Below are 72,089 nucleotides of genomic sequence, written 5' to 3'. Positions count from 1 at the left end.
AAGTCCAAGTATGGGTCTGGTGTCAAGGGGTGCTTAAGTCCCAAACAATGCATCACTGCAGTGTTTCCCTCCTGCCTTAACCAAAACTAAATGTGGAGTGGTCTATTGACGTGCTGTTAGTGGCAGAATAGGTAGTAATGCTTTGGTTCCAGAGGCTTTGGTGAGCAGAGGCTCAGCAAAAGGTACAGGTAAGCTCACGTAAAGTCTTTTTAATGCTAGTTTGACAACAGTTGAGATGGCAGTTAGGGCAGTTGCACGTTCCACCTGCGGGATGTGGAGCTCAGGGAGATTTCCACTGTCCCTGATGACTACACGTGTGGGCAGTGCAACCAGCTGCAGTTCCTGGGAGACAGTGTTCAGGATCTGGAGTTGGCTGTTCTCCGGATCATCCAGATACAGAGCACTTCAGAGGTAAGAGCTTTAGTGAGGTGGTCACACCAAAGTCCCTCCCTTAGCCGTGTTTCTTTAAAGACTGTCATATCCCAGTCCCATGTAAAGATCTAATTCATGAGTTCGTCATCGTTACCTGTCAGCCGTGTTGCATTTAAATAAACGCAATTTAATCCAACAGGTGTTCCTTGCTTCCTGTCGTGTTCCAGGCAGAGAGTAGCTGGACGACAACCAGGAATGGGGAAGGGAGTAGGCAGAGAGTGCAGGAATCCCCTGTGGCATTCCTCTCGAAAACAAGTATACCATTTTTGATACTGACTTTGTGGTGTTGGGAAATGGGTGTTAGGAAATGAACGTTTAGGGGAAAGCAGCAGTAGCCAGCATAGTTGCATTACGACTGGGACTGGGGAGCAATGGGAAAGGACAATGGTAAACAGGGTCTTAGAAATGAGAGATTCTGTGGCCTCAAACGGCAAACCAGGATGGTGTGTTGCTTCTCAGTTGTCAGTGTCCAGGATGTCTCTGAGTGTCTGCTGGAGTTGGGGGGCGTGGGGGGTGGTGTGAACTGTTAGAAGTCATTGTGCACGTTGGCACAAATGACACAGGTAGACATAGGAATGTGGTCCTTCAGAGTGATTACTGAGAGCTCGAAGAAAAGTTAGAAAACAAGACCTTGACAGTCACCTGATGACTTCCATTGTCATGAGCTAGTGTGGGTAAGAACAGGAAGATATGGCGGATACGTATGTGACTAAAGAATTGGTGCAGGGGGTGGGATTCATATTTTTTGATCATTAGGAGCTTTTCTGTGACAGAGTTGACCTGTTCAAGAGGGACTGGTGGCACATGCACTGGACGGGGGACCAATATCTTGGCAGCCAGTTTTGCTCGTGCTACAAGGGAGTGTTTCAACGAGATTGGCAGGAGGTGGGACCCTCGAGATCAGGGAGGCAAGTGTGAGGCTGGAAGGAAATACAGTATTCAGAAATAGTACGTTGAGGAGACAGACCAGGCTGGAACACGATAGGGAGCAAGGAATGCCTGTTGATTAAATTGCATTTATTTCAATGTGAAAGAGCTGACAGGTAAGGCCAATGAATTCAGGGTGTGGATAGATACTTGGCACTGGATAGTCTAGCTATTACAGAAACATGGCTGAGGGATGGGTAGGACTGACCTTTAATTTAAAAGGATAAATGCATTAGGAGGGACAGAGATGGTGGAAAGTGGGAGGGGAGTAGCATTTCTAATCAAGGGGTGTAGAAAGCTTTGTGGGTGGAACTAAGAAATAAGAAGCGGATGGTGACTTTATTGGGGTTGTAATATAGGCCCCCAAACTGTCAACAGGAATTACAGTAACAAAACTATCTAGCGAGTTTGGGGAGACTTGCAGGGAACATTCGGGTTGTCATAATAGGGGTTTTAATTTTTATAACACAGACTGGAACTGCCAGAGCATTAAGGGATTTGATGGGATGTGTCAGGAAAGTTTCCTCCAGCAGTATATAGAGGGTCCTAATCGGGAAGGGGCAATATTTGTCATACTCTTACAAAATATATCAGGATAGGTGAGTGAGGTGACAGTAGATGTGCACTTTGGGACCAGTGACCATAGTTCTGTTAATTTGCAAAAAGTTATGGAGAGGGAAGAAATTGGTCCATAGATTCAAGTTCTAAATTGGGGCAAGGTTAATTTTGATAGACTCAGACAGGCGTTTGCAGGAGTTGATCAGAGTAGTCTGTTTGCAAGCAAAGGGACCTCCAGCAAGCGGGAGCTTAAGATCTATATGTTCCTGTGAGGATGAAAGGAACGTTGACAGGAATGAGGAACACTGGATAACAAGAAATGTTTAGGCTTTGACCAAACAAATTGTGGAGGCGTGGCTCAGGTAGAGGCAGCTTGGATCACGGAAATCCCTGGAGGTGTACAGGGGATATCGGAGTTTACTGAAGAAGGAAATTAGGAGTGCGAAAAGGGGGTATGAGATAACCTTGACTGAGAAGATCAGGGTGAATCAAAAGAGGCACTTTAAGTATATTAAAGGAAAATCATTAACTAAAGAGAGAATAAGACCCCTCAAAGACCAAAGTGGACATGCATGTGTAGTACCATAAGAGATAGGCGATGTCCTCAACAAATATCTCTCCTCTATATTTACAGTGGAGAAAGATATGAATATATGGGAATTTGGGGAAATTAGTGGTGATATCTTAGGGACAGTCTGTATCACAATAGAGGAGGTAATTGATGTACTAGAATCTTTGAAGTTGGAGAAATCTCATGGTCCTTACCAGATATATCCAAGAACACTGAAAGGGGCCAGGGAAGAATTTGCGGGGGCCGTGGCTGATAATTTTGATCATCAGTTATCACAGATGAGATCCCAGAAGACTGAAGGATAGCAAATGTGCACTTAATCAAGAAGGACTGAAAAAATAAAGCATGGGAAATACAGACCAGTCAGCTTAACATCTGTGGTAGGTAAATTACTTGAGAAGATTCTGAAGGATAAGATGTACATGCATTCGGAAAACGGTTTGATTAGGAATAGTAAGCATGGCTTTTTGAGTGGAGGTTCATGCCTGAAGAATTTGTTAATTTTCTTTGATGACATGACCAGGAAGGTTGACTAGGGCGGGCCAGTAGACGTCCAAATGTGAGGTGCTGGACAAGAACAGCAGGTCAGGCAGCATTGGAGGGGAAGGAAAATCGATGTTTTGGCATATGCCTATCATCAGGAATGTCCAAGATTTCGATACTCCTGCTTCTTGAATGCTGCCTGACCAGCTAGGCACTTCCAGTGCCACACTTCGCAACTCTGATCTCCAGCATCTGCAGTGTTCACTTTCTCCAAGGGTGGTAGATCTGGACTATATGGATTTCAGTTACACCAGAACAGGATGAGGCTTTTCAGCCCCTGGAGTATGATATACAGTTACAGGAGGAGGCCAATCAGCCCTCAAGGCAATAGAACTAGACCCATTCTAGATCATGCAGCAACATGATCAGGCTATTCAGCTACTTGAAGTCAATAACACAGGAAATGGAAGAGGCAACAAAATGACTGGCCTATGGGGTACACTGGAATAATACCAGGCTATATAGCCTGTAAAGCCTTCAATAAGGTCAGGGCTGATCTCTCCCGGCATTAATTTCTCTTCTCTGCCCAATTCTTTGTAGCCCTAACTCCCTGATGTGTCAAGATCCATTAACACCATTCTGCTCCCCAAACATTTCAGAGATGTAGCTGTCTGAGATAGAGAGGCCAGAATAGTCACTACCCTCTGAGAGAAGGAAACAGTCCCCACGGATCTACCTTGACCTTTGACATGAACAAAATATATGAGCACAGTATCAGAGTGACTGGCCCTGACATCACGGCAGGGCGTGACTGAGGAATGTGTCAAGGAAACTGAATAACATTGAACCTAATGGGAATCAGTTGTAAACTAGCAAGTGGTTGGGCCATTCAGGACACCATGTGGCTGGTGCAGATCAATCCTCTCAGTCCCTAGATATCTATGTTGGCGATCTTCAAGGTAGCTCCCTCGGCACAAACATCTTCAGCTGGTTCATCAACGTCTTACCCTCCATCATTAGATCAGAAGTGAGGATGCTCAGAAAATATCGCATAAAGCATCAAAACCTGGTCAACATTCAAGCTCATGCTGTTAACGTCTAGGTAACATTAATATAACAGTACTACTGGACCCTTATCATTTCCAAAGAACTAAAAAAGAGCAGCTCATTCTGTATCTCAAGCTGGTGTCACTGAAATGTGAGAACACCATTCAGCCCATTGAAGCTATTGGATAAGAAGAGGCACAGCCCATTTACTATCTCTTAGCTATTGCACAAGAAGAGTTTAAAAAAAACTACAAATGTTGGAATGCAGGAGACTGGAAGAACGCAATAGGCCAGGCAGCATCAGGAGAAGAAGTCCACTCCTTGGCATAAGCTTTCTTCATGACTGGGGTGGGGGTAACGGTGTGTACAGATAAATAGTCGAGGTGCAAGAGTAGGAGGAGGCGGTGTGGTGAAGTGGGAAACACAGGTAGAGGGTACCACCGGGTTGGTCAATGGGAGGAATGAATCCAGTTGACAGCTGGAAGATGGGTTGATCAGAGGAAAGGAAGGAGGAGAGGCTGGCAAGGGAGTCGGGGTATTGGAAGGGAGGTTATTAGAAATTGGAAAACTCAATGTTCAGTCTCCCGGGCTTTAGGCTGCACCGGTGGAATATTCAATGTTCCTCCAGATGTGCTTTGGTTCGTTGTGGCAATGGAGGAGGTCAAGGATGACCATGTCGGAAATGGAGTGGGAGGGGGAATTGAAATTGGAGGTGATTGGGAGGTCAAATCTGCCCTTACAGGCCCAGCTGAGATGCTCAGCAAAGCATTCCATTTAGTTTACATTTGGTCTCCCTGATATAGAGAAGACCAGATCAGTAGCACCAGATACAGTTAACGAGGTTGGATCCCATCACCTGACACATCTTCCACAAGGACCAATCACTTCACTAATTTTGGTTCGTCCCACACTCCCCGCCAAACCCGCCAATCCTCACTGGCAACTGACCCTGCAGATGAAAAAAATGCATCACCTGCTGGAACACCACCTCCCGCATCTCATTCAAGGCCCCAAACAGTCCTTCCATGTTAATCATAGGTCACATGCCTCTCCTTCAACCTAGATTATTGCATCAGGTGCACCTGATGTGGTCTTCTCTCCATCGGGGAGAGCAACGTAAACTAAGGGCTCATTTCGCCGAGCATCAAGACAGGGCCCACAGCGGCCGACCTGAACTCCCAGGCACCACCCATTTCAATTCCCCTTCCCAATTCCTTTCCAACATGACCTACTTTGCCTCCTCTGTTGCCACAGTGAGTCAGACCGCAAATTGGACGAACAACATCTTACCTTCTGCCTGGTTAGCCTACAACCTGGAGGACTCAACATTGGGTTCTCCAATTTGGAATAACCTTTCCAACCATGGACCTACTCCCTTTCCAGTCCCGCCTTCTCCCTTCCATTGCACCTTCTAGCTCCCAACCGGATTCATCCCTCCCATCGACCAACCAGGTTGCACCCACCACTTGTGTCTACTTATCTGCTACCTCACCATCCTGCTCCTCTCCCCACCCCAACCACTCCCTTCCCTCTTTATCTGCAGTTCCCCCTACCCCCACTCGCAGTCCTGAAGAACGGGTATATTTGAAATGTTGACTTCTCTACCTCCTGATGCGGCCTGACTTGCTGTTTCTTCCAGCCTCTTGTTTGTTTAATGTTACACAGGAAGATAAGGAATCTAGTCAGCACAACACGCAGGTAAGCAGCTGCCACCGGTCACCCAATAATGGACCTCTTCCCTGGAACGAGGAAGAGGACATTCAGCCACCCGAGACATTGACAAATGAACAGAAGAAGCCATTCAGCCCGTCCAAACTGTTACACTGAAATAGGAGGATGTAATTGATGCTGCAACACTTCAAACTAATGAAGCAGAGGCTGCACAGACAGATTGCTCCATGTTGTGCCTCCTGGCTCCTTTGCTAATGTTTCACACGTGTTACATTAACATGATTTGCTGATGGTAAGGAGGCACATCGGATGGTTTGTGACACATCTCAAGGAGGCATCTTCCATCTCCGAGAAGACAGGGCTAGTCTTCTGTATGGATGTCAGAAGCGTTTGAGAATGACCAACCCTGTCAGAATGTGGCTGCTGACAAGTTTGTGAACAACATGATGCTCAGTGCAGGGTCTCACTACAACCGTGCGTTGACACGGAGAGAGTTTGGTCAGAGCCTGGAGCTGTCTCTCAACAACATGGGGGCTCCACAGGGACATCTAAGCTATCACAGAGTCATAGAGTTCAAGGTGCCCTTTAGCCCAAACTGGACCATTCAGACTAAAATGTCCATCCATGCTATCTCCATTTTCCTGTACTTGGCCCATGTCCTTCTTAACATTCCCTATCATATATTTGTCCAAATGAGAAAACATAAATTGCGGGAAACACGGAATATTTAACGGTATCCATGCTTAGTTTTGAAAATAATGAATATTGGTCCATAACGCTCAAGTTTTATTGCAATCACATTTTATTCTTTTTTCGCATTACAGATTAAGCACTCGTTTCCTTCACACTCTCCTTGTGGTACCTTCAACGCAGGGATTACTCTGGCGCATTGCCTGTATTCTGTCTCATTATGGCAAGGAGATCATTCCTCATAAAGGAGAGAAAATCTGTTCACAGCGTCCCAAGTACTGTTTCAATAACACTTTACAAATTCAGTAAGGTGTCTTCATACTTATACTTCCATCATTTTGCAATGAAGGACACTATACATTTACTGGGCTGATTACCTACTGCTCCGTATGAATTCTATCAGTGGCTCATGACCAAGGACATCCACCTCCTTTTCACCAAGAACACTTGCCATCATCTCACATTCGCATAAATACAAACTGGGAAGGATGGTATGTTTTGCCAAATCATTTTGTTGCCTTGAAAAACGCCATGCTTTAAGCACAGCCACGCCAACAACAACACCACCCCTGCCATTGGAGATGGTTGCAGATTCTGCGGAGGTGATGGCCTCGCTGTATTTTCTCTGAAATAATAACCCAGAGACTCAGGTGATAACCGAGACCCTGGTTTCGAATCCCACCACGGCAAATGTTGGAATTTGCATTCAATAAAATATCAGGAATGGAGAATCTAATGAAACCATTGTGTTTGTCCTACCTGGAACACAAATGCACTTCAGAGAAGGAAATCTACTGTCTTCACCCGGTCGGACTTACATGTGACTCCAGACCACAGCACTGTGGTTAACACACAGTTGTAGTTTGAAATGGCCATGCCAGCCGCTCCGTTATATCACTCACTAAAATTTTCAAATAAATGAAACCAGGCTGACCACAACACTGACTACTTACAGCTCACAGGCTGCAGTGGGTCAGGGAGGTGGCTCACCAACACCTTCTCAAGGACAATCAGGAAAGGAATTAATTACTGGACCAACATCCCATTACTGAATAAAAGAAGATGATGACACTCAAGGAAGAGAGACAAAGGGACATAGCTCACTTCAAACTGGGACATGGAGGTACACCTCACATAGGCATGCATTTCAGTAATATGGGAACAGGAGAAAAATAAATAAGATTAGTCTGGACTATTATTTCCACTCCAGCTAATCATCAACAGTCCCTCTGTTTGTTTCTTTCTCTCTACCTCTCTCTTTCTCTATCTATTCAACTCACTCCTTCTCCCTTTCACAACAGCCATCCCTGTCATCAACATCAAACACACTATTTCCCAGCTGCATTCGGTTCTGATATATGGTGATTGGACGCAAAACTTCACTTCTATTTTTCTCCCGAACTGACGCTGCCAAATCTGTTCAGTTTCTCTGGCACTTATTCGTTCCTTTTGTTTCTGATCTCTAGAGGCATTTTTTCCCTCTACCTTTCATGGGATGTCTGCATCACTGACAGAGCAGCATTTGTGGACCTAACTAAATACCTTTTACTGTGAGGCCATTCCTTAAGGTATTGGGTCTGTCGTCAGTCTTAATTCAGACCGGGCAATAATGTGAGATTTAATCACCAAAGGACAACAATGAAATAGATAAACTTATTGACAAAGTGCTGGTGGGATTATACAAGTAAAATTCACTTTTATTTCCAGTTCCTGTCATTTGAATTTAAGTTCTGTCATCATCTGTGGTAGGATTTGAAACAGTGTCCACAGTGTAGTTACCTGGGCCACTGAATTACGTGGCCAGCGACATTACTACTCTGACACCGTGTCCCTGTCATGAATTTACTTTACAGACAAGAACAAGATTTTGATGGAAACATTTGTAACGGAAAGAGTGATTAGAAGAGAACAGGAACCATAAAGTCTGACTTTTACCAAGGTATAGATAATGGTTTATTTAGCACTCACACTGACGTCAAGATAGGGTCTGGCGCTACCATGGAGCTGGGAGTGAGTAGCTTTGGTGATGGAGAGAATACCAAGACATAAATCAATTCGGGGAAAATAGGTACTTTGTGATTGTGAACAGTCTTGTTTTCAGATGTTTGTGTGTGCGGGGGTGTGGGCGGTTCTGAAATTTGTGGGTAACGAATGCGTTTGCATTTGAAACTGAAGACAATAGTTTCAGTATTTACTAAATAGAGATAACAGAAATAGCACAGAAGTTCACCATGGGATTAATAAATCGATAGTGATGGGGAGACTTACCAGGAACACCAACAATAGCGAGCATGGGATAGTAACCAGCCTGAATAATCAGCAGTACACCTAATATCCGAACTGGTATTATGTGCCAATACCAGGAAAGATACAAAAGACCCCAAGATAAACTCCTGTCCATTGTTGCAGCATTCCAGTCTATTTTCCTTATATTCTGAACCATTGATGCGTCATTCCAGTCGACTGTTCTCAGATTCTGATCCATTGTTGGCATATTCCAGTCTAATGCTGTCAGATTCTGATCCACTATTGAAACATTCCATCTACTGTTCTCAGATTCTGGCCCATTGTTGGAACATTGCAGTCTATGGTTCTCAGATTCTGATCTCTCCTTTCCCTGTCGCTGCAACTGATGATCCTTGTCAGTGTTGCTGGTGATACATCTGCATCAATAATGGGATAAAGCATTGGAAGAAGCCCCGTACAAATAGAAGAGGAAAACTATCCAGTGACATAATTAGGATCCATGGAGACTGACATCAATCACAGTCATTGAACAAACAGATCCAGATAACTCCTTTTGTAATACGACTTTCAGTTCAAAATAACAACTGGATTGAATTGAATGTTGACATCGCTGGCTAATGGTCACATCTCCCATTTCCATTTGCTCTCGTGAAGTTAATTGTGAGGGAGAATTATTGACGTTTTCTTATCGCGGGTTAGATGATTCTGCTGTGTTATTCATTTGCAATACTGTAACCACCTGAACGCTCCACCATGACCATCCACAAAAAAAAGTCACAATCTATATGTGGTTTCCATGCTGGCCTCTCCTTGACTAGAACAGGCGCCAAGCAACAGATTCTCAGTGGATATATTTGCCCTGACCATACACAGGAAGTGTGGATATGTCTGGACATTCCACTCGTGACAATGCTGAATCTTCAACACACAATATGATTGAGCACTGTTTTATGTAAACTAACAAACACCTTAATACATTATATTGGCTTCAAAGCGGCAAGACTTACAGTTTTGGAATTCAGTCCAAAGCCAAATGTGGCATGTTCTCACAAAGCTAGTCCTTTTACAGGGTTATGTTGTCCTTGGTTTTTTTGAAAGAGGGTCTAAAGGACCCAAGATTCCAATATGTCAGAATTTTGAAAGGTTCGTTGGGGTCCTTTTGTTAATACCTAACAGATAATGCCTCATCCAAGAAGCCTTTCAAGTCTCTAAACAGTACCCTGTATAATCAGGAGGACCTGTCCAGCTCCCTAGGTGGACAGGTTGGATCAGTTGAGTCAGGGTCACTGGACGCTCTCTGCCTCCTTCTGCCCTTCCGAAATTATAACCTGTAAGCAGTTGTGTCAGTTTTATTCTTGGTGCTAAGGGGTTTTGTTTATTGGGATTGTTGCAAGTATATTGGAACAGCATCCTTAAATCGGGATAGCCTGTCAGGTTCGGATACGATACCTTATTCACGTATTCTATTTTCGGTTCGTTATGTTTAATTTGGTAATTTAGCAAATAAATGTCATTTGTTTAAAACTCGGCAGTCTGACCAGCTAATTCACTCTGGGAATATCAGCTATACACTAACCTTCAACAAGTAGCAAATTTATCGTCCGGCTACCTGCTTAAAATGTTTTGAGGGTTCGGGTCTGGTCCATAACAGATTAGGGGCCTTCGCGGAATTTCGACAGCGAGTGGCAGGTGATATTGTCTCTTATTTCGTGTGTTGATTTGGTGAGTAAACAGACCTTCAGATAGCAATGGTTCCTGCAGGAACAAAGCTTGTTTTGGAGGTGGATGAAGTGACCTTGGGGGTTTTACAAAATGCACATAAGTCCAAGCCGCAGGAATTAGTAGACAAAGGGAGTGAAAGCTACGCTCTGATGTGAGGAAAGATGAGATGAATGCAGCAGTAGCTCGGCATTCCAATTTGCTGGAAACTCCATCAGGATCTGTGGAGATGACTAAACTTCAATCGCAAAAGAGGCAGCTTGAGTTGGAAGCAGAGGTGAAGCAGTTTGAGCTACGACTAAAATCAGAAGAGGAAGAAAGATAACGAATAGGTTTAACAGAGGAAAGAGAAAAAAATAGCTTCAGCAGGAGAGAAAGAAAAAGAGGGAGCATTTGAGCTTCCGAGGTGGACACTTAGAATGGAAAGTCAGCTGAAAAGGATGAGGATGAAGGCTGAAGGTCAGCTTAGCGAGGTACAGACTGAAGATGGGTAAACCCATGGTGAGTCCAAAGCCTGGTGAGAAATGTGTTTCAGTATATTCACAGCCTAGATTAATGAGTAGGAAAGTGGCTAAAGAATTTCAGTGGGCAGTGACCATGTAGGTTTTGTTGACCCAAACAAAACTTGTAGGTAGAGCTAGTGAGGTATGTGCAACACTATCAGAGGAGGGATCTGGGGAGTATGAGAAGGGGAAAATGTACATATGAGCATGTGCCAAAAGCCTACAGACAACGTGAGGAATATAAGGAAGGATCCTGGTCGAACCCATATTGAGTTTGAAAGAATCAAACAAAGTAATTTTGATAGATGGATAAGAGCTTTAAAAAGAGAGCAAACCTACAATGCTCTGAGAGAGACAATCACTTTGAAGGGGTTTAAGCAATCACATTGTGCAAACTCATTTGGAAGATACTAGAGTAATCAAGGCAAGGCTGGCAGCTGAAGAGGCTGATGATTATGACTGGTGATTATTGTTATAAAACTTGTTTTGGCTTCCAGAGTCAATTTCAGTCCATGATGGATAGAAATTGGGGCAAAGAGAAATCCCCACGTAGAAAGGGAGACGTAGATCTTGGTGAAGGCAATACTTGAAGGAGGCAGAGAAGATTTTTAAAAAGCCTGCGGTGTTTTCATTGCAACAAATTAGGTCACGTGAAATCACTGTTTTGGTGGATTCAGAAAAAAAACACAGACGTAGGAAAAAGGAATAAATCTGGGAGTTTTGATGGAGCGGTAACAGAATGCACAGTGGAAACTAGAAAGCTGCATCAGAGTGTATAATCTGATTGGAGGTTCGTTACGGAGGGAGTACCAGATCTGCTTATAAAATATACCTGCAAAGGGAAAGTTTATTCACATAGGGCAGTTAAAGAGAATGTAATATTAAGAGACACCGGATCCTCTGTGAATAGATAAGGAGATATATACTCCTGAAGGAATATTTCCAGAAAAGGTACAGCGAAAGGCAATTCACCATGAGACAAAAGGTGCAAAATCATGTAAAGTGAGCATAGCGTGTCCAGAAAAGGGTGGGGAAATTGTGGTAGAGGTATTGGACAAACTCTCAGCTCCAGGAATACAATTTGTCCTTGCGGAAAATATAGCTGATTCAGTGGTAGGATAACTGCTACTCTCGTTGAAAAGCCAGTGGATATGCAGACAACTGAATCAATGTAGGAATCTTATCCTGGAAATTTTCCTGATTATGGGTAATAAAGTCCCAATATTACCAGTTGAAACAGAAAATACCAAAAATGTAAAGATAAGGAAGCTTAAGTGGCATGAGCAGATACTTTGCTCCATCAGAAAGTTGAGACAAAACAGGAGCAAATAGGTGATCATGTAACTATTTTTGCTCAGCTAAACTAATTGAGTCACAGCAGAAAGATAAAAGTTTAAAGCAGTTGTATCAAAAAGCACATACGTTAGGAATTTTGACTGTATCCCTGAGCTTTATTACCTTAAAGATAATGTCCAAATGAGGAAATGGAGGCGATCATATATTCAAGGAGATGAGAAATGAGAAGAGATTCATCAAATCATATTGCCAATGTGGTACAGAAACGAGGTGATGCGAATGGTGTATGAGTTACCACCGAGAAGTCAGTTCGGAGTGAGGAAAAAAAACAGACTGAATACAGAGACATTTTACTGGCCTGGACTGCAATGGGATGTAGTTGAATTTTGCCAGATGCGTCATACATGTCAGGTAATTGGAAAAACACAAGCGATAATAAAACCTGCACCTTTCTTAACTATTCCGGCATTTGAGGAACCTTTTACAGGAGTCTTAATTGATTGGCTAGGTCCCAGACCACAATCAAAAGAGTGGGCATCAGTATTTTTTTAACAATAATGGATGCATCGACTAGATTTCCAGAGGCCATCCCAAGGTGCAGTATCACAGCTAAAAGAATTGCAAAGGAATTACTCTTTTATAAAAACATAGATACGGACTACCAATGAAGATACAGTGAGATCAAGGTTCAAAGTTCACATCTAATTAATCACGATAATGTCTTAGGAATGAAGCAATTCAAATCTACTGCAAACCATCCACAATTGCAGGGAGCACGAGAAAGGTGACATTAAACATTAAAGACCATGTTGAGGGCTTATAATCAGGATTGTCCAGATGATTAGCGTCGGGGAATTCCATTTGCACTTATTGTGATCAGGGATGCCCCCGATTAACAGAGCAAATTTGTTCCATTGGAATTATTTTGGGGGCATTAAGTGAGAGGACCATTAAAATTGATTAAGGAGAAAATAGTAAATTAGAGTTCAAAGGCCACACATTTGGACTCGGTCTCAAAATTTAAGGAACGATAAATAGCGATGGGGAGTTGGCTAGACAGCATTTAAAAGAAATGCAACATGCAATAAAACAGGAAGCAGACAGGAAATTTTTAAAAATCCAATTTTGTTATCGGGGATAAGATTTTACTGTTACTTCCAGTTATAGGTGAACCTTGAAAAGCAAGGTTTAGTAGACCTTATCAAACACAACGGATATTGAGTGAGAGTAACTACTTGATAGGACTCCAGAAAAAAAGAAATCTCACAGCGTATGTCATGTGAATATGCTCAAAATGTACTTTGACAGGTAAGGACAGCCAGAGAACAAGGTGTTAATGATTATAGCAGAGAAGGAAAAAACAACTTCAGAGGATTCTGATTCGGACATTCCTCAAATTAAAGTGGACACTGAGGTAGTTGTTTAAAAATGTGTTGCTGGAAAAGCGCAGCAGGTCAGGCAGCATCAAAGGAGAAGAAGAATCAACGTTCTGGGCATAAGGCCTTGTTCAGGAATGAGGAGGGTGTGCCAAGTAGGCTAAGATAAAAGGTAGGGAGGAGGGACTTGGGAGAGGGGCATTGGGAATGAGATAGGTGGAAGGAGGTTCAGGTGAGGGTGATAGGCCGGAGAGGGGGTGGGGGCGGAGAGGTCGAGAAGAAGGTTGCAAGTCAAGAAAGTGGTACTGAGTCTGAGGGTTTGGACTGAGAAAATGTTGGTGGAGGGGAAATGAGGAAGCTGGAGAAATCTGCATTCATCCCTTGTGGTTGGAGGGTTCCTAGGCAGAAGGTGAGTCGCTCTTCCTCCAGGCGTCGTGTTTCCATGGTCTGGTGATGGAGGAGTCCAAGGACCTGCATGTCCTTGGAAGAGTGGGAGGAGGAGTTAAAGTGTTCAGCCACGGGCCAGTTGGGTTGGTTGGTGCTGGTGTCCCAGAGGTGTTGTCTGAAACGTTCTCCAAGTAGGTGGCCTGTCTCCCAATGTATAGGAGGCCACATCGGGTGCAGTGGATGCACTAAATGATGTGTGTGGAGGTGCAGGTGAATTTCTGATGGATATTGAAGGATCCCTTGGGGCCTTGGAGGGAAGTGAGGGGGGAGGTGTGGGCTCAAGTTTTTCATTTTTTGCAGTTGCAGGGGAAGTTGCTGGGAGTTGAGGTTGCGTTGGTGGAGTGTGTGGATCTGATGAGGGAGTCACGGAGGGAGTGGTCTTTCCGGAACGCTGATAGGGGTGGGGAGGGAAATATATCCTTGGTGTTGGGGTCCGATTGGAGGTGGCAGAAATGAGGAAGGATGATACGATGTTACTGAAGGTTGGTGGGGTGGTAGGTGAGGACCAGTGGGGTTTTGTCCTGGTGGCGATTGGAGGGGCGGGGTTCAAGGGCGAAGGAGCGGGAAGTGGAGGAGATGCGGTGGAGAGCATCATCAGTCACGTCTGAGGGGAAATTGCGGTCTTTGAAGGAGGAGGCCAGTGGATTGTTCAGTATTGGAATTGGTCCTCCTGGGAGCAGATGCGGTGAAGGCGAAGAAATTGGGAATATAATCCCACCTTTTCCTCCACTACATTGATGACTGTATCGGCGCTACCTCGTGCTCCCACGAGGAGATTGAACAGTTCAGCCACTTTACGAACACCTTCCACCCAGAACTCAAATTTATCTGGAGAGTCTCAGACTCCTCCCTCCCCTTCGGAGACCTCTCCATCTCTATCTCGGATGACCGACTCAACACGGACGTATACTATAAACCAACTGACTCCCACAGCTACCTAGATTACACCTCTTCCCACCCTGCCCCCTGTAAAAACGCCATCCTACGTTTCATTCCAGCTCCAACTCTGATATGACCCTGGCGATGAGGAAAATTACTCAACTATATCCAGTCCCTGCATAGGAGAATAATTACAATCTGACCAATTACCACACCCTCAGTCCCATCTCGGCAGTCAAATTGGTGGGAATACTTTTCGATAAAGCTGTCAAGTAGCACCGAAATAATCGGGTCAGTGTAGTTTCTGATAGGTCCCCATGTGGAGATGGTGCTGCAGTGGACATATCATTGGTTTACGAATCCAGTCCAACCCAATGATCTGGCAGCTGTTGGAAGTTAAAAATAATTAATAAAATATCGATACCTAAAATCTGGTGTCAGTAATAGTGTCCAATGTTGATTGTAAACATCGGTCTCCTTCCCCAAATGAACTCCTGTGCTTTCTTGGCCTAAAGGTGACTCCAAACACACAAACATGGTCTCTGAATAGGCCAAGTGAGACACCCAATAATATTAAACTACTCTGAGGTCTTAAAGGATAAAACCTGACAGAACATCGAGCATCTACCTCGTTATCAGAAAAGGGAGTGAGAAACACAGTTCTATCGACCCTGCATAGACATCCTTCCAAACATCTGAGAGCTTATGACAACATTTACAGAGCTTTCCCACAGACTGAACAGAAACATCGGGAAAGGGGGAGGTCATGTAGCACATTGAGCTTTCCGCATGCTATTTCATGGCCGAACATCTCCTCAATGCAGTTTTCCCCACACAATGTTCATATCCCAAAATATGTTTAAACAATATTGAAATATAGTGCCTTCGGCCCATCAATATATAGGGAGTTCTCTGATAACACGTGTTTATTAAGTATGATTTGACTGCAATGTGATTCGTAAACCATTTTCTAGAAAATGAACTAACATCCCTGCTTCCAATCTGTCACACCCTGTCAGAGTTTTATATATCTCACTGAGATCTCCACTCATTTTCCTAAAGCCCATGGAATACAGGCCCAGTCACCCCAAACTCTGCTCCCACAACTAACTGTCATCCCAGAGATCGGTCTGGTCGTGTTTCACTGCACTCCCTCAATGTCAGGTTTGCCCTTTATTAGGTAAGGAGACCAAAACTGCACACAATACTGCACAATGTTCGAGATGGGGTCCCACCAAGTCCCCGTACAGAAGCAGTAAATGACCCTTACTCCTGTATTCTAAATCACCCTGAAATGAAGTTAAATAAACCATTTATCTTCCTACCTGCTTTCTGCTCCTGCAATATTGCTTTCAGTGACTAGTGTACAGGGAGATCCAGATTCTTTTCAATGTTACAGCTCCCTACTTGCTGGGTCTACGTACACTGAAAAACAGCGCGCCAATGCCATTCCCAGTATTGACTTCCGTGTTCAGAACTCACTGCCCTACATGGACTCGGAATGCTGCGCAGAAATAAACAAAAATGCAGCTTAAATTCATTTATATATCAACAAATTTCAACCAATCGCTTTTCAAAGAATAGGCTGCCATTCAATTGATCCCATCAATGTACACAACCTCTCATCTCTGCCATTGCGCTCCATCTGCCAGGTATTTGCCCAGTCACTCCACTTGTCTCAATCAATTTGGAGCCTTTTTTACATCCTCCTCATCCACTCACAAGCTGACGTCGTTTAGAGCTGTCAGCAGTCTTGGGAATATTGCAATTGAGCCCCTCAACCAAAGATATGATGTGTATTTGGAATAGTTGGATGCCAAATCTCGATCCTTGTTATATCCTCCAAGCCTTCCATTCAAAAAACATGGTTTTATTCCTACTCACTGTTTCCTGCCAGTTCTCCCATTCTAAAACCATGACCATATATTAGCCCCAGTCCCATAGGATTCGAATTTGCACAATAGGCTTGGGGCTTTATCAAAAATCTTTCTGAAAATCCAATCGTATACCTTCTCCATAATTTTGCTAAAAGCCATTTTCCCAAACATGATTCCGATTTCATAAACCTCTGTTGACTTTGTCTATGCCCATTAATTTCAGTCCAATATTTTCTCGAAAATGTTTTAGTTACTAATTTCATTCTATTCCCTTTTTCTCACCAGACTAAAGTTTCCGAGTATTGCGAGGAAATTTTATTTTTGTTTTTTCTTCTTCTGTGAAGGCATAACCGAAGTATTTGCTCCATTGATCTGCTAGTTCCCTGTCCTCAATTCTCTGGTATCAGACTGTAAGGAAGCTGCACCTTTTTCTCTTAATTTTGCCATTGGCGTATTTTCAGAAGATATTACAAGTTCACTCATATACACTGTGATAAGATATTCTTCAGAAAACCATGAATTCCTATCTTAAGCTGCTCAATGATTGACCTTCCACAGCCATATAATCACAGAAGCACAGACTCTGTACTATCAGAAATACAGCACGGTCTACATTAGCCCCACTTTCCAACACAAAACCTGTCGCCGTGAATCCTATGGCATTAAAAGTGCACAACCATGTATTTTCTAATGGTTTTGAGGTTACCATGACAATTCCCTCTCACGAAGTGCATCCCAGACCCAAACATACTTTGCTTCAAAAACAGTCCTCAAATCCTCACTAAACCTCAAACCCTTCACTTCAAAAATGTGTCCCTTTGATTAAAAGGACCAGCTGCTGTCTATCCACCCCATCCATATCCCTCGTAATCTTATCCTCCTGATTCAGGTCCCCCTTAGCCTTCTCTCCACCAAAGTAAACAATTCGAGCTTATCCAGGCTCTATCCATAGCTGATACGCTCCATCCCAGGGAACATCCTGGTGAATCTCCTCTGCACCCCCTCCAGTACAATCACATCCTTCCTGTAATGTAGCTCCCAGAATTGCACACAGTATTCCATCTTGGCTAATGAAAGTTCCGCATAGCTCTTATAATCTATGCTTCGATATGTGAAGGCTATGTTTACGCTCCCGTACGCTTTCTCAAATTGTGTGTTACCCTGTCCAGACACATTCAGAGATGTGTGGAGAAGCACCCTCCCAGCTTCCTAGTGTGTTGCCATTCATTGAGTCCTTGCCTGCCTGGTTCCTTCTTCCAAAGTGCATCACCTCACAGTTATCAGGGTTACATTCCATCTGCCATTGATCCACCCATCTGACAATTCCATCTGTATCTTCCTGCAACGTAAGGCCTTCCTCTTCACTGTCATCTACCCGGCCAATCTTTGTATCAAACACAAACTTACTTAAGACACTCCCCACCCCTCGTCCATATTCACAGCTGCATCCTTTATGATAAGGTTTAAAATCACAAAACATCAGCTTGTAGTCCAACAGGTTTATTTGGAGGCACGAGCTTTCAAAACGCTGCTTCTTCATCAGGTGGTTGTACGCTTCGATGAAGCACTTCAAAAGCTAGTCCCACCGAATATACCTTTTGGAGTATAACCTGGTGTTATGCAATTTTTAGCTTTGTCCACCCCAATCCAACACTAACACCTCCGAATCACAAATATTAAGAGACACAGCACTGATACCCGTGGTGCAGCATTGGACACGAGCCTCCAATCACACAAACAACCCTCTACCACCACCCTCTGTCTCCTAACACTTAGGTTCATTTGGTTGCAACTTGGCAAGTCACTAATGAGTCCTACCTGTTTCCCAGTTATTCTGTTCTGCTGGAGACACTTGTAGAATATCTGGTGATTCTCCCGAATCTTTCCTACCAGTAGGTTTCCATGCCCCTGTGTTAATTAGTGGCCTACAAGTGATGAATTTCCTCCTTATTGCAGTCTTAACTGTCCTGTACCAGATCCTGCCATTATTTGCCTTGAATGTAGAATAGACAGCGAGGGAAACGTTCTGTTAATTTCAAACTTGTCAAATGTTTTGTGAATTATCTAAATTTCACTGTGACCCACCTCTCATTCTTTGAAACTCTAGAGAACACAGGCCGAGTTTCCTCATCAGGCAATCTCACCATCTGAGGGATTAATCTGGAGAATGTCCAATTGCACTTCCTCTCAGGTCAGTATATTCTTTCTGTGATTCGGTCACCAAACCTGTGCACAATACTCCAGCTACAGTCCCTCCAACATGCTGTCAAACTGTTTCAACATGTCTTTACATCAATGTCCTGACTCCCTTAAATGAAGGAAAACCAAACTTTAACTTTCCACTTACATATATTCCTCCAAATACCCTTCACATTCATTGCATTTACGAACTCACTGAGATCTTATAGTTTAAGGTCAGAGGAGAAAGAATTAAAGGGAACTTGAGGAATAACTTTTTAACACAGGGGCTGTTACACATATGGAATGAGAAGTGGTTGAGACGGATACATTAACAATATTTCAAAGGCATTTGAACAAATACACGGATTGTAAAGGATTGGAAAGATACGGGACAATGACAGGGAAATGGGTTTAGCGTGGATGGGCATTTTGGTTGCAATTGACCAGTTTGGGCTGAAGGGCCTGTCTCCGTGCTGTCTGCCTCTATGACTCTAACAACCATTGCTTGTCTCCCACTGAATTTTATATTGTACTTTCCAAATTTATTGAAGATATCTTCACATTCTAGCCTCCAGTCTTACGCGATGTTTGACTAGAATATTCAAGCATTCTATATTGTATGCAAACACCTTGTAAACTGTACCTTATAAATGCCATTATTCCTTAAAGGCTGCTTCAGACCAAGGTTAATAATTCGTCCTTCTGACCACACCACATCAAATCCGAAATAACCTGCTCTCTAGTTTGCTTCACAACATAGTCTTCAACCAACCTCATATACACTTACGGAACTTATTTTTCACAGCTTCAGCAGTCACTTAGTTAACGCTGTTAACCATTCAATAAGACCGCGGTATCCACAATACTTGCCTATCTAATTTTCAGAGCATATGATGCTCCGATTTTCTGCTACCATTTTGATTTCGATATGTAACACACCAATATTTGCTTCTCCTTGCTATCTGTAAACTCTACCTAAACTGATTCGGTGGAAGCTGAGGGACAGGTCTGTGTCGTTATTAGTGATAGACCTGGACAAGACATTTAGGGAAGCTCACCACGACGCTGAGATAATGTGAAGAAATGTCCCACAGTATTGGACAAGCAACAATATCGTCCTCGCTCTGTTACCATATACTCTCTGCTCCCTCACACTCACTGTATATCTGTTATAGCACCTAACCACGAACAAGGTTCACGCTCTGTCTCCAAATAAGGCTCAGGCATTACCACTCTCACTATTGAATTCAGCAACTAATAACACTATATGGATTCAAAACTGTCGACTGACTCATTCCAGACACCTCACAACTCCCCCTTCCTACACCAGCACAAACAGCAGGGTCACCCATTCACACTCTCCCTCCATCCCTTTCTCCCATTCCAGGAGAAACCGCCTGGAATAGGATAGAAAGGTCCAAGCCTAGTCGTGGAGTGCCTGATATCCGTTCCCTCACTCCCCTCACCCCGCCATGCGGGGAGGACTCTTAAGGAGCTGAAGTGGATCCGGACGCCTCGTGTGGAGAATCTGAAACATCCACGTCCTACTGACCAGTGAAGGAGCAATGTTCAGTGAAAGACAATTCTCAGTTTAAACCCAATGGCAGCTCCCACAACAGTCACAACAGTCCTTTCATTTCCAAAAAAAAACAGCCACAGATACCTCACTTCACAGAGATGCAGACACAGAAATACACAGACGAACACACACAATACTTACAAGGAGATAGGCATACACACACGTATAAACAGGCTGAGACATATACAGTCACATACAACTAGACATAAATACAGATAGCAACACAGGCTGAAACACAGACAGACAGATGTAGACACGGAAACACACAGATAACAAGCACACAGACACACACACACACAGACACACACACACACACACACACACGCACATACAGACACACAAACAGAGGCACAGACACACACATACAGACACACAAAAACACAGGCACAGACACACACACATACAGATACACGCACAAACACTTACTCACATACAGACACACAGGGGCACAGACAATAGTGTCATTAACACACAAATCGATATGTTTTTGATTTGTAAGGGGATCAAGGATTCCAGGGAGAAGGCAGAAGAATGAGGTCGAGGTACTAATAAGAAATTATTGAACGGAATTTCAGACTCGATAGGCTGAATGGCCTCAATCTGCTCATTTCCTTAATGCTCCTGCGGTATTATGCTATCAGGCATTCTCTTCCTCAGACAGCAGCAGAGGATCGGCGTGATAAATATTTGATTGGAAAGGGTCAGTGGGAATGTGGGATAGGTTTGGAGTCCATAGTGGTTCATCTTTATTCCTAATTATTCTGTACTTATGTCTGAAAAGAGGTGGTGATTTGATGTCCAGTAAACACAGTTTTAAAATAACAGTTGTCCCACAATGAAATAAGGATGTCCCTTTCACTTTAGTCTTGTGCTACCTGTGGTGTCCTCATTGTCAGGGAGCAATGAAGACTCGGTTATAGAAGATATTCCAGACTGAGATCTTTACTGGACAGAAGGGTCAGTGTTTATTGGGAACAGACAGGAAATGGATGGTCAGGCACACTCGGACCAGCCATGAGCATTCTGAATGGTGCAGCGGAATGGGCAACTTCTGCCCCTACCCCATGTGTTCCCTCATTCCACCACTCGAGGCTGTTCCAGAGATATACTGCTGTCCCTACCCCATGTGTTGTTCCCTCAATCCACCCCTCGATACTGTTACAGGGTAGGGGGACCACTCCATTAAGTCAGACAGGATCGTTACAATGAGACAGGAGGAGGCCATTATGCGCCTCTAAGGAATTACACAGGAATATAGAATGAAGTAATTCAGCTCGTTCAGTGCACTACACAGTCTAGGAGGAGGCCTTTCAACCCACCTGAGCTGCTACACAGGAACAGGGAAGCTGTCGCCAACAGGAAATAGAGAGTAGGGACAAATGTTTATTTTCAGGCTGCAAAGCTGTAACTGATGGAGTGACTCAGAGATCAATGTGGGGTCATCAATGATCAATAATCTTTATCAAAGATCTGGAGGAAAGGGAGGGATTGGCTTGGAGCTCAGTTAGCTCGTACACCAAGATGGCCATTCAATGTGTGGTCAAATGGAGGTATGAGAGCTGCAAAGTGATACAGGCAGTGAAGGTTACTGAGAAAACCTTCAGCAGAAATAACATAAGGTAAGTTATTTATTTTGGCATGAAAGATGAAACAATGGTAAACAATTTAAATGGAGAGAGATTGCAGAACTCTGTGATTCAGGAGGTTTCCATGTTCTTGCGACATGAATCATATGAAGTCAGATGTAGCAAGTGATTTGGAAGGTAAGTGGAATAATGCTGTTTTTGGCAAAAAAAAAGCATCGGGTTTAATTACAGGAATGTTTTACTGCGTCTGTACCGGGTATTTCTGAGACCACACCAAATACACTGTGTGCAGGTTTGATCCCCTAAACTAAAATAAAAAGATATAATTCTTTTTGAAGAATTACTCATTCCTGGAAAGCAGGTCTTTTGTTATGGGGGATTATCAGTATTGATCTTAGCTGAGAAATAGTATTGAACCATCCATGACTTTATGAAAACTGTATAAACTGGATGCATATTAACTCCTGTCAGGGAGACTAAAGCTAGAGAATAAATTTTAAGGAAAAGATACATTGATATTAACACACATACTATGAAGACACCTACCAATATTTACAAATTACACAGACACATATAAGCATGCCATCAAATTATAAAGTGGGAATTTTTTGGGACTGGAAGGAATTGTGCACAACAAGAGCAATGACGCACTTGCATATAATCCATAATCAGGTTTTACAGAGAATGTTCCAGGAGATCGCACATGGTCCAATCTGGTGGTCAGTTGACATAATTGTTTGTTCCAACACAGAAAGGGAGAAAAATGTTCCCTGCCTGAGAAGCAGCAGCCGATTGATCCATCTCTAGTACTTTGTTCCGTCAGATAGCAAAGTGTGAGACCAGCCAATCCCTGAGTTATCTTTATGTGAAGGATTCCTGGTGAGGATTCATTGGAATCTCTTCGCTGCCTGAAACGAAGGGAATTCAGCCAAATCCAACTGTTCCAGAAAGAAATCTCACTACCAGTAGCTTGTGTGAGCAGAGTAACTTCAAAGGCAGAATAACATTTGGGGCACTCTGTCATTTTACCATTTGTTATGAATTCAACTTCCTGTGTCTCACATTTGTTCGCCAAAATGATCTACTCTGAGATCTATATCATTGGCCACATCACTAAACTGGTTGCATTTAAGGTTGGTGTAACCATTGGAGGAGTGGGACTGGAAAAGGACATAGTGACCTTCCAACATTTGTTGGAACACAAATGAGAAATTCTCAAAGGGCTGTTCAAGTGGAAATTCCCTTCCCCAGAGGATTGTGGTTGCTGGATGTTTGTATTTATTCAATGTTGTTTTTGGTATGTAGTAAAATGGCAGACAGACAGAAACGTGCTGCTGAGACCAAAAGCACATGGAACGGTGATAAAGTATCTAATGGACCACACCTGCTGCTCAGTCCTATGTTTCTGTGTTCTGTTCAACCCGTCACAGCTCCTGCAGGGAGCAGATGGAGGCCACTTGTCCCAGATACCTGGGCAACAGTAACACAGGATCTCATCCAGTCCCTCAAGACTGTCACACATGGTTTGGTGTAGTTTGGAAAATGTTATTTGGTTCAAAAGACGCCTCTGGTCTCATTACAGAGTGTTTCCTCTCTGCAACTTATGATTCATTTGTTGATCATATTATAGACCCAGATTCACTGTGAATACAGTCCCCATACCTCAACCAGAGATGAGTTACAAAATACTTCACTCTCTCTGATTGCAAAGTTCAATAAAAGAATATTCAGGATAATTACAAACATTAACTTTGCAATTACTGAATAGGAGGACAAAAGGAATAGGATCAGGTAATTCGGATGATCAAGCCATTGTATACCATCATGGCTGATCTACTGTTGACATTAACTCCCCTTTAATGCCCAATTCTTCTCCCCTTAGCTCTCTGACAGGTCAAAAATCCATCTACCTCCTACTTAAATGCTTTCAGTAATGTAGCTCCCCTAGCTCTCTAGCCCAGATAATTTCTAACAGTGATTACCTTCTGTGAGAGGAAAACACTCCCTACACATACATTGTCACCTATTGATATGAACAAGAGGCGAACACAGGGTATCAGGAAACAGTGAATGGCTATGATACCAATGCAGTATTTGACTGAGGATGCCATTGAGACCACCTATGTAATTTTCCCACTGGACGGGGTCTTTCAGAACACAATAAGGTTTGGGGTCAGTCGCCAACAATCCTCTCAGTCCCGGGACATCTCTGCAGGATATCCTCACATTAGCATCCTCAGCACAAACATCTTCAGTTGCTCCATCAATGTATTTTCCCATCATGAGATCGGAAGTGGGACTGAAGATCACACAATGTTCAGAACATTTTGTCCCCCATCAGCTCCTGAACCATTCTGTGCAGCAAGATCCGGTTTGTGCTGTTAAAGTGTCGGTAACATTTATGTACGGCCAGACACTGCCCATTTCGGCAGTTAAAAGAGGAGCTCATTCAGCATTTCAAGGTGGTTGCACACGGGTATGAGCTAGCATTCAGGAACAGGAAAGTGACAGCACATGCAATACTCCTGCCTGTTACACAGGAAGAAGACTGGTCTGTTCAGTGCATCGAGCTGTTAGACAGGAGCAGGTAGAGCACAATCAGTCCCTTAAATCTGTTCCATGAGATCAGGAGGAGGTTATTCATCCCCACGAGACAGTTATACAGGAACATGAGGGGGTCATTGATATTCCAACATGACAAACCAAAGAAACCGGGACTGCACTGATAGAGGATTCCATGATGTTAATCATGGTTCCATTGTTTGTAGAACGTGTGCTGCTTTAACAAAGTTTGCTGGCAATGAGGAGGGAAGCCCAATGATTTGTGCCAAGTCTCAAGGAGGCATTTTGCATCACCGAGAAGACACACCCATGTACTCCGTGGGGGTCAGAATCTGGTGGAGTAGTTAACAGATTTACCATGAAGGTATTGTGGCTGCTGTAGGGATTGCGGATAACGAGAATTTCAGTGCAGGACTACACACCGAATGTACTGTCTTGATGTGGGGAGGTTTTATTCAAAGACTGGTCCTCTGTCTCTCTCATACAAAATGGGGATTGGGTGTGGCGTGAGGGGAATATTCTCAGATGCTCTTAAACTATTGACAGTCATGTAACCCGAGTAAAAAAGAAGCCATGGAATTTTCACCGTCTCAGTGTCTATTTAGAACATCGTGAGTGACTGTCCCTTCCCCCAAGGTTCAATGCAATCGCCTCTCATTCTCTCACAACGCTGGAGATTAATTATCATTCTCTCCTCATGGCACCACCATCCCAGGGATTAATCTGGTGAAACCCAATTGCACTCTCTCTGTGGCAAGGCGATCATTCCTGAAAAAGGAGAGAAAGTCTGTCCACAATATCCCAAATGCTGCCTCAACAACACTCTCAGCAATGATCACAATAACGCTTTTTCATCTAAGACATCTCTGTTTCTTTCCTGTAGCGTAAAAAGACTTTCCGTCTCTCGACACTGCTAGGAAGAGTTAACTCTTTTATAATGACGGTATTGTTGTTGCAGTCGGGATTATGGATAACATGACGTTCTTTGCAGGATCACGCATCAATTGAACTGTATTAATGTTGGGAGAGTTTATTCAAAAGCCTGAACCCCTATCTCTCCCTCTCTCTCTCTCCTCTCTTTGTCCTCTCTTTCTCAGTCGAAATAGGGAGTGGGGGTGGTTAGGTGGAAAGTTCTCAGAGGCTCTTAAACTATCGAGAATCATGTAATCTGAGTGAAAAAAAGCCATGGAACTTATCACCGTATCAGTGTCTGGATAGAACATCATGAGTGATTGTCCATCCCCCTTAAGGTTCAATGCAATCACCTCTTATTCTCTCACTGAGCTTCACTTCCTGCTCATGGTGCCATCATCCCAGGGATTAATCTGGTGAAACTTGGGAGAAAGTCTTTCCACAGTCCCCCAAATACTGCCTCAACAGCACTATCACGGATGATCACAAAGCACCTTTTCTCTCACTTAGACATCGCCATTTCTTTCCTGTGCCACAGAAAGCCATTCCTTCTCTATGCACTACGACTGACATGGAAAATTATAATTCCCTTACATCTGTACGTCAGCATCAATAAAGCTAGCACCAGAGATACCTATGGAGCTTTGCATCACATTCGGGGAGAATTTCAATGAGATTGAAAACACTTAAAATAGGTGAGGATCACGTACCTGAATGGAAATGAGATGTAGCAATACAGAAAACAGGCAGAGAAAGGGAGCTACCTTTACTTCTGTTCTTCTCTCACAGGAAGTATACAGCCCTGGTCAGGGCAGCATTTTATGCAGAACTTGAACTGAGTTCAGCTGTTCCACAGGACAGTAAAGAGTAAATCGCATAGCTGTGGGTTTGTAGTGTTACAACACAGGATAAATCTTCCTGCTTAATTAAAACCAGCAACAGAGAAAAGATTTATCCCATGCAGTAATCTGTCATAATTCTCGAGACCAAATCTATTTTAAGTAAAAATTAACAACTTTATTTCTTAAAGTATAACACAGAATAATAAACGAATGACTATTTACAACTTCTTCCTCTAACCTGTCTTTTACCTTCCCCCTCCACAATACTAGTTCTATAAGGCTCCTAATTAAGATTTACAAAACAAAACGTCTTATCTCAAAATCAGGAAGCTTTCGGTTCTTCTCCATATTCCTGTCTTTTCACCAGTTACTAATCAATAAAGGTACCAATAGGAGAGCTATTTTCCAGGAAGTCTTTGCATGCTGGTAGCTTGGCATTTCTCCTCTCAACTGTTCAATTTTCCATGGTCTTGTACTGCCAAACTATTGGGGACTGTATCATTGGCTTTTAAGATTGTCAAGATAATAAATTCATACTTGGTTGAAGGTGGGTATTTTGGGGTATGACTTCAAATGTTTTGCTGAATTTGTTTTTGTTTCAAGACAATGAGCTAATCGGGTTGTTCGACCAAGTGTAACATTATATCAATTTTTCAGAACACTTGGTGCTGTCAGATAGTTATTGATAGTTTTTAATTCTCTCAATGGTACAGTACACCCACGTGTTCATCACAGAAGTCACACCGAAAACTGACGAAGGGAGCATGACACATTGACTTCACTAAAGGTCTTGAGGCAAGCAGATTGGTTTTTATAACAAATGATAATGGTTGCTTTTAAACACCCCAATTTCCGTCATGAGATATCAACAGACCATTATCCTGTGTCTCTAGATTATCAGTCAATGGCTTGACCACCATAAACTGTCTTCCCATACGTGCAGATAACAAGTTAAACATTCTCAAGAGCAATTATTTAGTGACGGACATGTAGTTAGAAGGAACGTGAAACTATTGCATTCGGATTGAACAAAGGCACAAAGGGTTTATTCGGAGACTGAGGACGAGATTGGGATATCATGATGGTGGTATTGGACAGGATTGGTGAATGGGGAGGACATGGAGATGTAAATCTGTGAAGGACAAAATGGATTATGGAGTTTGAGAACAGTCTGGTTACTTTTCGCATATCAGTGAGTAATTTATAAATAGTAGTTTGATAGTTATAATATATAAGGAAAGTAATTTTTGTTTGGAACTGAAGGCATTGACTTGCCCTTTTCAAAATTTATATATAATGAGCAGAAATTCAAGCCAACCCGGTTTAGTAGACAAATATAATGACTTGACAGCTGAAAAATGTGTTGCTGGAAAAGCGCAGCAGGTCAGGCAGCATCCAAGGAGCAGGACAATCGACTTTTGGAACATAAGCCCTTCTTCAGGAACTTTTGTCTGAAACATCGATTGTCCTGGTCCTTGGATGCTGCCTGACCTGCTGCGCTTTTCCAGCAACACATTTTTCAGGTCTGATCTCCAGCATCTGCAGTCCTCACTTTCTCCTATTAAATATAATGACTTACCAGGAACAACAACTATAGCGAGGATGGGATAGTAACCACCTTGAATAATCCAAAGGATATCCTGGATCCGGCATGCTAATTATATCCAAGTCCGAGAGAGCCAGTAAAGACCCGAGGATAAGCTCCTGTCCATTGTTGGAACATACCAGTCGAATGTTCTCAGATTCTGATCGCTCCTCCCCGTCTCTCTCTCTTTCGAGCTGCTGATCCCTGTTAGTGCTGTCAGTGATGCTCCTACTCATACTATGGGATAGCACATTGAACAAAGCCCATTTATCTTTCAACAATGAAAACTCTCCATTGTGATAATTAGGATCCACGGAGATTGACATTAATCACAGTCACTGAACAATATTGATTTTATTAATTTTTTTTTAAAAAGTTTAAAGTTACACATTTGGCATGGGATATGTGTGGGGTGGGGATGAACAGAGGGAAGAAATATTTGAGATGATAGATTGATTGTATGTAATCATTCAATCTGCCTTAGATATGCGAATAATGTCAAAGGATTGTCAGAACTTAAAAAAGTTTCTCCGTTTATAAATCGAAACATGTAGTCTGTAACTACTGATCAGTGATTATAATGTCAGGAAAATATGGAGAGAAATTTCTAGTCCACCATCTGACAGGAAAATGTGCATACAACAACATGAGGATAACAGACAAATGGCATGGATATGTTACCATAGAATATGATGTGACACACAATTCAGATAGTTATTCGAGGATCAAAGAGGGCAGGTAAGGGTCATGCTGTTCATGTTATCGATGTCAATGAACTATCATGAAATAAATTTCACTGGATTTCTATTGCAGTGTGATTATGATACTGGGGACATGGCTGCTGAGACTGGAGGGAGGGAATATGATATTTCCCAGCCATCAGTATTGGAATTTTATTCTTCATATATCATATGAAGATCAAATTTCGGGATACAACTCCAATGAGGAATGAGGAGAGCCAATATTCACCATGCAACCAGAAGACATTGGAGCAGCAATTTGGCCATTAGGCCCATTTAGCCTGCTCCGCCAATCAATGATGGCTATAAATCTTCTCAACCCCATTCTCCCACTTTCTAAGTGTAACCCTTGATCCCCTTTACAATCAAGAACCTATCTGTCTCACTCTTAAATATACTCAATGACCTGGCTTCGACAGCTTTCTGTGGCGGTGAATTCCATAGATTCACCACTCTATGGCTGAAGAGGTTCGTCCGTATCTCTGTTCTGAAAGGTCTTCTCTTTACTCTTTCCCATCGGGGCCTCGTCTCTCCTACCATTGTAAATATCGTCCCAAAATCCACTCTGTCCAGGCCATTCAGTGTCCTGTAAGTTTCGAGTAGACCTCCTAACATCTTCTAAATTTCTCATATATAGACCCAGAGCCCTCAAATGTTCTTCATATGTTAAGCTTTTCATTCCTGGGACCATTCTCGTGGATCTCCTTGGAAAACGCTCCAGGGCCAGTACATCCTTCCTGAGATATGGGACCCAAAACTGTGCACAATAATCCAAATGTGGCCTGACCAAAGTCTTATACAGCCTCAGAAGTACACCCCTGCATTTATATTCAAGCCCTCTTGAAATAAATGCCATCATTGTATTTGCCTTCCTAACTATTGACAACCTGCAAGATTACCTTTCGAGACTCCTGGACTGGAACTCCCTTGGCTTTTTGCGCTTTTCACTTCTGAACCTTTTCGCTATTTAGAAAATAGTCCATGCCAGTATTCTTCCTGGCAAAGTGCATGATGTAACACTTGCCCACGTTATACTCCATCTGCCACATCTTTGCTCACTCCCGTAACCTGTACAAATCCTTCAGTAGGAGAAAGTGAAGACAGCAGATGCTGGAGATCAGAGTCAAAAAGTGTGGCGCTAGAAAAGCACAGCCAGTCAGGCGGCATCCGAGGAGCCGGAGATTCGATGTTTCAGGCATAAAGTCTTCATCAGGAACGAGGGGGTTGGGCGGAACGGGGCTGAGAGACAAATGGGAGAGTCTGGGTCTGGGACAGCGATAGCTAGATGAAGGTGAGTGGTGATAGTGAAAGGTCAGAGTGGAAGGTGGAGTGAAGATGAACAGGTTGGACAGTTCAAGAGGGTGGTACTGAACTAGAGGGTTAGATTTGGGATAAGGTGGTGGGAGGGGAGATGAGGAAATTGGCGAAATTGCCTTTGATACCGTGTGGTTGGAGGGTCCCTCGGTGGAAGATGATGCATTCTTTCTCCAGACGACTGCTGGGTAGAAATTGGCCATGGAGGAGGGCAAAAACTTGCATGTCCTTGTTGTAGTGGAAGGGAGAGTTGAAGTATTCGAGGATAGGGAAGTGGGGTTGTTGGGTGTGTGTGTCCGAGTGTGTTACCTGAACCGTTCTGCAAATTGATGTCCTGCCTCCCCAATGGGAAGGAGATCCGGTGCAATGGACAGAGTAGATGTGGTGTTTGGATGCACAGGATGTTCTTTGCCTGATGTGGAAGGATCCTTTGAAGCCTTGGATGGAGGTGAGGAGGGAGTGTTGACATAGGTTTCATACCTCTTGCAGTGGTAAAGAAGCTGTCAGGAGTGGAAGGTGGCTGGGTGGGGTTTGGGGGCATGAACCTCACGAGGGAGTTGTGAAGGGAATGGTCTCTGCTGATATGGGTGAGGAGGGAATTATACCTTTGGTGGTGGGGTCTGACTGTTGGTGGCGGAAATGGCGGAGGATGATGCGTTGTATCCTGTGGTTGGTGGGATGGAAGCCGAGCACCAGAGGGGTTCTGTCCTTGTTGTAGTTGGAAGGGTGAAGATCAAGGGCGGAGGTGCGGGAAGTTGAGGAGATGCGCTAGAGCACCTTCCTGCAGCCGAACCACCTCTTCAATGTCCCTCTATCTATCTTTGCACTGTTTGAAAACTTAGCCAGAATCCCCTCAGTTCCTTCATGCAAATCATTAATGCATGAAGGGAATAGTTGTGGTCCCAACATTGAATCTTATGGAACACCTCTTGTCCCTGGCTGCCATCCTGAGAAGGACTCTTTAATCCCAACTCGCTGCTTTCTGTCAGACAGCCATGCTACTATCCATGTTCGTACATTGCTTCTAACACCATGGGCCCTTATCTTTCTCAATAGCCTCCTGTGTGGCACCTTATCAAAAGATTCTTGCGGAGCAAGTGGATAACATCTATTGTTCTTCTTTGTCTAATCTGCTTGTTACTCTCTCAATGAATTCTAACAGGTTTGTCTGGCCTGACCTCCTCTTGATGAAACCATGTTGACTCTGTTCTATTTTACCAAAGACCTCCAACTATTCAGAAATCCCATCCTTCACGATGGATTCCAGCTTGTTACCCACAACTAAGGTAAGGCTAATCAGTCTGTAATTTTCCATTTTTTCCCTTATTAAACGGAGTGTGACATTAGCAATTTCCAGCCTCTTGGCCCTTTCCTGATTTTAGTCATTCCTGAAAGATTACTACTTATACTTGCACTAGCTCTTCAGCTATCTCCCTTCCAAGGCTGGGGTGTAGTCCACCTGGTCCAGGTGATTGATCCAAATTCAGGCCATTCAGTTTTCTAACATGTTATTCTTGATGATGGCCACCATACTCAGCTCTGCCCTCTCACTCTCTTCAACTTCTGTGAAATTATTCATGTCTTCCACCATGAAAACTGATGCCAAGTTCCTCATTCATTTCTTTGTTTCCCACTACTGTCTCTCCAGCATCATTTTCCAGTGTCCAATATTACTTTTACCCCGCTTTTGCATTTTACATATCTCTTACAAGAACCTCTTACAGTCTCCTCTATATTGCTGGTTCGCTTACCCCTATATTTAATCTTCTCCCTCCTTATTTTTTTGTCCTCTGTTAGTCTTTATAAGTTTTACAATTCTCTCGTTTTCCACTGCCCTTCACCACATTGTATGCTAACACTTTTCCTTGAAAGCAATCCCTGACTTCCGTCGTCAGCCCTGGTTGCCTTATCCTCCCTGTATCATGTCTCTATTCCTCAGCATGAATCTCTGCAGTGTCTCCTGAATTAATCTTGGGATCTCCTGCCATTGCTGTTCCACTGTCTTTCCTGCTATACCCCTCTCCACATATGAGAGATTGCTGCAAGTTTAGGTCCATCCTGTCCTTCTTGTTTAGGTCCTACCGACTCGGGAATCCCAATGATCCACATATCAGAAGTGCTGCCTTCCCTGCCAGCTGTTTGGCCATGTATTTAACTGTGCTACCTTCCTATTCCTAACCTCACTCGCACGTGACATATTCTGGTGTCTCCAAAATTCAAATATCCTTTCAACAGAACTCTCACAAGGCCTTTTATTTAAAGTGGTTAGACTTGATAATAAAAACTTAAGTGTGACCTCAGGAAAGTGGAGTCCACTGAATCAGTCCAGTCCCCAGAGGATCTGATATCTATCCCCGCCACTAAACCTGTTTGACAAGGTATACATATGGATTCGTGGTGCTGGAAGAGCACCACTGAACTGCTGTACTCTTCCAGCACCACTAATCCAGAATCTGGTTTCCAGCATCTGCAGTCATTGCTTTTACCAAGGTATACATATGAACCATATAATTGCAGATGGAGGAGGATAAACAGAAAACTAGAAAATATCAGAGAATATGGATGTCATGCAGCTTGTTTACTCTGCTTTGCTATTCAATTGGACTTTAGTTATTCTGTTCCTTTCAATGGCAGGATGTGTATGCAGCATCACCAGTGGGTCAGAAAGTGCCCAGTGTCGTTGTGTGCACAGTCCTGCGAAGGGAGTGTCCAGTGCCAGGCAATGGGGTGTGGGGAGTCCCAGGGGTGGCACAAGAAAAAAGGCTGCATGAAGTGACGATGGATTGACAGACTGAAAGGGATGGAATGGGTATCCAGGGACACTGCACACATGGAAGGGGCCGGGCAAGATTTCTAAATAACCAGGAAACCCGCGATGCACGGCTGCTTTTACAAAAACCTGACACGTTTGCTAGATTTCTCTGTCGAACCAAAACAAAAATACTGTAGATGGTAGAAATCCGAAGCAAACACAGAGACATACTGTGGAGAGAGGAAAGAGTTAATGTTCCCAATGCAGACACGGGAAGAATTTACAAAGTCCACATACACAGGATCCAGAGATTGGAATTGAACCCGAGTCCCTCGCACTTTGAAGTAGCGGTGTTGTGTCACCGTGCCGCCCAATGATGGATAATCAGAGTTAGAGACATAGCTACTGTTCTCTGTGATTGGGATTGAGAGTCCTGAATGATGAGTTGCCTACCTGGTACTTGGGTTTGGGATACATCATCTGGGCTGCAGAAGAACTTGGATTGGGCGGGGAATGATCCAGTGGTCAGGATTCATGTAGGTACCAATGGCTGGACAAATAAATGACAGTGAAAAGAGCGACGGGTAATACAGGACTAAACTATCATATCGAAATGCATGCAGCATCAGGAATAAGGTAAACACGCTTGTGACTCATTCACAAATTGGCAGGCACGACATGGGCATTACAGTGATATCACTGCAAGAGGATCAGGATTCGGAGCGGAATATTCAAGGATATTCATCCTGTCGAAAAGATAGGCAGGTGGCCAGAGTGATAGAGTTGTTTCATTATTAAGAATGGAATTGAATCATTAATCAACAATAAGAAATGAAGTAAGGTCCGATCATGTAGAATCTGTGTTGGTAGAATTGAGGAATCAAAAAGGTGAAAAAAATGCAGTTAGAGTTATGTACAGGAAGCTGGGGTGCAAGATACACCAGGAGCTAGAAAGTTCTGTAGGAAAGACAAAGTTACAGTGATCCTGTGGGATTTCATTATGCAGGTGAACTGGGAATTCAGGTTGATAGTGGTTCGCAAGGAAAGGAATTTGTGGAATGTCTATGAGATGGCTTTTTGGAGCAGCTTGTACAGGTGAAATAAATGAAGGAGCTTAAGGTGAAGGAATTCTTAGCAGGCAGTGATCATAATATGATTGAACTTATACTGCAGATTCAGATGGAGAAGGTAGAATCAGTAGTAACATTATTACAGCTGAATAATGGCAATTACAGGGACATGAGGGAGGAGCTGGGTAGAATTGACTGGGAGACGGGCCCAGCAGGAAAGACAGTACAACAGCAATGGCAGGAGATTTTTGGAGTAATTCAGGGCACAGCAGAGATTTATCCTGAGGAAAAAGAGGCTTATATCGGGAGAATGGGGCAACCATAGCTGACTAGGGAACTCAGGTATAGCATAAATGCAAAAGAGAAAGGATATAATGTGGCAAAGTGTAGTGGGAAACCTGAGGACTGGGAAGCTTACAAAGACAAAACAGAGGGCAAATAAAATAAAATAAGGAGGGAGATTATTAAATAAGGGGGGTAAGCGAGCTAGTAAGATAAAGGAAGACTGTAACAGTTTGTTTCGATATATAAAGTTCAAAAGAGCAGCAAAAGTGAACAGTGGATTACTGGAAAATGATACTGGGGAGATAGTAGTAGGGAACTAGAAATGGCCAAGGAACTGAAGAATTCCTTTGCATCAGCCTTGATTGTGGAAGGCACGAGTAATACATTAACCATTCAAGGGATTGAGGGGCCAGAGCTGAGTATGATGGCCACTACCATGGAGAACATGCTAGAAAAAAATGCAATGGTCTGAAGGTGGTTAAATAACCTTGACCAGATGGACTACATCCCAGTATTATATGGGAGATAGCTGAAAAATGAGTGGAGGCGATCGTGGTGATCTTTCAGGAATCACTAGAGTAAGGAATGATCTCGAGCACTGGAAACCCACTAGTGTGACACCCCATTTTAAAAAGAGAATAAAGAAAAAGACAACAAAAACCCACCATGAATAGTTTTACCACGGTCGTGGGTAAGATCCCGGAATTCATTGTGAAGGATAAGATTTCTGAATACTTGAAAGTGATTGTTAAAATAGGGCAAAGTCGGCATGATTTCGTCAAGGGAAGTTCATGCCTGACAAATCTGTTGGAATGCTTTGAAGACGAATGAGCAGGCTCGACCAAGCACAGCCAATGGATGTTATCCACCTGGACTTCAAGAAGGCCTTTGACAAGGTATCACACAGGAGATTACTGGTTTTGATAACGATCCGTGGTGTTAGAGCAAGGGTAGTGGTATGAATAGAAGCTTGTCTGTCTGGCAGAAAGCAGAGAGTGGGGATAAAAGAGTACTTCTCAGGATGGCAGCTGGTGACAAGTGGTAATTCACAATTCTCAGTGTTGGAATCATATCATTTACTTGTTACATTAACAATCTAGATGAGGGAATTGAGTGCACTCTGGCTAGGTTTGCAGATGATACAAAGATAGGCAAATGGCCAGGTCTTATTGAGTAGGCAGAGAGGCTGAACAAGGATTTGGACAGGTAAAGAGATCGGCAGATGCATTCCAACGTTAGAAAGTGTGAGGTCATGCACTTTGCAACGAAGAATAGAGGCATGGTCTATTTTTTTAAATGGCGAGGAAATTCAGAAATCTGAAGTGCAAAGTGACTGGGGAGTTCTAGTGCAGTGTTCTTTCAAGGTAAGCTTGCAGGTTGAGGCAGTAGTTAGGAGGGCAATCGTAATTAGGATTGGGAGCATTTACTACGAGAAGAATTGAATATAAGAACAGCATATATATGGCTCTTATCAGACCACATTTGGAGTATTGTACTCACTTTTGAGCTCCATATGTCAGGAAAGATGTACTGGTCCTGGCGCGTATTCAGAAGACTTTCACAAGAATGGTCATCGGAATGAAAAGCTTATTGTATTGAGAAATGTTTGAGGACTCTGTGTCTATAGTCGATAAAGTTTAAAAGGATGAGAGGGAATAAAATTGAAATATACAGAATACTGAATGACCTGGAGCGAGTGGATGTTGATAAGATGTTTCCATTGGACTAGGATCCAAAGGCACAAAGGAACACGTTTTAGAACTGTGATATGGAGAAAGTTATTTAACCATAAAATGGTGTATGTTTGACATTTATTGCCACAGAAGGCCGTGGGGTCAGGTCATTGAGTATATTTGAGACGGAGGTAGATAGATTTTGATTATCCAGGGGATCGAGGGTTACGGGGAGAAGGTCGGAGAATGGGTTTGAGAAACCTATCAGCGATGATTGAATGACGAAGCAGACTCGATGGGCTAACTGCCCTAATGCATGCTCAAATGTCTTATCGTCTTCTGGTCTAAAACTTAAGGAAGTACCTTGCAACTCTGAGAAGATAGATTCATGTTCTTCATGAATGTCAGAAGCTGTTGGGAATAATTAACTGTTTAAGAATGAAGGTATTGTGGCTGCTGTCGGGGTGGTGGATAATATGACATTCAGTGCAGGATCACACACCAACCGCACTGTATTAATGTGCTGAGAATGTGTTCAAAACCTGGACCTCTCTGTCTCTCACAATGGGGAGTAGGGGTTGGGGTGGGTGGGTGCAACATCCTCCCAGGCATTTCAACTATCCTGAATCATGCATCCTGAGTGGAACAGCAGTCATGAATTTATCACCTTCTCTTTGTCTGTTTCGAATATAAGGAGTGATTGTTCATCTCTCTCAGGGTTCAATGCAGTCACCTCTTATTCCCTCACAGCGCTACAGATCAACCTTCACTCACTCCTCATGGTGCCATCATCCCAGGGATTAATCTGGTGGAACTCCTCTTCATTCTCTCTGTGGTGTGGAGTTCACTTTATTTCAAGGAAAGAAAATCTGTCCACAATGCCCCAAATACTGCCTCAAAAATACTCTCAGGTTTGATCACAATAATTCCTTTCCCTCACTTTGCTGGCTCCATTTCATTCAAGTGACAAAGGAAACCATTCATTTACGATGCACTGCCACTGATGGGGAATTTAAAACATCCTTACATCTGTAGGTCAGTATCAATAAAGCCAGCATTAGAGGTGCCCATGGGGATTGACATCACTCTTTGGAGAGGCTGAATTACAAAGAATCCATCTAAAACAGTGAATGGCTACCTACCTGAATGGAAACGAGCCGGTGGAATATGGGATGCAGGCAGAGGAAGGGAGCTACCTTTCCTTTTGTTCTGCCCTCACGGGATGTGTGCAGCTCTGGTCAGGCCAGCGTGTTATACCGGTCTTGAACTGAGTGGCTGTTTCAGCTGTTCCACAGGACAATCAAGAGTAAAACAAATTGCCGTAGGTTTGCAGTTAAACAGAGACTTGACCAGAGAAGGATGACCCACTGCATTCTCTAATGGGCATAAGGCAAAACGGTATCAACAGATTATTATTCTCTGGCTCTAGAATACGAGCCTATGACGTGACCCACCATAAACTGTCTGCCCATCTTTCAGATTTTGTGGAGAGACAAGTTAAACATCTCAAGTGCAATTATTTTGCAATGGGCACGTGGTAAGAAGGGAGTCGAAACAGATGCATCTGGAATTAGCAAAGGCACAAACGATTGTTTATTCAGGAATTGAACTGAGGTTGAGGAGGAGACTGGATCGTCTTAATGGTGGTACTGGACAGGATTGGTATGTTGGGAGGATATGGAGATGTACACTTTTCAGGAGAAAATGAATCAAAGAAGTTGAGAACAGTGCGTTTTATCCTTGCATATTGGTGAGTAATTTGTAAATAATAATTTGCGAGTTATAATTTCTAAGGAATGGTATATTTGATTCGAACTGAAAACATTGGTTTACACCTTTCCAAAATCTACATATCATGACCATCGATTCAGTTCAGACCATTTCACTAGAAGACAGAGTGAGTTACCAGGAACACCAAATATAGCAAGGATAGGATAGTAACTAGCGTGGATAACCATCAGTACATCTTCAATCCGCGACACTAATGATATCCAAGGCTGGGAAAGCCAGTAAAGACCATAGGATAAACCCCTGTCCATTGTTGGAACATTCCAGTCTAATGTTCTCAGATTCTGATCCATTGTTGGAACATTCCAGTCTAGTGTTCCCAGATTCCCAACTCTCCTGCCCTTCTCTCTGATGCTGCAAATCCCTGTTACTGCTGTTGGACATGCTCCCGCTTATACTATGGGATACAACACTGAAAGCATTCCCTTATTAGTAGAAGAGAGAACCTCTCTAGGGGCGTATAGGATCCATGGAGACTGACATATTTACATTCGCTGAACAAATAGCTCCAGTTATCCCCTTTGAATTAAATGCTAATTTATTAAAATTCAAAATACCTTCAAACATTTGTGCGTTCTGTGTGTGATATGTGAGTGTGACTGAAGGAAGGAATGGTGAAGATGGCAGATTGATTGTGTGTATTCATTAGTCTGCCTTGGATATGGAAGTAATTCCAGAGGCTTAACAGGACATAAACATGCTTCTCTGTTCTTGTATACAGAAATAAATCCAGTAAATACTGATCAGTCATTGCAAAATCAGTAAAATATTGAGAGAACAACTATCATCCATGATCTGATAGCAAAATGTGCCAAAGAAAACGAAGGTTACAACAAACAAATGGCGTTGATATGTCAACGGAGAATTGCACATAACAAACACAGTGCAGATTGCTATTCCAGGATCAGAGAGGGCAGCTGTGGGTCATGCTGTTGATGTTATCGATGTTAAGGAACTGTCATAAAGTGTAATTTAATGGACTTCGAGTACATTGTGATTATGATATTGGGGAAAAGGCAGAAGACGGAGAGGTCTGGAGGACATGGCGGAGGGTGGAGAGACAGTGATGTTCCCCAGTTACCAGAATTGGAACATTACTCTTTATAACTCATATGAAGAACAGATTCAAGAATACATCTACAATGAGGAATTAACAGAGACAATATTAATGAAATTTTTTTCTACAATATAAAATACAGGAACAAAATGATTTTCTGCAAACAACAATATATGCAAAGTACAAAGAGATAAGGTTGTTAAAATATACTCCTGATATTGAGCTATATAAATTGAAATGTGATTTACATAACTAGAGAAGTGGTGTGCAAACTTTATCAATCATTATTTGACTCACAGCTGAGATCGTGATTTCCTCTCTGTCAGTGAGTCCCCTCACTAAGATTCTCTGGACTAGTCTCTCATACAGTATCGGGGAAGAGGGGGGGGGGTCGTGTTGGTTATCATTTCCTGCTGCTCTTGGCACAGTCTACTTCCAAACTCTGCTTTCTCCATGGAACCAATCTATTGGCCTAGTGGGTTTTGTTTAGCTGTCAGAAACCAAGCTCTGTGATATTATTGGAAATAAATAATCTGGGATGACAGCCAGTATCAGCACAGTGCTCACAGTGTATGGCGCACAGACAAAGGGTTTGCCGTCCAGAGAAATTTCTAAATAAAGCTTCTAACTTCTGTCTGCGGTCTTCTGATCTATCTAACTTCACCCTCATCTAACACCTTTTCCTCTTGCACTCAGTCTGTCGCTCCCCTTTCTAGCCTCTCTCAGTTTATCTCACTTCACTTGCTTTCTCTCAGTTTATTTAATTGTCACACAATATATCTTCAAACACTCTCTCGATCTCCAATTGTGCAATTGGAGAGCTTGCGACTCCACGATGGGCTGAATGGCCTCCATCCATTCCAAAATAATTCTGAGGTACTCTGACCCACAATAAATACCTCGTGGGCAGACCTGTTGGTCCGGTGGCATGTACAGTGCACAATCACCCATTATCTTTTCCTGCTCTTCTCTGATGTACAGCTGCCTTGAAATGTCTGTTCAAAATAAGTGGACTGAATGAAGTTCGAGCAATCGAGAAGGCTGTATATTTCAATCAGGATTTAATGAAGGATGAGATTCCAGAATAACATAAGCAATGATTGAAAAACAGGCAACATAAGAAATGGCAGCTGAGTCGAATCCCGCCACTGCAGATGGTGGAAATTCAGTTCAATATTGTAAGAATATCCCTGGAATTAAGAATCGACTGATGAGAATGAAATCATTGCCGATTGTCAGAAAAATCCACCTGGTTCACTAATATCCTGCAATGAAGGAATCTTCCAACCGCACCTGGTCTGGCTGACGTGTAATTTCAGACCCAAAGCGATATGATTGACTCCTAATCGCCCTATGAAATGGTCTAGTGAGTTATTCAGTTGTACCAATCGCTACAAAGTTTCAAACAAATGAAACCGGATGGACCACTTGGCATCGAAATGAGCATCAGAAAAGTCAACATTAGAAACATCACTGTCGAACCTGCAAAGTCTTCCTTACTAACATCTGAGGTCTGGTGCCAACATTGGAACAATTGCCTTACAGACTAGGTAAGCAACAGCCTGACATAGCCATACTCACGGAATCATACCTTACAGAAATAACAGAAATTAAACATGGACAAATGGACAAAGGTGTCTCTTACTGATTACCACGTAACGTCGTTCCTCAGCTGAATCATTCCTCCTTCATGTTAAACAACACTTGGAGAAAGCATTGACTGTGGCAAGGGCACAAAGTGTATTCTGGCTGGGGGATTTCAAAGTCGACTGCCAAGAGTGGTTTTGGCAGCAGTACTACTGATCATGCTGGTCGGCTCCTAAGGACATAGCTACATGATTGGGTCTGCAGAAGGTGGTGACGGAATGAGCGAGAGGGTAAAAAACATACCTGACCTCATCCTTACCATTCTACCAACTGCAGATGTATCTGTCCATGACAGTATTGGTAAAAGTGACCACCACACTGTCCTTGTGGAGACAAAGTCTATTGTCTCCATAAACTCTATTGTGTTGTGTGGCAATATCACCATGGTAAATGGCACAGACGTTTATCAGATCTACCAACTCAAGACTGAGCGTCCATAAGACACTGAAGACCATCAATATCAGCATAACTTTCTCCAGTACAATCTGTAACGTCATGGCCCAGCATGCCCCCCCCCCCCCACCTCCCCCATTCAAACATTAGCATCAAACCAGAGAATTAACCGTGTTTCAATAGAGAGTGCAGGATGGCACGCCAGGAGCAGAACCAGGAATATATAATGATAAAATGTTAATCTGCTGAAGCTTCCAAACAGAAATACTTGCGTGCCAGATAGCATAAACAGCAAAGGACAGACAGAGCTTAGCGATCCCAGCACCAATGCATCAGATTTTAGCTCTGCAGTCCTGTTAATCCAATCATGAATGGTGGTGGACCATAAAGCAACTCACTAGAGTAGGAGTCTCTACAAATATCCCCATCCTCAATGATCGAAGAGCCCAGAACATCAATGCAAAAGATAGAAGTTTTGAGTGAATGATCCATTTCGGACACCTCCCGTGGTCCCCATCATTATAGGTAGCAGTCTTCAACAAATGAGATGAACTGATATCCAGAAATGGTTGAAGGTACTGGATATTTTAAAGGCTATGGGCCCTGAAAACATGCCGGCAATAGTCCAGAAGGCTTGTGCTCCAGAATTTCCCTCTCCCCTAGCCAAGCTGTTCCAGTATGCTTACAAACTGACAATGGGAAAAAACTGCTCAGATATGTTCTGTACACAAAACGCAGGACAGATTTAACCCGTCCAAATACTGCCTTATCAGTCTACTCTCCATCATCAGTAAAATGATGGAAGGTGTCATCAACAGTGTTATCAAACCGCACTTGCTCAAGACTAACCTGCTCAGTGAGGCCCAGTTTGGGTTTTGCCAGGGTCACTCAGCTCCTGAGCTCGTCACAGTCTTGGTTCAAACATAGAAAAGGGAACTGAATTCCAGCCCTTGACAGCAAGGCTGAATTCTGCCAAATGTGACATCAAGGAGCCCTAGCAAAGATGGTATCCCGGGCCAATACTGCATTATTGGAGTCATACCTGACAGATAGGAAGATGGTCATTGTTGTTGGAGGTCAGTCATCTCAGCTCCAGAACATCTCTGCAGTAGTCCCTTAGGATAATGTCCTAGGTCCAAACATCTTCAGCTGCTTCAACAATAACCTTCCTTCCATCATAAGGTCGGGAGTGGGGATATTCGATGATGACTCCACAATGTTCAGCATCATTCGCAAATGGTCAGATGCGGTGCAGTCCATGCCCAAAGCAACATGATTTGGACAATATCCAGGCTTGGGCTGGCAAGTGGCAAGTAACATGCGCCATAAAAATTCAGACAATGAGTATCACCAATAAGAAACAATATAATCACTTCGTATTCAGCAGCATTATCATCACTAACCCATTATCAATATCCTGGGGGTGGGGGGGGGGGGGGGGTATCATTGACCAGAAACTCAACTGGACTCGCCACATGAATATAAGTGCAGATCAGATGCTGGGAATAATGTACGAGTAACTCACCTCCTGACTACCCAAAGCCTGTTCATCATCTACAAGGCACAATTCAGGAATGAGATGGAATATTCTCACTTCCCTGAATGAGTGCAGCCCCAACAACACTAAAGAAGCTTGACATAATCCAGGACAAAACAGCCCATTTGATTTGCACAACATCCGCAAGCATTCACTCCCTTCAACAATGTCACTCAGAAGCAGCAGTTTGTACTATCTATAAGACACAATGGTGGAGAAATTCCTCAAAGATTCTCAGACAGCTCCTTCCAATCTCACGAACACTTCCATCTGGAATGACAAGGGCAGTAGACTTTTGGGAACACCACCACCTTCAAATTCCCCTCCAAACCAGTTAACATCCTGATTTGGAAATAGATCGCCGTTCCTTCGCTGTTGCTGGGTCAAAACCCTGGTATTCCCTCCTTAATCACGAGTGGGTCAACACACAGCAGGTGGATTGCAGCAGTTCGAGAAGGCAGTTCGGCACCACCTTCACAAGGGGGCAACTAGGGGCGGGCAAGAAATGCTGCGCCCATCCAGCGATGCCCACATCCAAAAATGATTTTCCAAATCGTTCCAAGTTGATCATCTCGATGGGACAGGTTATCTAGTTTGAACACGAACAGGAAACCTATGTTTCTAATATTGAACATTTTAGACCTTTCTGTTATTCGAAGGGTGTTCAGTATTCGATGACACATTGTTGCTGAGTTTTGTGATAAATTGCACCGTTTTGTTAAATTTAACAATACTGGCGTTGCAGGATCGATTCTTCAAAAAATACCAGACGGAAAATGACAATCATCATGGAGACAATGTGCTCCCGCCACATGAGACTCACAGATAGGAGCTCATATTCAAAATACTAATGGACTACTGGCCAACATTGAATCCTCCCACCGTCCGTATCACAGTTGTTAACATTGACCAGAATGTGAAGGCAAAACAACATACAAATACCGTGATTACAAAAGCATGTCAGAGACTTATAATTCTGCACTGAATAGTAGACCATATGATCATAAGGGCATGAGATATAGCAATAGATTTAGGTCATTCAGCCGATTCCTTCACTCTGAAACTGTGCTATTTTGTGATAGTCTCTATGACTAGTGGCAATGTCTTCTAAATGTTGACTGTATCAATCTTTGCAGTAATCGATCAGTTTCTATCAGATGCCTCGCCTCCCATTCTTCTAAATTCCATCGAGTATGGATAAAAGAGCCCTCAAATGCTGCTCATATGGCAAGCTGTCATCCCCAGGATGGATCACCTCCAACATAGTCCATTGCATTCTCAGCAGTATGACTTTTCAAAGACTCTTGAAATGAATGCTAACATTGCATTTGCTTTCCAAACTGCCAACTGAACCTGCGGATTAACAATAAGACAGGACGAATGCTTCAAAATCGTTTTGTGCTTCAGATTTAGTGGATCCTATTAGAACATAGTGTCTGCCTCTAATCAGCCTACTTAACGGCATAATTTCACACGTTCCCATATTACGTTCCATCAGCCACGTGTTTTCTCATAGTCCTAAACTGTCCAAGTCTTCCTGCAGCCTCCCCACTTCCTCTATATCACTTGGCCGTCCAACCATTATTGTATCATCTGCAAACTTAGCAAAACTTCCCTCAATCCTTGGTCCAGGTGGTTCTTGTATAAGATGTTTCCTGAATTCCCAAAGGACTGTCCACTGATCTACAAAGGCCAACACTCTAGATATTGACTCCATTGAGGTTAACATAGTGGATTGATTGGAATTATACCTGTAAACTCTTCACTCTCTGCGCCACTGACACTCAGTAGGAGCACATGCTTCGACCCTTTTGTTGTGAATTTACCCCATTTTGGTGACACAGGACTTGATGGTGCACAATCCCAGTGTATTGATGTCACTCTATCTCGACACTACTTGTGTGGCGCTTACACCGACCAATGTCACTGTGTCTTCATGACGACGGAGGGAGGTAGGGGAGGGGTTGGCTATGATGAATAACTGTGTGACTGTTAGGTTGTAATCTGCCCCGACAGCCTCGGATGTACCTGTGCCCTTTGTCACCGCTGCAGGCATGATAAGTCTTCCTGTGAGTCAAATCAAGGAAAGTGATAGGCTTGGTTGATGTTCCAGGCTGAGCACTCAGATCCTGTCTGGACCAACTGGCAGAGGTAATTACATACATCTTCAGCTTCTCCCCCTGACGCCCACATTCCAACCTGCTTCAAGAAGGTGAAGAAAGTAAGTGAGAAAGCTCATGCAACTTACTTTAATGATTACCGCCTAGTGGCTCCGAACTCAATAAATATGAAGTGATTCAAGAGACTGGTTATGATCCACACCACCTCCAGTCTTCCAGCCTGCCCAAATCACGAATAATTTGCTGACTGATGTAATGGGTCCACAATGGATACCATATCCCGAACACTGCACTCCTCCCTGGGACATCTGGACAACAAAGGCACCTACATCATACATCAATATCCCCTCCAGACTGATCACAAAACCCCATGACTATAGTCTCATCTCCTCCCTCTGCCACTGGATCCTCAGCTTTCTGACACACACATCACGATGAATGAAGACAGGTAACTGCACCTCCTCCACAATAACACTCAACACAGGAGTTCCAGAAGGATAAGCCCTCATCCCCCTACTGTACACACTTTACACGCATGGCTGTGCCCTCAGCCCCCTACTGTACTCCCTGTACAACCATAGCGGTGTCCTCAACCCTTTGCCATCCACCTGCATATCCACAGCTGTGTCCTTGGACCCCTACTGAACTCACTGTACATCCACGTTTGTATCCTCAGCCCCCAACTGTACTTCCTGTCCACCCACAGCTGTGTCCTCAGCCCCTAATGTGCTCACTGAACACCCATGGGTGTGCCCTCAGCCCCCAGCTGTACTCACTGTACACCCACGGCTGTGCCCTCAGCCCTTTTCCATCCTCCCTGTATACCCACAGCTGTGTCCTCGGACCCCTACTGGACTCACTGTACATCCACGTTTGTGTCCTCAGTCCCCAACTGTACTTCCTGTACACCCATGGCAGGTCAGTGGAATGGTCAAGAAGGTATATGGTATGCTTTCCTTCATTGGACGGGGTATTAAGAACAAGAGTTAGCAAAACATGTCACAGTTGTATAAGACTTTATTTCAGCCACAATTGGAATATTGCGTCGAGTTCTGGTCGTCACATAACCAAAAGGATGTGGATGCTTTTGAAAAGGGTGCACAGGACATTCACCAGGAGATTGTCTGGGATGAAGGACGCTAGCTGTGAAAATATCGTGAGTAGACTATGATTATTTTCATTAGAAAGACGACATTGACAGAGGGCCTGATTGATGTCTACAAAATTATGAGAGGTGTAGACAGGGTGGATATTAAGAAGCTTTTCCCCAGAGAACGGGATTCAATTACCAGGGCTCACGAGTTCAAATTGAGAGGGGAAAAGTTTATTGGTGACTTGCATGGCAAGTTCTTTACACAGAGGGTGGTGGGTGCCTGAAATGCGTTGCCAGCGGAGCTGGTAGAAGTGGATACGATAGGGCCATTTAAGATATTTTTCTGGACAGGGAGCAAAGGGGTACAGACCCACAGAAAGTAGGCGACAGGTTTAGACAGAGGATCTGAATCAGCTCAAGATTGGAGGGCCAAAGGGCCTGTTCCTGTTCTGTAATTTTATTTGTTCTTTGTTCTAATATTATCAAAGGCTCATCACACCCCAGTAATGATCTCCTACAACCACTTTCATCAGGCTCGACGATACAGAAGCTTGAACACACGCAGCAGCAGGTTCAGGAACAGCTTCTTCCCAGCCGTTGTCAAACTGAATGGACTCTCTAATCTTAGATAATGCTGATCTTGTTCATGTTGATCTCACCTCGCGCACGCTCTGTGCAACGTAACCTAATGCCTCTCAGACATGTTTTACAGCCATTGTTCTGTACATCCTTGCTCATTATCATCTGCCTGGACATCTTGATACAGGTGACAATAAATCCTCACCTCCCACTCTCCAGCTCCCTCTGATCCTCACTCTGAGCTCCCTCCAGTCCTCACCTCCAGCTTCTCATGATCCGTACCCCCAGCTCTGTGCGACCCACCCAACCCAGCTCCCCATATCCTTTGTCCCTCACTGTTTCTCTCACTCCGTTTCCCTGTGTTTTCCTTTTCTCTGTTTTCTGTTTGTCCCCCTGGGTTTACTCTCTCCCCTTCTCCCTGTCCATGTGACTGTTTGTTTCCTTGTTTTGTTTCCTTTCTCTCTTTGACTGACTGTCCTCCTGTTTCTGTTGCGAACTATTTTGGAACTGCCTGTCTCCCAGTTTTCTATATACTGGCAACTGAAAACATTCTATTCGAGTGCATAATCGTTTGACATGGTAACTGTCCTGCCCAGGACCATGAGAACGTACAGAAAGTTGTGTGCACAGCCCACACCATCACAGAAGCCAACATCTCATCCACAGACACCATTTATACTTCTCATTGTCGCAGAAAGTCTCGCAACATCAAAGATCTCTCCCACCCAGATAATTATCTCCTGCAAACACCTGCATTATACTGATGAATTGCCCTCTCTAACTTCAAATAATATCAAATGTGCTAACGTCGATCTTGCTCTGCACGCCGCCTGTGTGATGCCTCACTCTTTTTAAGTACCCTGTGATCTCTGTTTTCTTGGAGAAAGTGAGGACTGCTGATGCTGGAGATTACAGCTTAAAAATGTGTTGCTGGAAAAGTGCAGCAGGTCAGGCAGCATCCAAGGAGCAGGGGAATCGACGTTTCGGGCATAAGCCCTTCTTCAGGAATGAGGGGCGTATGCCAAGCATGCTAAGATAAAAGGTAGGTAGGAAGGACTTGGGGAGGGGCGTTGTGAATGCGATAGGTGGAAGGAGGTTAAGGTGAGGGTGATAGGCCGGTGAGGGGGTGGGGGTGGAGAGGTCGAGAAGAAGATTGCAGGTTAAGAAGGCAGAGCTGAATCCGAGGGTTGGGACTGAGAAAAGGTGGGTGGAGGGGAAATGTTAAAGCTAGAGAAATCTGCATTCATCCCTTGTGGTTGGAAGGTTCCTAAGCGGAAGATGAGGCGCTCGTCCTCCAGGCGTCGTGTTGCCATGGTCTGGCGATGGAGGAGGCCAAGGACCTGCATGTTCTTGGCGGAGTGGGAGGGAGAGTTAAAGTATTAAGCCACGCAGCGGTTGGGTTGGTTTTGCGGGTGTCCCAGAGATGTTTAACCCTCATACTCTGCACCGCCTTCTTGACCTGCAAACTTCTTCCCGACCTCTCCGCCCCCACCCCCTCTCCATCCTATCGCCCTCACCTTAACCTCCTTCCACCTATTGCATTCCCAACGCCCCTCCCCCAAGTCCCTCCTCCCTATCTTTTATCTTAGCCTGCCTGGCACACCCTCCTCATTCCTGAAGAAGGGCTTATGCCCGAAACGTCGATTCTCCTGTTCCTTGAATGTTGCCTGACTTGCTGCGCTTTTCGAGCAACACAGTTTTTTAAATCTCTGTTTTCTTGTTTATTACCACGTGCCTCCACTTCTCACAAAACAAAACCTACTACTGTATATGGGATTAGGAAGTGTGGACTTTTCTGAATGTTCCTCTCGCTGCTCTAATAAGGCAACTTTGGAACTTCCATTCTGAATTTGCTTCAGTAATTTATTTATATAAATTGACAAACATTTTAATGCAGTTTTATTTGCTGTGAAGAAGTAATTTTTACCCTTTTCGGCCTCAGTCCAAAACCAAAAGTGATAAGAACAATGAACTTATTCATTAAGACCTATGAATTAATGAGTCAGGTTGAAATGAATATGACATTGGCTGGAAGATGGCATGAAATGGGTGCAGTGGCTTTCCTTTCTCTCTATTTGACTGACTGGCCTCCTGTTTCTCTCGCGAAATATTTTGGAACTGCCTGTCTCCCAGTCCTCTATATACTGGCAACTGAAAGCCATGGGGAGACTGCATGGACAGTTCAATGATATTCCCCAATCATGATCACTCTTTCTGACAGATAGAATTAACCATAAAACACAAGGAAACAGCATATATATATGGTGATATATATATTGAAAGACTTTGGAGAGTAGGGAAATAAGCTTGTTCAATGAAGGACACAGAGTGTTCAATCGCCAATAATCTATTCCTATCAGTTCATGAAGTTCAGCTGCCTCTAAAATGTCTTTTCAAACAAAGTGGATTTCCTGAGATTTGCTGGATATTCTTAAAAAGATTTTTTTCATTTGATACTTCAAAAAGAAACAGACTTCAGCTGTAATACAAGTGCCACAGACGCACCAAATATAATAGGAATTGGAAAGGATCAAATTGTCCAAATATAACCAAGTTCAACATATAGACCTGACACGAATCATGAAATATAATGATATGGAAATATGAAATACAAACTGAAAATGGTGGAAAAATGCAACAGATAAGGAAGTATCTGTAGACAGAAACAGAGTTAACATATCGAATATGACGAGACACTGTTCTGAAAAGTCATATTGGAATCAAAGGTTAAGTCTGTGCATCTCTTCTCAGATGTTATCTGACCTGCAAAGTTTTGCTTCAGTTCTTTCGATTTCTTTTTCTTTCGGAACTGTGACAAATTGTCTGATCAGAATGATATCAGCAAAACCGTTATCTCAGTTGAATCTCGAGTAATTTGTTGTGGACATTAAATGAGAAATTACAAAGTTCCTACGTTTGACAGGGCTCTAAATATCGTTGATGTATTGCATTGTGAGAACTTGCCATGAAAATGTTGAAACAAAAGTAGAATTTGCTGGAAAAGCCCAGCAGGTCTGGCAGCTTCGGTACAGAGCAATCAGAGTTAACGTTTCGGGTCCAGTGACACTTCCTCAGAACTGATGTCAGCTAGGAAAATGTGGTTGATATGCAGAAGAGGCTGGATAGGTGTTAATGGAAACGATTAGTAGCTAACAATAGAGGGTGAGTAATGGAAGGTTATGTGAGGACTAGGCCTGTTGTATGGGTAGGGGGCAAGGATATTGAGGAGTTCAGGCCCTAAAATTATTGAACTTGATTTTCAGTCTGAAGGGCTGCAGGGACCATACGAGGAAAATGATGTGTTGTTCTTCCAGCTTGAGCGGAGCTTTCCTGGGACATTGCAGCAAGCCTGACACAGAGATAATGGCCAGTAAACAGGATAGGATATTAACGGGCAGGCAACTGGAAGCTCAGGGTCTTTTGCAGACGTTCAACATAGATGTTCTGCGAAGTAGCCAAGTAGCCTACTCTTCACTTCTCCAATGTAGAAGGCGACCACATTATGAGCAGCGAATGCAGTGGGCTAGATTGTGGAATATGTTGATAAGATGCTGTTTCTCCTGGGAGTTAAGGTTGGGCCCTTGGATAATGAGGATGGGCAGTAAGTGGTGAAGTGTTGCACCTTCGGCAAGGGAAAGTGAAGTGGACATGCGGTGGGGGGTGCGGGGAGGTGTTGAGAGTGAATAAAGAGCAGACAGATGTATCCTGGAGGGATTGGTCCCTGTCGAAGGCGGACAAGGGAGGGGCGGCGAATATGTGTCTGATGGTGGCATCTCTCTTGAGTGGTGGGGGGGGGGGGGAGGTGGGTATGTGGCTGATGGTCCTCTGCATGTGAATGCTGGTGGGATGGTAGGTAAGGACAAGGGGAAGTCTGCAGCAGTAGGGAAGTGGAGGGGGAGGCTGGACGTGCAGGAAATGAGTCAGACCAAGTTGAGGACCCTCTTGACAACAGCGCGTGGAATCTTTGTTTGAGGAACATTGTGGGCATGTAAAAGGCGTCCATGTTGAATTTGGCATCATCAGAAGAAATGCGGTGGAGATGGATGAACTGAGAGAATGAATTGGAGTCTTTTCAGGAAACAGGGTGTGAGGATGTCTGCTCCAGACAGCTTTAGGAGTTGGTGGGTTAATACTAAATATCAAGGGTTGGTCTATCCTCAGAATTGGAAGCAGAGACGTCGAGGAAAGGAAGGGAGGAGTCACCCGTGGATCAGGTGAAAGGGAGGGGTGAAAACCCAAAGTGAAATGAATGAACGTTTCTAATTCTGGGCAAGAGAGAGAAGCAGCAGCGATGATAACATCTTTGTATCGGAGAAAGAGGAAGGGGTCTGGAATAGAACTGGAACACGGAATGGACTATGTACGCCATGAAGAAACAGGTAGAACACCGTCACGTGTGTATCCATGCACCCCCTCTGTGTGGCAGGAGCAGGGTGAAGCAATGGGTCTGCTCAGGCAGTTCTGTTTCTGGATTTTCAGGAAGAGATGGAATCGAGCTCTGCTATCAGACAGCCATCAGCATGAGGCAATTAAGGAAGGAGGCGTCAAGTGGGGCGGTAATCTCCAGATTGAATGCGGTCAATTTTCGTAGTTGAGACAATGGCCTGATGTGCCATGATGGGGTCATGGTCCAGGGGAAGATAAGAGGAGATATCTGAGAGCGGGTGCTCAGTCTCTGCAATGTAGCTGTTAGTCCAATAGACTACAGCAGCACCACCCTTATCAGCACAGGCTGAATAACACAGTCAGGGTTGAATATAAGCACATGGTGTGCAGTTATTTCAGAGGGTGATATGTTGGTTTGGAAGAGGGGGGAGAAAAGAAATGAAGACAACCAATGTCACGTCGAGAGTTCTTAATGAACAGATTGAGTTCAGATAAAAGGGGAGAGGGTGGGGTCCAGGTGTAGAGAGAGTGTTGGAGCTGGGTGACGGGGTCTATTGGATAGGGAGAAGAATCTTGTCCAAAACAATGGGCACTGAGACGAAGACAGCAGAAGAACAGTTCAACATCATGTCGAGACCAAAATTCATTAAGGTGGTGGCACGGAGAGGCAAAGGTCAGATATTTGCTGAGTTCAGAACATTCAGTATCAGAGAGTGGAAGTTCAGGAGGGATGGTGAATATACGACAGGAGGTCGAGTTGAGGGAGGGCATGGAGTCAGAGGGTAGGGTATGGGAAGTCAGGAGGCTTCCAGAGTATCATGGGTATCTCTATATTGTTGCACATTCGGGAGCCTACTACATCTGGTGAGCATGGCGAATGAGCTGGGGAATAAATTAGAATAGTGGAGTTCTGCAGCCTTGACCCAATGTGATACGATGTTGTTGGACAGAGAAAATGTGGCTCTCAGTGGCACTGACATTGCACGATGAGTCCTCAGAAAGTAACTAATTGAAAATAATCAGGATCATAATCTTCGTGAAACGTACTGATTTCTTTGGGGTGGCACACAACCTGCAAGCTAAAGTCTTTCTGAGAGTTTGACCAAACTGGAAAAACATAATATGTCTTGATGTTATTAACTGGACAGATTTATCCATGGTTTTGGAAGGCACTAGCAAGGGCAGAGTTTATTTGTTATTCCCAATAGCTCTGGGGAAGGTGTCATTGCACAGTGAGAAAATTACCAGCACAGAATTTCCTTCGATTCACATTGACCACAGTTTACTCAGGGTTCCTGGTGTCACATGAGGAGACGAGACTGTTACACGCCTCCTTCTGGAATGTGCCTATGAAAAGGAACTCTGGAGAAGAATGCAGCGGCGTTCGTTGAGCTTCGTTCCAAACAGATCCGTGACACAGGACTCCATGGTCTATTGTCTGTTCCCTAGGACACACACCGAGACGAACATCAACTGTGCCTGGAGGATCATCAACTCGGTCAAAGACGCTCTTTGGTCTGTCTGAAACCTGTTGATCTTCCAGCTGAAGGGGTTGACCCCGACTGAGTGTTGCAGACTGGCACATTCCAATGTCCAGGACTACGTGTTGAGGGAGGCGCTGAATCTTGGGGCAGCTGCCACTAAGGCGCAGTAATGTCTGTCCACCAACAGTGGGCCCACTCAGAAAGTGGGCTCCGCTGACACCTCAGCTAAATACATGGATGGTAAACGTACAGACTTGTATATACGAAGGATTAATTCTAATCTCTTTATCAAAAGAAATGCAATGTGCACATAGGAATCGCATCATCAATTGTATAGATCATCAAAATATTTTATGAGCAAAGTATATTTTTGAAATTAAAAAAGTGTTTCCCTCCTTCTCTAACCAAAACTATGTGTGGAGTGGTCGATTGACATGCTGTAATTGGCAGAGTAGGTAGTAATGCTTTGGTTCGAGAAGCTTCAGTAAGCAGCAGTTCAGCAAAATGTGCAGGTAAGCTCAGATAAAGTCCCTTTAATGCTAGTCTGACAGCAGTCAAGATGGCAGTTAGGGCAGTCACACGTTCTTGCTGCGGGATGTGGGACCTCAGGAAGACTTCCACTGTCCCTGATGACTACACTTGTATGGGAAGTGTTCGGGAGCTGTAGCTGGCTGCTCTCAGGGTCATCCGAGATACTGAGAACTTCATAGATAAGAGCTTTAGTGAGGTGGTCACAGCCAGGTCCCTCCCTTAGCCTGTTTCTGCTATGACTGTCACATCCCAGTCCCATGTAAAGAGTTCATCTGCCTTACTTGTCAGCCCTGTTGTCTTTTCATAAACGCTATTTAATCCAACAGGCGTTCCTTGCTTCCTGTCGTGTTCTAGGTAGAGAGTAGCTGGGCGACCACTAGGAATGGCAAAGGGAGTAGGCAGAGAGTGTAGGAATCCTCTGTAGCTATTCCCCTTGAAAACAAATATACCATTCTGGATACTGATTTGGGGGGTGGGGGAATATGTGGGTGTCGGGAAATGACCGTGCAAGGGAAAGCAACAGTAGCCAGGTTGGTTGCAGTACAACTGGCTCTGGGGCACAGCGGGAATGGGAAAAGATAAATTGGGTCTTAGAGGTAGGAGAGTCGATTGTTGGGGGAGAGATCGAAAATTCTGTGGCCTCAAACCGGAATCCAGGATGGTGTGTTGCCTCCCAGGTGTCAGAGGCCAGGATGTCTCAGAGCAGCTGCAGAACCTTCTCAAGGGGAAGGCAGAGCAGCCAGAAGTCATTGTGCACGTTGGCACAAATGACAGAGGTAGATATAGGAATGAGGTCCTACAGAGTGATTACAGAGAGCGAGGAGGAAAATTAAAAACCAAGACCATGACCGTGGTAATCTCTTGATTACTTCCAGTGTCATGAGCAGGTGAAGTTAAAAATAGGAGAACATGGCAAATAAATACGCGACTAAATAATTGGTGCGGGGACAGGGATTCGGATTTTTAGATCATTGGGATCTTTTCTGTGACAAAGGTGACCCGTTCAAGAGGGACAGGTTGCACATGCACTGGAGAGGGCACCAATATCTTTGCAGCCAGTTTTGCTAGTGCTGCAAGAGAGAGTTGAAAGGAGATTGGCAGGGGGGTGTTAACCGCAAGAGCAGCGATGCAAGTACGAGGCTGGAAAGAGATAGAGTAATCAGGATTTGTAATGTGAAAAGACAGGTCAGGCTGGAACAAAACGGGGAACAAGGAATGCCTGTTGGATTAATTTACACTTATTTCAATGCAAAAGGGGTGATAGTTAAGATCGATGAACTCCGGGTGTGGATAGGTACATGGGACTGGGATAGTGTAGCTATTGCGGAAATATGATTCAGGGGAGAAAGGATTGACAGCTTAATGTGCCAGGGTAAAGTGCATTAGGAAGGTCAGAAATGGAAAGATGGTAGGGGAACTTGTGTAGGGGATAGTGTAATTTTTAAACGGTTAGCTGCATTTTACCTTATAGTAAACACAAGCAGACACTCGAAACTGTTGCCGGACCACCCCCACGTTTATATGAATGAAACAATTGTAACAGCTTTCCTCGATAGTTGAGAGACCGCCCTTAACCACAGTTGTACAACATCATCCATAGAAGGAAAGAACGGGGAGCTCGAACACTGATTGGCCAAGTGAATAACAAAATAATCGCAGGCACCAGAACCCAAAGAAGGAAAACAGTGGGGAACCCTAGCACTCATTGGTCAAGACAGCAGTAGAAGACCCAGCCCACATATACATGTATAGAATGCGTGGAGATTACTATGCTTGTGTGTGTGTACCTTTGGGAACAACACCCGACTTTGCAACGTTGAACGAAAAAGTTTTGGACAGACTCCTCCGTGTCTTTGTTCCTGGGAAGGGAAATAAAAGTGTCCGGAGATAGGGCCGGACAGCCACTTATCTCGCACAATTGGGGGCTCATCCGGGATGAAATCATTATTGCCGGGGGGGGGCAGTCTCTTCGGCTCACGGATCAAGCCTGATTACAACAATCTCCCTCCTGCGACGGATAAATCCGAGTCCCAGCAGGCTACGACCAGTGAGGAAGAGACTGCTGGGTGGGGGGGGGGGGGCACAGGAGGGGGCGCAGAACTCACCCCAGGCACTAGGAAATCAGTTTACTCGAGATGCGGAAAGGTCGAGAAGAGGGATTGAGAGCTGGGAGGAGTGACAATATTGAACAGCTGAACCCCTTACGAGAGGTGCCGTTTGGGAACGAACGGACCAGGTTCGTAGTACAACCTTTAAATTCTGGGGATATCCGGCAACTCCGTAATGAACTACCCCGTCTACTGGACGACCCCGTCAGTGTGGGAATACAACTGGACCAATTTCTGGGGCCCAGTATATACACATGCGCTGAACTGCAGGCCATGATGAGAATACTATTTAATTACGATGAAATTGTTATGATCCAGAATAGTGCAATGGCCATTTGGGATAGGGAGCATCAGGACGGCCCTCAGCGTGGATAGCAGAAGTACCCCTTAGATGACCCCCGGTGGGATCATAACGACGCGGGGGGACGGGCCAATATGACAGATCTCAGAAGCCTTATAATCAGGGGGATCCAAACCTGCGTGCCCAAACAGCGGAATTTAGCGAAAGCATTCGAAGTTGGACAGAAAAGGATGAATCCCCGAGTGAGTTTTTAGACCGTTTGCGGGAGTCCATGCGAAAGTATTCAGGTTTAGACCCCGATGGGGAAATAGGCAAGGGCATGCTTAAGGTGCACTTTGTGACTAAGTCATGGCCTGACATTCAGAAGAAATTACAGAAAGTGGAGGATTGGGCTGAAAAGGATGTTGCAGAATTATTACGGGAAGCACAGAAGGTGTACGTTCAGAGGGATGTAATAAGGGAGAAACATAAGACAAAAATGATGGTGGCAGCCGCACGGGAAGCTTGTAAGTCCACCGGAATGGGGGAGGGAGATTATGGGGTGGAAAGAGGAACGTCGAAGGAAAGTTGGAGAGGGAGAGAAGCGAGACGGGGCAGAAGTGAGAGAGGAGGATCTTATGGAATTGAGCAGCCTCAGAAGGCCGGATGTTACCATTGCGGGAAACTGGGACACTTCAAAAGGGATTGTCCCGAGTTTAAAAGGGAAAGAGAAGGGATGTATGAAATGGAGCGTGAACAAATGGATTAGGGAAGTCAGGGGAGGATCGGAACACGGGCCTACCAAGAACCCCTGGTAAATTTACGGGTGGGCCCATTTAGACAAGATGTTACCTTCTTAGTTGACACAGGCGCCGTCTGGTCCTCAATTCCCCTCCATCCTAGGGGGGTTTGCTTCCAAACTAAAACATTAAACATTTCAGGAGTTAAGGGTGGGGTTTTTAGTGCGAAAATATTTGAACCACAACCCTTGCGGCTGGAGGAGGAGGAGCTCCAGGTGGAACTCCTTCACCTCCCGCATCTTCCCTATGGGTTGTTGGGATTTTGCCGTTTGAGTATGTCCAGGTAGATTACGCTGAGCTCCCCCCCATAGGTCGCCTGAAGTATCTATTAGTAGTGGTAGATCACCTGACAGGATGGGTGGAAGCTTTCCTCACTACCACGGCAACGGCAACTCAGGTTAGCAAGATTCTACTCGAACAAATCATCCCACGATTTGGGCTACCCCGCGCTATTGACTCTGACCAGGGGAGCCACTTCACCTCGACCGTCCTCCAGAATGTAGTGCAAGCAATGGGGATTGACTGGGATTTGCACACCCCCTGGCATCCCCCCTGCTCGGGCAAGGTCGAAAGAATGAACCAGACCATCAAAAAGCAGCTAACCAAACTCACTAGTGAAATCTGCCTGCCTTGGACCAAATGCCTACCCCTTGCCCTATTGCAAATTCGCACCCAGCCAAGGCGGGATTTGGGCGTCTCCCCTTTCGAAATGCTGTTTGGCCTCCCATTCCATGGGCCGAAGGGGGAAACTCCTGTATTTGAGTCTCGGGATATGTTTGTGCAAAAATATGTGGTGGCTCTGGGGTCTGCTCTATCTCATTTACGCCAACAGGGACTTTTGGCACAGACGCCGCCCCTCGACTTTGCGGTGCACACCGTCAAGCCGGGTCAGTGGGTCCTGATTAAAAGCTGGAAGCAACGTACCCTCGAACCAACTTGGGACGGTCCCTTCCTGGTATTTTTGACTACCGAAACGGCTATCCGTACGGCCGAAAAGGGCTGGACACATTACACTCGAGTCAAGGGACCAGTGCCACAACCGACGGAGGACGAACGAACCTCTCTGGCAAAGGCATCTAAGGAACAGAGACCCTGAGAACGAACTAATCGGACTTTGGCGAGTCTAAAGGAACTGTGCCCTCGGGCTACGGGTGTCGCGACAAAATGCGGTCAATCGTATTGTTAACTTGCTATGCCATTATCCTTGGGCTGGGTCATAGTGTGCGGGTTACCCAATTTGGCCTCTGGAAAAAACAACTTGAGGACCATCAGTGGTTCCCCATCTCCGTGCTTGCCAACCAATCAATACAGACATTTAGCTTAGACCTATGTGGGTTGGTGCCCTGTAGGACTAAAGGTGAACTGAATCAAACTAAGCGGAACCTCGAGAGAGAAAGGGGATTCCAGGGTCAGACGTTAGTATTACAATTGCATGGTAGGGAAGGCATAAATAGGCCTCCAGCCCCCGGGGTCCAGGCGATGGTGTCAGTTGTCCGTGATCCCATCACCCCTGGACGGGATTGTGGGCAGAATCAGTGCAATCCGCTCTATCTGACCATAAAGAACTTGGGAAAGAACGGGGAAGCCTTAATGGAACAATACTGGGTATTAGAGTTGGGGGCCAGGCAGGATGGGGGGGAATGCAGCTGTGCTGCACGTATATCACGGTCATTGAAGCTGAGTCTGGGTGCTCATCCACCACTGATAAGCAGGAAAAGATTAGAATAATTGAGACGACGGATTTGGAAAAGACCTTTGAAATAGAAACGGGATACGGGGAGGCGAATGCCTGGATGGAATGGGTCAAATATACTGTGAGGAGCATGAAAAAGAGTGATTGCTACGCATGCACGAGTGCCCGCCCTAACCCTCAGGTCGTCCCATTCCCGCTGGGATGGGAGAAACACCCACGAGCCATGGACTGCATGATAAGGCTGTACCAGGACCGAGAGGCCTGGAACGACCCCACTTGTCGACCCTTGAGTTTGAAGTTTCCCCCCGTCAGGTCTGAGGGGGCGCCCCGCCCGCCATCATTCTCAGGGGTAACGGGTACGCACCAGGCCTGCGTCTCTCGGACGGGACTACAGTGGGACGACGATGTGGGGACATTTGACAAGTGCAGCGGATCAATCCGGCTGGTCAATGAAACTACCGGGGGCGGGAATTACTCCCACATTCATGTACCTAGGGCAGACCTCTGGTGGTACTGTGGTGGGAGGGTTCTGCGACCGACCCTGCCCCAAAAATGGACGGGCACTTGTGCGATCGTTCAATTGGCCATCCCATTCACCCTGGCATTCGAAAAACAAGAGCAACCCCGTTCTAGTGGAAGAACTGAGAGAGCTTTGGAGACCTCTTTCGATGATAACATATATTTAGATGCCATAGGGGTCCCCAGGGGTGTTCCTGACGAATACAAGGCTAGGAACCAGATAGCGGCGGGTTTTGAGTCGTCACTGTTCTGGTGGGTGACCATCAATAAGAACGTGGATTGGATTAATTATATTTACTACAATCAGCAGAGGTTCATTAATTATACCCGGGATGCAGTGAAAGGAATAGCAGAACAACTGGACGCCACTAGTAGGATGGCGTGGGAAAATAGGTTGGCCTTAGACATGATGTTGGCAGAGAAGGGGGGTGTTTGTGTCATGATAGGCACTCAGTGCTGCACTTTCATCCCCAACAACACAGCCCCTGATGGGTCCATCACCCGCGCCCTGGATGGACTCACCACATTGGCGGACGAACTGGCCGAAAACTCGGGCATCGACTCTGGCCTCACGGACTGGTTGGAAGCTTGGTTCGGTAAATGGACGGGGATGGTCGTTCCCTTTCTTGTCTCATGTATAGTGGTGGCAGGGGTACTCACTGCCCTTGGGTGTTGCGTTATTCCCTGTGTCCGTGGATTAACTCAACGACTGATCGAAACCGCCCTTACTAAGAAGGATGTTCCCTATGGGCAGGTTGAACGAATAAATCTCGAGATGGAACAACGTGAATCCCTCTTGGGCGGGGGTAGTATTAGAGAAGGGCAGTTTGATGAACAAGCTCGGGAGTTATTAAATGCCCTGGAGAAGAAACTTACGGTTGAAAAATTACAGGCTGTAAGAAAAGACACGGGGGATTTGTAGGGGGTAGTGTAATTTTTAAACGGTTAGCTGCCTTTTAGTCTTTTCTACCTCATAGTAAACACAAGCAGGCACTCAACTGTTGCCGGACCTCCCCCACGTTTATATGAATGAAACAGTTGTAACAGCTTTCCTCGATAGTTGAGAGGCCGCCCTTAACCACAGTTGTACAACATCATCCATATAAGGGAAGAACGGGAAGCTCAAACACTGATTGGCCAAGTGAATGATAAAAGAATCCCAGGCACCAGAACCCAAATAAGGAAAACAGTGGGGAATCCGAGCACTCGTTGGTCAAGGCAGCAGTAGTAAACCCAGCCCACATATACATGTATATAATGTGTGGAGATTACTATGCTTGTGTGTGTGTACCTTTGGGAACAGCACCCGACTTTGCAAAGTTGAATGAAAAGTTTTAGACTGACTCCTCCATGTCTTTGTTCCTGGGAAGGGAAATAAAAAGTGCCGTAGATGGGGCTGGACAGCCACTTATCTCGCACAAGAGTAACAGAGTGGGCGAGAGAGAGAGTGGGAGAGAGTGAGAGAGTGGGCGGGAGAGAGAGAGAGAGAATGGGCGAGAGAGAGAGTGGGTGTGAGAGAGATTGGGGAGAGAGAGAGAGAGGGCGAGGGAGAGTGGGCGAGAGAGGGAGACTGGGTGAGAGATAGAGAGGGGCGAGAGTGAGAGAGTGGGCGAGAGAGAGAATGGGAGAGAGTGAGAGAGTGGGCGAGAGAGAGTCGGAGAGAGTGAGAGAGTGGGCGAGAGAGAGTGTGGGAGAGAGTGAGAGAGTGGGCGAGAGAGAGAGTGGGAGAGAGTGAGAGAGTGGGCGAGAGAGAGAGTGGAAGAGAGTGAGAGAGAGGGCGAGAGAGAGTGGGCGAGAGAGAGAGTGGAAGAGAGTGAGAGAGTGGGCGAGAGAGAGAGTGGGAGAGAGTGAGAGAGTGGCCGAGAGAGAGAGTGGGAGAGAGTGAGAGGGTGGGCGAGAGAGAGAGTGGGAGAGAGTGAGAGAGTGGGCGAGAGAGAGAGTGGGCGAGAGAGAGAGTGGGAGAGAGTGAGAGAATGGGCGAGAGAGAGAGTGGGAGAGAGAGAGAGTGGGAGAGAGTGAGAGATTGGGCGAGAGAGAGAGTGGGCGCGAGAGAGAGTGGGCAAGAGAGAGTGTGGGAGAGAGTGAGAGAATGGGCGAGAGTGAGAGTGGGCGAGAGAGAGAATGGGAGAGAGAGAGAGTGGGAGAGAGTGAGAGATTGGGCGAGAGAGAGAGTGGGCATTAGAGAGTGTGGGCGAGACAGAGTGGGAGAGAGTGAGAGAATGGGCGAGAGAGAGTGGGCGAGAGAGAGAGTGGGAGAGAGTGAGAGAGTGGGCGCGAGAGAGTGGGCGAGAGAGAGAGCGGGAGAGAGAGCGGGAGAGAGTGGGTGAGAGAGAGAGTGGGTGAGAGAGTGTGGGAGTGAGAGAGTGGGAGAGAGTGAGAGAGTGGGCGAGAGAGAGTGGGCGAGAGAGAGTGGGAGTGAGAGAGTGGGGGTGAGACAGAGAGGGCGAGAGAGAGTGTGGGCGAGAGTGAGTGAGAGGGCAGAGTGAGAGTGGGTGAGATAGAGTGTGGGCAAGAGAGAGAGTGGGAGAGAGAGAGAGAGTGGGCGAGACAGAGTGGAAAAGAGTGAGAGAGTGGGCGAGAGAGAGAGTGGGCGAGAGAGAGAGTGGGAGAGAGTGAGAGAGTGGGCGAGAGAGAGAGTGGGCAAGAGAGAGAGTGGGCGAGAAAGAGAGTGGGGAAGAGAGAGAGAATGGGCGAGAGAGAGTGTGGGCGAGAGAGAGTGGGCGGGAGTAAGACAGTGGGCAAGAGGGAGTGGGTGAGAGAGAGTGTGGGCGAGAGAGAGACAGGGCGAAAGAGAGATTGGGTGAGAGAGATGGGGCGAGAGAGAGAGGTAGGCGAGAGAGAGAGTGGGCAAGAGAGAGTGTGGGAGAGAGTGAGAGAATGGGCGAGAGTGAGAGTGGGCGAGAGAGAGAGTGGGCGCGAGAGAGAGTGGGCAAGAGAGAGTGTGGGAGAGAGTGAGAGAATGGGCGAGAGTGAGAGTGGGCGCGAGAGAGAGTGGGCAAGAGAGAGTGTGGGAGAGAGTGAGAGAATGGGCGAGAGTGAGAGTGGGCGAGAGAGAGAGTGGAAGAGAGTGAGAGAGTGGGCGAGAGAGAGTGGGAGTGAGAGAGAGAGTGGGCGAGAGAGAGAGTGGGAGAGAGAGAGAATGAGTGGGTGAGAGAGAGAGTGTGGGTGAGTGTGAGAGGGGGAAGAGGGACAGAGTGGGCGAGTGGGCGAGTGAGAGAGTGGGCGAGAGAGTGGGCGAGTGAGAGAGTGGGAGAGAGAGAGAGTGGGCGACAGTGAGAATGAGTGGGTGAGAGAGAGAGTGTGGGTGAGTGTGAGAGGGGGGAAGAGGGACAGAGTGGGCGTGAGAGATAGTGGGCAAGAATGAGAGTGGGCGAGTGAGAGAGTGGGCGAGAGAGTGGGCGAGTGAGAGAGTGGGAGAGAGAGAGAGTGGGAGAGAGAGTGTGGGTGAGAGAGAGAGTGGGAGAGAGAGAGAGTGGGAGAGAGAGAGAGTGTGCAACAGTGAGAATGAGTGGGTGAGAGAGAGAGTGTGGTGAGTGTGAGAGGGGGGAAGAGGGACAGAGTGGGCGAGTGAGAGAGTGGGCGAGAGAGTGGGCGAGTGAGAGAGTGGGAGAGAGAGAGAGTGGGCGACAGTGAGGATGAGTGGGTGAGAGAGAGAGTGTGGGTGAGTGTGAGAAGGGGGAAGAGGGACAGAGTGGGCGTGAGAGATAGTGGGCAAGAATGAGAGTGGGCGAGTGAGAGAGTGGGCGAGAGAGAGTGTTGGCGACAAAGAGTGGGCGAGAGTGAGAGATTGGGCGAGACAGAGAGTGGGAGAGAGTGAGAGAGTGGGCGAGAGAGAGATTGGGCAAGAGAGAGTGAGGGAGAGAGTGAGAGAGTGGGAGAGAGAGAGAGTGGGCATTAGAGAGTGTGGGCGAGACAGAGTGGGAGAGAGTGAGAGAATGGGCAAGAGAGAGTGGGCGAGAGAGAGAGTGGGAGAGAGTGAGAGATTGGGCGAGAGAGAGAGTCGGAGAGAGTGAGAGAGTGGGCGAGAGAGAGAGTGGGAGAGAGTGAGAGAGTGGGCGAGAGAGAGAGTGGGCAAGAGAGAGTGTGGGAGAGAGTGAGAGAATGGGCGAGAGAGTGAGTGGGAGAGAGTGAGAGAGTGGGCGAGAGAGAGAGTGGGAGAGAGTGAGAGAGTGGGCGAGAGAGAGAGTGGGCAAGAGAGAGTGTGGGAGAGAGTGAGAGAATGGGCGAGAGAGAGAGTGGGAGAGAGTGAGAGAATGGGCGAGAGAGCGTGGGCGAGAGAGAGAGTGGGAGAGAGTGAGAGATTGGGTGAGAGAGAGAGTGGGAGAGAGTGAGAGAGTGGGAGAGAGAGAGAGTGGGAGAGAGTAAGAGAGTGGGCGAGAGAGAGAGTGGGAAAGAGTGAGAGAGTGGGCGGGAGAGAGAGAGAGAGAATGGGCGAGAGAGAGAGTGGGTGTGAGAGAGATTGGGGGAGAGAGAGAGAGTGGGTGAGGGAGAGTGGGCGAGAGAGGGAGACTGGGTGAGAGATAGAGAGGGGCGAGAGTGAGAGAGTGGGCGAGAGAGAGAATGGGAGAGAGTGAGAGAGTGGGCGAGAGAGAGTCGGAGAGAGTGAGAGAGTGGGCGAGAGAGAGTGGGCGAGAGAGAGAGTGGGATAGAGTGAGAGAGTGGGCGAGAGAGAGAGTGGGAGAGAGTGAGAGAGTGGGCGAGAGAGAGTGGGTGAGAGAGAGAGTGGAAGAGAGTGAGAGAGTGGGCGAGAGAGAGAGTGGGAGAGAGTGAGAGAGTGGGCGAGAGAGAGAGTGGGAGAGAGTGAGAGGGTGGGCGAGAGAGAGTGGGAGAGAGTGAGAGAGTGGGCGAGAGAGAGAGTGGGAGGGAGTGAGAGAGTGGGCGAGAGAGAGAGTGGGCGAGAGAGAGGGCGAGAGAGAGTGAGAGAATGGGCGAGAGAGAGAGTGGGAGAGAGAGAGAGTGGGAGAGAGTGAGAGATTGGGCGAGAGAGAGAGTGGGCGCGACAGAGAGTGGGCAAGAGAGAGTTTGGGAGAGAGTGAGAGAATGGGCGAGAGAGAGAGTGGGCGAGAGAGAGTGTGGGAGAGAGTGAGAGAATGGGCGAGAGAGAGAGTGGGAGAGAGAGAGAGTGGGAGAGAGTGAGAGATTGGGCGAGAGAGAGAGTGGGCATTAGAGAGTGTGGGCGAGACAGAGTGGGAGAGAGTGAGAGAATGGGCGAGAGAGCGTGGGTGAGAGAGAATGTGGGCGAGAGAGAGACAGGGCAAAAGAGAGATTGGGTGAGAGAGAGTGGGCGAGAGACAGAAAGAGAGGGTGAGTGACAGAGTGTGGTGAGTGTGAGAGGGGGAAGAGGGACAGAGTGGGCAAGAGAGAGAGTGGGCAAGAGTGAGGGTGGGGGAGAGAGAGATAGTGGAAGAGAGAGAGAGTGGGTGAGAGAGAATCTGGACGAGTTAGGAGTTGGTGAGAGAGAGAGTGGGAGAGAGACAGAGTGGGCGAGAGAGACAGAGGGGGCGAGAGTCGGTGAGAGAGAGTGTTGAGAGAAAGAGTGGGAGAGAGAGAGTGTGGGCGAGAGAGAGTGTGGGCGATAGAGAAAGAGTAGGCAAGAGAAAGATCGGGCGACAGAGAGTGGGTGAGAGAGAGTGAAGGCGAGAGAGAGAGAGTGGGTGCGAGAGTGAGAGGGCGAGAGAGAGAGAGTGGGCGAGAGAGAGAGTAGGTGAGAGAAAGAGTGCGAGTGAGAGAGTGGTGCTGAGACAGATTGGGCGAGAGAGAGAGTGGGCGAGATAGAGGGGGCAGAGGGACAGAGTGGGCGAGTGAGAGAGTGGGCGAGAGAGTGGGCGAGTGAGAGAGTGGGAGAGAGAGAGAGTGGGCGACAGTGAGAATGAGTGGGTGAGAGAGAGAGTGTGGGTGAGTGTGAGGGGGGAAGAGGGACAGAGTGGGCGTGAGAGATATTGGGCAAGAATGAGAGTGGGCGAGTGAGAGAGTGGGCGAGAGAGAGTGTTGGCGACAAAGAGTGGGCGAGAGTGTGAGATTGGGCGAGACAGAGAATGGGAGAGAGTGAGAGAGTGGGCGAGAGAGAGATTGGGCAAGAGAGAGTGAGGGAGAGAGTGAGAGAGTGGGAGAGAGAGAGAGTGGGCGAGAGAGAGAGTGGGAGAGAGTGAGAGATTGGGCGAGAGAGAGAGTCGGAGAGAGTGAGAGAGTGGACGAGAGAGAGAGTGGGAGAGAGTGAGAGAGTGGGCGAGAGAGAGAGTGGGCAAGAGAGAGTGTGGGAGAGAGTGAGAGAATGGGCGAGAGAGAGAGTGGGCAAGAGAGAGTGTGGGAGAGAGTGAGAGAATGGGCGAGAGAGAGAGTGGGAGAGAGTGAGAGAGTGGGCGAGAGAGAGAGTTGGAGAGAGTGAGAGAGTGGGCGAGAGAGAGAGTGGGCAAGAGAGAGTGTAAGCGAGACAGAGTGGGAGAGAGTGAGAGAATGGGTGAGAGAGAGTGGGCGAGAGAGAGAGTGGGAGAGAGTGAGAGATTGGGCGAGAGAGAGAGTGGGCAAGAGAGAGTGTAAGCGAGACAGAGTGGGAGAGAGTGAGAGAATGGGTGAGAGAGAGTGGGCGAGAGAGAGAGTGGGAGAGAGTGAGAGAGTGGGCGAGAGAGAGAGTGGGCAAGAGAGAGTGTGGGAGAGAGTGAGAGAATGGGCGAGAGAGAGAGTGGGCATTAGAGAGTGTGGGCGAGACAGAGTGGGAGAGAGTGAGAGAATGGGCGAGAGAGAGTGGGCGAGAGAGAGAGTGGGAGAGAGTGAGAGATTGGGCGAGAGAGAGAGTCGGAGAGAGTGAGACAGTGGGCGAGAGAGAGAGTGGGAGAGAGTGAGAGAGTGGGCGAGAGAGAGAGTGGGCAAGAGAGAGTGTGGGAGAGAGTGAGAGAATGGGCGAGAGAGAGAGTGGGAGAGAGTGAGAGAGTGGGCGAGAGAGAGAGTGGGAGAGAGTGAGAGAGTGGGCGAGAGAGAGAGTGGGCAAGAGAGAGTGTGGGAGAGAGTGAGAGAATGGGCGAGAGAGAGAGTGGGCATTAGAGAGTGTAAGCGAGACAGAGTGGGAGAGAGTGAGAGAATGGGTGAGAGAGCGTGGGCAAGAGAGAGAGTGGGAGAGAGTGAGAGATTGGGTGAGAGAGAGAGTGGGAGAGAGTGAGAGAGTGGGAGAGAGAGAGAGAGTGGGAGAGAGTAACAGAGTGGGCGAGAGAGAGAGTGGGAGAGAGTGAGAGAGTGGGCGGGAGAGAGAGAGAGAGAGAATGGGTGAGAGAGAGAGTGGGAGAGAGTGAGAGAGTGGGCGGGAGAGAGAGTGGGCAAGAGAGAGTGTGGGAGAGAGTGAGAGAATGGGCGAGAGAGAGAGTGGGAGAGAGTGAGAGAGTGGGCGAGAGAGAGAGTGGGAGAGAGTGAGAGAGTGGGCGAGAGAGAGAGTGGGCAAGAGAGAGTGTGGGAGAGAGTGAGAGAATGGGCGAGAGAGAGAGTGGGCATTAGAGAGTGTAAGCGAGACAGAGTGGGAGAGAGTGAGAGAATGGGTGAGAGAGCGTGGGCAAGAGAGAGAGTGGGAGAGAGTGAGAGATTGGGTGAGAGAGAGAGTGGGAGAGAGTGAGAGAGTGGGAGAGAGAGAGAGTGGGAGAGAGTAACAGAGTGGGCGAGAGAGAGAGTGGGAGAGAGTGAGAGAGTGGGCGGGAGAGAGAGAGAGAGAATGGGCGAGAGAGAGAGTGGGTGTGAGAGAGATTGGGGAGAGAGAGAGAGAGGGCGAGGGAGAGTGGGCGAGAGAGGGAGACTGGGTGAGAGATAGAGAGGGGCGAGAGTGAGAGAGTGGGCGAGAGAGAGAATGGGAGAGAGTGAGAGAGTGGGCGAGAGAGAGTCGGAGAGAGTGAGAGAGTGGGCGAGAGAGAGTGTGGGAGAGAGTGAGAGAGTGGGCGAGAGAGAGAGTGGGAGAGAGTGAGAGAGTGGGCGAGAGAGAGAGTGGAAGAGAGTGAGAGAGAGGGCGAGAGAGAGTGGGCGAGAGAGAGTGGAAGAGAGTGAGAGAGTGGGCGAGAGAGAGAGTGGGAGAGAGTGAGAGAGTGGCCGAGAGAGAGAGTGGGAGAGAGTGAGAGGGTGGGCGAGAGAGAGAGTGGGAGAGAGTGAGAGAGTGGGCGAGAGAGAGAGTGGGCGAGAGAGAGAGTGGGAGAGAGTGAGAGAATGGGCGAGAGAGAGAGTGGGAGAGAGAGAGAGTGGGAGAGAGTGAGAGATTGGGCGAGAGAGAGAGTGGGCGCGAGAGAGAGTGGGCAAGAGAGAGTGTGGGAGAGAGTGAGAGAATGGGCGAGAGTGAGAGTGGGCGAGAGAGAGAATGGGAGAGAGAGAGAGTGGGAGAGAGTGAGAGAATGGGCGAGAGAGAGTGGGCGAGAGAGAGAGTGGGAGAGAGTGAGAGAGTGGGCGCGAGAGAGTGGGCGAGAGAGAGAGCGGGAGAGAGAGCGGGAGAGAGTGGGTGAGAGAGAGAGTGGGTGAGAGAGTGTGGGAGTGAGAGAGTGGGAGAGAGTGAGAGAGTGGGCGAGAGAGAGTGGGCGAGAGAGAGTGGGAGTGAGAGAGTGGGGGTGAGACAGAGAGGGCGAGAGAGAGTGTGGGCGAGAGTGAGTGAGAGGGCAGAGTGAGAGTGGGTGAGATAGAGTGTGGGCAAGAGAGAGAGTGGGAGAGAGAGAGAGAGTGGGCGAGACAGAGTGGAAAAGAGTGAGAGAGTGGGCGAGAGAGAGAGTGGGCGAGAGAGAGAGTGGGAGAGAGTGAGAGAGTGGGCGAGAGAGAGAGTGGGCAAGAGAGAGAGTGGGCGAGAAAGAGAGTGGGGAAGAGAGAGAGAATGGGCGAGAGAGAGTGTGGGCGAGAGAGAGTGGGCGGGAGTAAGACAGTGGGCAAGAGGGAGTGGGTGAGAGAGAGTGTGGGCGAGAGAGAGACAGGGCGAAAGAGAGATTGGGTGAGAGAGATGGGGCGAGAGAGAGAGGTAGGCGAGAGAGAGCGCGGGTGAGAGGGAGAGTGGGTGAGAGAGAATGTGGGTGAGAGAATGTGGGCGAGAGAGAGTGTGGGCGAAAGATTTGGTGAGAGAGTGGATGAGAGAGAGAAAGAGTGGGCGAGGGATAGGGTGAGTGGGCGAAAGAGAGAGAATGTGGTTGAGAGTGAGAGGGGGAAGAGGGACATAGTGGGTGAGAAAGAGTGGGCGAGAGATAGAGAGTGGGCGAGAGTGAGAGAGTGGGCGAGAGAGAGAGAGAGTGGGCGAGACAGAGAGTGCGTGAGAGTGAGACTGGGCCAAAGAGAAAGTGGGTGAGAGAGAGTGGGCGAGATTGTGACTGGACGAGAGTGAGAGAGTGGGCAAGAGAGAGAATAGGCAAGAGAGAGTGTGGGCGAGAGTGAGAGAATGGGCAAGAGAGAGTGTGGGTGAGAGTGAGAGAATGGGCGAGAGAGAGAGTGGGCGAGAGAGAGAGTGGGCGAGCGAAAGAGTGGGAGAGAGAAAGAGTGAGAGAGAGAGTGGGTGTGAGAGAGAGAGTGGGCAAGAGAGAGAGTGGGCAAGAGTGAGTGGGTGAGAGAGAGTGTGGGCGAGACAGAGAGTGGGTGAAAGATTTGGTGAGAGAGAGTGGGCGAGAGAGAGAAAGAGTGGGTGAGAGAGTGTCAGCGATGGAGAGGGTGAGTGGGCGAGAGAGAGAATGTGGGTGGGAGTGAGAGGGGGAAGAGGCACACAGTGGGCGAGAGAGAGAGTGGGCGAGAGAGAGAGAGTGGGCGAGAGTGAGAGTTTGGGCGAGAGAGAGAGGGCGAGACAGAGAGTGCGTGAGAGTGAGAGAGTGGGAGAGAGTGAGAGAATGGGCGAGAGAGAGTCGGAGAGAGTGAGAGAGTGGGCGAGAGAGAGAGTGGTAGAGAGTGAGAGAGGGCGAGAGAGAGAGTGGGCGAGAGAGAGAGTGGGAGAGAGTGAGAGAGTGGGCGAGAGAGAGAGTGGGAGAGAGTGAGAGAGTGGGCGAGAGAGAGAGTGGGAGAGAGTGAGAGGGTGGGCGAGAGAGAGAGTGGGAGAGAGTGAGAGAGTGGGCGAGAGAGAGAGTGGGCGAGAGAGAGAGTGGGAGAGAGTGAGAGAATGGGCGAGAGAGAGAGTGGGAGAGAGAGAGAGTGGGAGAGAGTGAGAGATTGGGCGAGAGAGAGAGTGGGCGCGAGAGAGAGTGGGCAAGAGAGAGTGTGGGAGAGAGTGAGAGAATGGGCGAGAGTGAGAGTGGGCGAGAGAGAGAATGGGAGAGAGAGAGAGTGGGAGAGAGTGAGAGATTGGGCGAGAGAGAGAGTGGGCATTAGAGAGTGTGGGCGAGACAGAGTGGGAGAGAGTGAGAGAATGGGCGAGAGAGAGTGGGCGAGAGAGAGAGTGGGAGAGAGTGAGAGAGTGGGCGCGAGAGAGTGGGCGAGAGAGAGAGCGGGAGAGAGAGCGGGAGAGAGTGGGTGAGAGAGAGAGTGGGTGAGAGAGTGTGGGAGTGAGAGAGTGTGGGAGTGAGAGAGTGGGAGAGAGTGAGAGAGTGGGCGAGAGAGAGTGGGCGAGAGAGAGTGGGAGTGAGAGAGTGGGGGTGAGACAGAGAGGGCGAGAGAGAGTGTGGGCGAGAGTGAGTGAGAGGGCAGAGTGAGAGTGGGTGAGATAGAGTGTGGGCAAGAGAGAGAGTGGGAGAGAGAGAGAGAGTGGGCGAGACAGAGTGGAAAAGAGTGAGAGAGTGGGCGAGAGAGAGAGTGGGCGAGAGAGAGAGTGGGAGAGAGTGAGAGAGTGGGCGAGAGAGAGAGTGGGCAAGAGAGAGAGTGGGCGAGAAAGAGAGTGGGGAAGAGAGAGAGAATGGGCGAGAGAGAGTGTGGGCGAGAGAGAGTGGGCGGGAGTAAGACAGTGGGCAAGAGGGAGTGGGTGAGAGAGAGTGTGGGCGAGAGAGAGACAGGGCGAAAGAGAGAGTGGGCGAGAGAGAGAGTGGGAGAGAGTGAGAGAATGGGCGAGAGAGAGAGTGGGAGAGAGAGAGAGTGGGAGAGAGTGAGAGATTGGGCGAGAGAGAGAGTGGGCGCGAGAGAGAGTGGGCAAGAGAGAGTGTGGGAGAGAGTGAGAGAATGGGCGAGAGTGAGAGTGGGCGAGAGAGAGAATGGGAGAGAGAGAGAGTGGGAGAGAGTGAGAGAATGGGCGAGAGAGAGTGGGCGAGAGAGAGAGTGGGAGAGAGTGAGAGAGTGGGCGCGAGAGAGTGGGCGAGAGAGAGAGCGGGAGAGAGAGCGGGAGAGAGTGGGTGAGAGAGAGAGTGGGTGAGAGAGTGTGGGAGTGAGAGAGTGGGAGAGAGTGAGAGAGTGGGCGAGAGAGAGTGGGCGAGAGAGAGTGGGAGTGAGAGAGTGGGGGTGAGACAGAGAGGGCGAGAGAGAGTGTGGGCGAGAGTGAGTGAGAGGGCAGAGTGAGAGTGGGTGAGATAGAGTGTGGGCAAGAGAGAGAGTGGGAGAGAGAGAGAGAGTGGGCGAGACAGAGTGGAAAAGAGTGAGAGAGTGGGCGAGAGAGAGAGTGGGCGAGAGAGAGAGTGGGAGAGAGTGAGAGAGTGGGCGAGAGAGAGAGTGGGCAAGAGAGAGAGTGGGCGAGAAAGAGAGTGGGGAAGAGAGAGAGAATGGGCGAGAGAGAGTGTGGGCGAGAGAGAGTGGGCGGGAGTAAGACAGTGGGCAAGAGGGAGTGGGTGAGAGAGAGTGTGGGCGAGAGAGAGACAGGGCGAAAGAGAGATTGGGTGAGAGAGATGGGGCGAGAGAGAGAGGTAGGCGAGAGAGAGCGCGGGTGAGAGGGAGAGTGGGTGAGAGAGAATGTGGGTGAGAGAATGTGGGCGAGAGAGAGTGTGGGCGAAAGATTTGGTGAGAGAGTGGATGAGAGAGAGAAAGAGTGGGCGAGGGATAGGGTGAGTGGGCGAAAGAGAGAGAATGTGGTTGAGAGTGAGAGGGGGAAGAGGGACATAGTGGGTGAGAAAGAGTGGGCGAGAGATAGAGAGTGGGCGAGAGTGAGAGAGTGGGCGAGAGAGAGAGAGAGTGGGCGAGACAGAGAGTGCGTGAGAGTGAGACTGGGCCAAAGAGAAAGTGGGTGAGAGAGAGTGGGCGAGATTGTGACTGGACGAGAGTGAGAGAGTGGGCAAGAGAGAGAATAGGCAAGAGAGAGTGTGGGCGAGAGTGAGAGAATGGGCAAGAGAGAGTGTGGGTGAGAGTGAGAGAATGGGCGAGAGAGAGAGTGGGCGAGAGAGAGAGTGGGCGAGCGAAAGAGTGGGAGAGAGAAAGAGTGAGAGAGAGAGTGGGTGTGAGAGAGAGAGTGGGCAAGAGAGAGAGTGGGCAAGAGTGAGTGGGTGAGAGAGAGTGTGGGCGAGACAGAGAGTGGGTGAAAGATTTGGTGAGAGAGAGTGGGCGAGAGAGAGAAAGAGTGGGTGAGAGAGTGTCAGCGATGGAGAGGGTGAGTGGGCGAGAGAGAGAATGTGGGTGGGAGTGAGAGGGGGAAGAGGCACACAGTGGGCGAGAGAGAGAGTGGGCGAGAGAGAGAGAGTGGGCGAGAGTGAGAGTTTGGGCGAGAGAGAGAGGGCGAGACAGAGAGTGCGTGAGAGTGAGAGAGTGGGAGAGAGTGAGAGAATGGGCGAGAGAGAGTCGGAGAGAGTGAGAGAGTGGGCGAGAGAGAGAGTGGTAGAGAGGGAGAGAGGGCGAGAGAGAGAGTGGGCGAGAGAGAGAGTGGGAGAGAGTGAGAGAGTGGGCGAGAGAGAGAGTGGGAGAGAGTGAGAGAGTGGGCGAGAGAGAGAGTGGGAGAGAGTGAGAGAGTGGGCGAGAGAGAGAGTGGGCGAGAGAGAGAGTGGGAGAGAGTGAGAGAATGGGCGAGGGAGTGAGTGGGCATTAGAGAGTGTGGGCGAGACAGAGTGGGAGAGAGTGAGAGAATGGGCGAGAGAGAGTGGGCGAGAGAGTGAGTGGGAGAGAGTGAGAGAATGGGCGAGAGAGAGAGTGGGCATTAGAGAGTGTGGGCGAGACAGAGTGGGAGAGAGTGAGAGACTGGGCGAGAGAGAGAGTGGGCATTAGAGAGTGTGGGCAAGACATAGTGGGAGACAGTGAGAGAGTGGGCGAGAGAGAGAGTGGGAGAGAGTGAGAGAGTGGGCGAGAGAGAGAGTGGGAGAGAGTGAGAGAGTGGGCGAGACAGAGAGTGGGCGCGAGAGAGAGTCGGCAAGAGAGAGTGTGGGAGCGAGTGAGAGAATGGGCGAGAGAGAGAGTGTGCATTAGAGAGTGTGGGCGAGACAGAGTGAGAGAGAGAGTGGGAGAGAGTGAGAGAGTGGGCGAGAGAGAGAGTGGGAGAGAGTGAGAGAGTTGGCGAGAGAGAGAGTGGGCGAGAGAGAGAGTGGGAGAGAGTGAGAGAGTGGACGAGAGAGTGTGCGCGAGAGAGAGAGTGGGCAAGAGAGAGAGTGGGCGAAAGAGAGGGAGGGCGAGAGGGAGGGAGGGCGAGATAGTGTGGGCGAGAGAGAGTGTGCGCGATAGAGAAAGAGTAGGCAAGAGAAAGAGTAGGCGACAGAGAGTGGTGGAAGAGAGTGAAGGCTAGAGAGAGAGTGGGCGAGAGAGAGAGAGTGGGTGAGAGAGAGAGAATAGGCGAGAGTGAGAGAGTGGGTGAGAGATTGAGTGGGTGGGAGAGTGTGTGACAGAGAGTGGGCGAGAGAGAGTGGGAGTGAGAGAGTGGGGGTGAGACAGAGAGGGCGAGAGCGAGTGTGGGCGAGAGTGAGTGAGGGGGCAGAGTGAGAGTGGGTGAGATAGAGTGTGGGCGAGAGAGAGAGAGTGGGAGAGAGTGAGAGAGTGGGCGAGAGAGAGAGTGGGGAAGAGAGGGAGAATGGGCGAGAGAGAGTGTGGGCGAGAGAGACTGGGCGAGAGAGAGAGAGTGGGCGAGAGAGAGTGGGCGAGAGAGAGTGTGGGAGAGAGTGAGAGAGTGGGCGAGAGAGAGAGTGGGAGAGAGAGAGTGGGAGAGGGAGAGTGTGGGAGAGAGAGAATGGGAGAGAGTGAGAGAGTGGGCGAGAGAGGGAGTGGGAGAGAGTGAGAGAGTGGGCGAGAGAGAGTGGAGAAGAGAGAGAGAATGGGCGAGAGAGAGTGTGGGCGAGAGAGACTGGGCGAGAGAGAGGGTGGGAGAGAGTGAGAGAGTGGGCGAGAGAGAGTGGGCGAGAGAGAGTGTGGGAGAGAGTGAGAGAGTGGGCGAGAGAGAGAGTGGGCGAGAGAGAGAGTGGGAGAGAGTGAGAGAGTGGGCGAGAGAGAGAGTGGGAGAGAGTGAGAGAGTGGGCGAGAGA

The sequence above is a fragment of the Chiloscyllium punctatum genome, chromosome 23 (genome assembly GCF_047496795.1).
Source record: "Chiloscyllium punctatum isolate Juve2018m chromosome 23, sChiPun1.3, whole genome shotgun sequence".
Classification (NCBI taxonomy): domain Eukaryota; kingdom Metazoa; phylum Chordata; class Chondrichthyes; order Orectolobiformes; family Hemiscylliidae; genus Chiloscyllium; species Chiloscyllium punctatum.
The sequence above is the reverse complement of the archived record's forward strand: the minus strand, read 5'-3'. Positions refer to the sequence as shown.